The 69,641-nt window shown below is 42.3% G+C and overlaps 1 protein-coding gene across 3 annotated transcripts; it reads right to left on the bottom strand.

Annotated features, from left to right (window-relative positions):
* Positions 1-29,391: 29,391 nt before the first annotated feature.
* WDR4 (WD repeat domain 4) lies at positions 29,392-68,723 on the bottom strand. Of its 3 annotated transcripts, none has more exons than XM_030577035.1 (11): positions 68,631-68,723; positions 66,668-66,730; positions 64,162-64,308; positions 51,818-51,974; positions 51,073-51,185; positions 48,761-48,821; positions 46,107-46,205; positions 35,674-35,738; positions 33,967-34,150; positions 32,442-32,511; positions 29,392-30,401 (listed from the first exon to the last, which is right to left on the bottom strand). In XM_030577035.1, exons 2-11 carry the CDS (start codon positions 66,712-66,714, stop codon positions 30,226-30,228), a joined length of 1,119 nt encoding a protein of 372 aa, XP_030432895.1. In that variant the 5' UTR covers positions 66,715-66,730; positions 68,631-68,723; the 3' UTR covers positions 29,392-30,225. The 3 variants fall into 3 exon arrangements, with proteins under 3 accessions (XP_030432895.1, XP_030432887.1, XP_030432904.1); XM_030577027.1 differs by lacking the exon at positions 68,631-68,723 and adding an exon at positions 68,479-68,622; XM_030577044.1 differs by lacking the exons at positions 48,761-48,821; positions 51,073-51,185; positions 68,631-68,723 and adding an exon at positions 68,479-68,622.
* Positions 68,724-69,641: the final 918 nt, after the last annotated feature.

Raw genomic sequence — 69,641 nt, 5'->3', positions numbered from 1 at the left:
TTCCTCATGACACAGGCAACACTTTGGGAATCTCAGGCTTTCCTTTCTAGGAGTACCAAGTGACTAACACTTGCTCTTTTCAGCATTGAATAATAATCTTACCTTCTTTTTGTACGGTGCTTTGGCATTTCAAAGCCTTTATTCTCCTCTAGTTTGTGTGTGTTAATTTTCAGCTTAACATTGTTTCTCTCAGGGTGGAAATCCCAGTATTGTGATCTGCTCTCCAGTCCTCCACATACTGGACACCTCCTTGAAATCTCCAACTCTTTCCCCACTTCCTGCTTGGCTGCCCCAATGGCAGAACCACCATGGGTGGTGCTGACTTTTCCTGTTGTAAATTGGATGGTAGCAAGAAGCAAAGCCCATATTTGAACACCCCGACAAGGAAAGGTTCTAAACCCAGATTCATATGCAAGTTATACAAATGCCTTCATCATACACCTCTACTCTGATATAACACCACCCAATAGAACACTAATTTAGATATAACGCGGTAAAGCAGCACTGCAGGGGGTGCGGGGCTGCGCACTCCGGTGGATCAAAGCAAGTTCGATATAATGCGGTTTCACTTATAACAAGATAAGATTTTTTGGCTCCTAAGGACAGCATTATATCGGGGTAGAGGTGTACAATGATCCAAATACTCTGTGATGTCTGAGAACTGAATCTGAATTTTGCAGCTACCTGTCTTTAGTAAATATTATACTCCAGAGTTCATGATGAACCAGATTCATTTTGCTGTGGAGTTCCTGGTTTCTTTTAACAAGGGAATCAAATTTACCATCTCCAGTTAAGTGGATTTCCTCCACAAATCAGCCCCCAAAGCAGATGTGCTGTGTAGTAATTACAAACAATTGCTTTAGGATATACCAAGTCCTGCATTCAACCAGAGCATTAAATGAGAAAATCTCTTGTAATAAGACCATCTGCCTCATCCCACTCATAATAAAGATTTTAAGTGTTTATTATTACGTTGGGTTACCTCAGAGATTTCATTTCAACTGAAAGACTCTTCAGCAAACCAAAGCTCTGACTCTCCAAGCATTTGCTTAACTTTACACACATGATAGTCTCATAGACATTAATGCAACATCGCACATGCATAAAGTTAAGCGTGTGCATAAGCGTTTTCAGGATCAGGGCTCATCATGAGTTTGAGCCTTCTCCCATTGAAATGAATGAGTTTTGTAATTGACTTCAGTGGGATGAAGCTAATTCCCCATCATGTTTAAGGGCAGCCTGAAATCTCGGATTTACTTCTGAAGGGAGATCACTATAAAGGACACTGGTGCAACCCTTCTGGCTTTAATGTAGGCGCATCAGTATTACTGAGAGGAGAATTTGGCTCTTACTTACTCAAACATATGCTAATACCTATAATTGTGTGTGTGTGTGTGTGTGTGTGTGTGTGTGTGTGTGTGTGTGTGTGTGTGTGTGTGTGTGTGTGTGTGTGTGTGTGATGTCATCTCAAATTCTTTTTCCTCTTCCATGCACTTTCATTTACGTGATCTTTCTGTTTACAGAGTTAGTTTTCCCTTTGGATATGATGGTTAAGAGAGTATCCAACTTTCTCTATCTTGTAACATATACTGCAGTTAACTAAAGGAACATGAAAACTGCAGGAAGCTGTTTACACGAATTGAAAACAAGACCCCTTGTTTTATTAACCAGCTACTGACATAAACTGGAAAGCCCCATCACTTATTTTGGCCCCTTTGTATTTGCAGTGGTTTCCAAGCAGTCCCTGTCCAATTTATGTTTAAATACGGGGATTGGAAGGCATCCTCTCTTAATTCTAGTTTTCACCTGTCTTGCCATAATATTTTATGTTGTGATTCATATGTAAATGAATGGATTTGATAAATCCTGGCAATCAGCCCTTTCAATTGTCATGCATTTTCAGTCTGACATTTGAAATGTATACTTAGCATAAAAATGGAGCTTTTGGAGACATCCAGACAGGCATCTGAAGTATGATTTAATCATTTTTTTCTAACCTAGTCAAGTATATATCTATGAATGTTATATTGTAATATTATTTTTGACTCTGTGATATGTGCCTTACAAAATGTTACACTGTCTGCTGCTCATATCCTTTGAGCATCATTATTATCCTGAGTGTGTTCCAGCCCGGTATTTTTACCATTATCCTTAGAATCATAAGCAAATACAAAAGAATTTATATGTGTTCCACATTTTTGGCTTGGAAAGCCAAGCTAAGGCTCTGATTTGTTTTTAAATAGAGAGATTTCCCCCGAGTCCGGTACACACTTCACTCTTGGGCAGAGCATTTCTAATCAGATCATAGGAAGGTCATATATCATAACTACATGGCTGGGAAAGAGACAGCTTTAAAAACTTGAATACTCCACAGCAGCCAATTTTAAAGGAAAGTTTCGTGCATGTTAAATACACGGACTATGTAATGCCAAATAAATATCTGTAAATGGAAATTGCTAATATCAGAGCTGCCTCTGTGGTGTAATAATAATAGCATCTGTTCCCTATGGCAGTGAAGCACAATACTGGTACTGAGGATAACCCATCCTGAAAAGAAATGTCAGACAATATTTAATTTTCCCATTTAAATCATGGGCTATTGTTCCAACCTGCCTCTCTGCTCCAGAAACACTGCAAGCTAGAGAAGGTCTTTGTGCCTGAGCTGTAATATTAAAAATTCATACACTTTTTATTACTCTCCTAATCTCATTTGTTTGTTACAATAATAACAATAATTAATAAATAATAAACATAATAAAAGTTTCAGGAGAAATACAGTAATTCTGGAACAAATTTTCCACAGAGTTGGGCAAAATCTTTCCTAGCTTGCTTATACCCTGTGTCATCTCATTGACTTCATTGGGGTTGGATGGGGGTAAGATGGGGCAGAATGAAGCTCCCTGGTGTAACATTAGAGGCACTTAATGCAAGTCTGGAGGGAAACTGCAAGAATTTTACACCTCTGATCCTGGAGCCCTTGTGTGTGGGCTGGTCCTTAAAATAAACACTGGTTTCTAGAGGCTCCCAGGGGCTGTTTGTGCAGCTGGGAATCGGGCAGGAAAAAGGTAACCTTGGCCACACACTGTGCCCCTCCTCCCACTCGTTATCTGACCAAGTACAGAAAGGGTGGCATACAAGGCTCTATATCACCTAAAGATTCCCCTGTGCATGGGGAATACTCCAGTGTCTAGATCTGCTGGGTAGGGCTGTTTTTTTCTGCCAAAGTGATGCAGTCTTTGCCACATACTGGCGAATCAAGGCCTGCTGTGTTTAAAACATTGCTAATGTTTTCCCAGGCAACAAAGATGTGGCTGGAAAGGTCTGTTCTTCTCAATCCCCCAGGTAAGCGCAGAGTAAAAGTTAATGACTGGGCTCTGACGAATTGCACTAGAAAGCAGGCAATAAGTGCACCTGTCATAGGAGAAAAGCCAACAGCCATAAATATGGTGGACCCAAAATGTGCCCTCCCCTTCCTTAAAATATAGTTACATTTATAACGTTCCTCTGCACCCCTCATTTAACAAAAATTAGAAGCTTATCAAAAACCTTCAAAAATCAGAGCTGCAGAAGTATCCGTATAGCTTCCTGTCACGTTGCGTTCTGCCCCTACTAAACTGAATGCAAGAAATGAGGATTGGCATGTGGTGCAGTTATGCACAGGAGTCTGACCTATGTTCTCAGCTCACGGCCTTTCCCAGTGGTTTTCTTTGCATGAGAGTGAAATTCTTCCCAACTAGTATTCAATAAGTGTCATGTGCTTAGGGCTCAACTGTTCTGTTAAGTCCAAGTCTGATCCCCTGCCCCAGGGGAGCTGTGGGATGGAGCACCAAGCCACACAGGGACAGGGGATGATGCACCGTCCCTTTAGCAAGCTTGAGTCACTGTGGCCTGTCAGCTCAGCAGGCCAGTACACTGGGAGTAAAGGGAGGAGACCATGCTCCCATCTCCTCCCTGGCATTTCTGAGATGTCTTGTGACTCCAAGGTCAGTCCCTGTACTTCTCGAGCATCTTGTCCTGGTTTAATACCCCAGGTGAGTTATCTGTTCGGTGAAAATATATTACCTTTTAGCACCTTTGCTGCTTTTCAGTTTCATCGATTGGCCCCTCATTCTTGTAGCATGATAGAGGGTAAACAGTAATGCCTGGTTTACCATTTTTATGCCCGTTGTTATTTTGTATAACCTATGTCATGCCTTGTTTTATTTGTGTTCTTTCTAATTAGATACACTCACACTAATATTAATAATATATTACTGTATGTATATATCTTCTATCCTATTTATAATTAAGAATAGCCTAATAATCCTATTACATATCTGAAAAAAAAATATAAAGTTTGAGTGAAAAGGCATAATCCCTAGATGGGAGGCTTGTGGTTCTAGCTGGGGGCTGGATATCAAGGTCCCTAGATTATATTCCCAGCTGGACCTGGACCTGTGATGCTTGTACTGGTGGGTATACAGGCCTCACACACACACTTGCTATCTGCATATGTTTTTGTAATGCTGGACTTTCTCTCTTACAAGGGAAACTTAGAATCGGGAGGGTCTGGCAAATATGAACGGATTCTGTCTCAGCCAGAACTCGCTATAATTCATTTGAGGAAAAATCTTCCCCTTCCAAATGTCATCGCTCCATGCTCCCTGCCCTGTCTGATACAGACAGTAGATCTTCCCCATCCCCGAAGGGGAGCTGCTAAATAGTAGGAATTTGGAATAGCTATATTTCTTTCTTGAGTAAATCAGTTTTCTGTCAGACCATCAGTGGTAATTCTGCTATTAAGATAGCTGGGGCATTTCTGCTGTCAAAAAAATGCAAAAATACAATCAAAGTAAAATATATGTGCCCTAGTCTGTGTGCTCAGAGCACAGCTGCTAACAACAGAATATTTTCCCAGGCAATCAGTCCATATGGGGTCAGCTGCTCCAGTCATATGGCTCCACACCGTAGTGCTCATTCTAGGAAGACCTGCAAAGCCTGCCAGGCCCAGCAGCAGAGTGAGGGGTGCTTTCAAAGTGCCCTTAACTAATGTTGAGCTAAGGTGCCCTGTTAGACACACATCTGCTATCTGACAGGCTGATCCACTGCAAACCAGTTTTTGGGGCTCTGGATAGTTCATAGCCAGGCATACTGGCCAACTATTCATCTGCTGTTAGCCTGCCTAACATTTCCTGTTTGGACTTAACTAACATTAGCTAGAGAGCAGTTAAAAAGTCCCACATGATGAAAAGTGACATGGAGATACATAATAAATGCCTGATGGACCAAGTTCAGGTCACTCTGGCTGGAGTGCTCAGCAGATATTACTAAGCTGAATAGCAGTCAGTAGAAAGGGTTCTAAGCACATGCAAATAAATTGCCAAGTCAATGCAGCATGAAAGCCACTAACATTTCGCTTTCTCATCTTGGTTTTGAAACTTGTTTTGCTCATTCCAATGTTTCCAGTTCTTTTGCTGTATTTTAAACAAATTTCCAGCTGGCTACAGAACGAGTTCAATCTGCTTTTCAAATCAGCAGGCTGACAACCTAGTCTAGTGGCAGTGTTTGGATCCTGCTAACATTAGCGCCGGTGGGTCTGTCTGCCTTTCCATTGTAAAAAACTTTGTAACTCAAGCTGTGGAAAGGATCACTTCTTTCTTAAAATGAAATTTTGAATGCAATTAACCTGAAACCCTTCACGTAATCACTTTTTAAAAAAATAAAATTTCTCTCCCACAGCCCCTCTCACTCCTTACTTCCCATCCAGTCGCTTCCCCTGCTCACTCCTGGTGCACTCTTTCCCACTCCACAGACCCAACGGTCTTTCAGCCTGTCTCACACGCCTATGCTTTGCCATCTCCATAGCTGCAATTCTTCACCATTGCAGCTCCGCTGACATGAGGAATGGTGGAAGCTGTTGAGTCAGCAACCCAGGCATTTTTATTTCTGTGTCTCCTGACCCTGATCAGATGATACATTCTGCTTCCCATATTGGTTCTCTGATCTTTTTGGCTGCTTATTGCTAATCAGGCTTGTTCTACTAGACTCTGTGGATCTAGACTGATGTTTGGAAATTTCACCAAAGTGTCCTTGCAAAGTGAAAGAAACCTTTGACACTGAAGAGAAGGTAAGGAAAGAAAGGTCTGGAGTTGGCACAATAAGGATGCATAGTAAAAAAAGGGAATGGATTAAAGGATCATCTCCGACCGGGGCTATTGTAAGCAAAGCTGTGGGCCTCTGGATGCACAAGAAACATCTGCTGACTGGGACCCAGATTTGTAAAGGTGTTTAGATGTTGCAGCACTCCATACTGCAACACCTAACTGATGCACAGGCCTAAATCACATTTTCAAAAGGGATTTAGGCACTTATGAGCCAAAATGCCCCAGTCAGTCAGTACCTAAATCTCATTTGAAAATGAAATTGAAACTTCAAAATCACTGCCACACTGAGCATCTCATTTTTAAATGCCTTTAAAAATCTGGGCCTTAGAGCTTGGTCTTGCCTTCACTGAAGTCAATGGCAAAACTCCCATTAGCGTCCAGAGCGTAGGATCAAGCCACTGAGGAACAAGGTTTAACAATTATAAGGTGACAGTCCTCAAGAGATATGATTATTTGTCTAGCACAATTCAGTTACTGTAAACTGGCATGTACAGTTCCCGTATAGTGCTACTGAACTAACAAATAAAAATCTAGTAGCCAGGGAAGTGATGACTAACAGCTTTGGCTTGAACAGGGCATCGCATGAGCAGCTGTTGTGCAAGTTTCCCCACACAGCTCTGCTTATGCTCCTTAATCCAACCCAACACCTCTCTGCTACTCAAGTCCTAAACCTACCAATTTAATTCCCATGCGAATGGGTCCTCCTAATTTCCAAGGACACAAGCAACTTTCTAGGGCATCTGCCGATAGATCCTGCCTTGAAGAGCTCGTCCGCCGTACCACCTTTAGAGTTGTGGTTCTTACACTACCAACTTTTTCTTGCACTAGCTCACAACAGATGTCGCTGCGGCTGCCTCTGCTGGATTGTTGACAAGCTCAGGAAGCCCAACAACCGGATGGTTAGACTAATAAGGGGGAGGGGAACAGAGTTAAGACTTTTGTAAATTAATGGGGAAAAATCAGCAGGAGTCCTATGAGAACTTGCTAAATCTATTCTCCTCCAAGTGCTCTGCACGGGGGCTGCCAGCCACCAGATCTGGCTCTAAGGGCCTGATTTTCAGAGCAGCTAAGTTGAAGTCAGTAAGAGTGGAGGATATTCAGCACCTCTGAAAATTGTGTCTATATCATCGCCTACTACGATTTTCTCAGGATGGCTAAATTGGGTCCTGATCCGGCAAACCATCCATGTTCAAAACTCCCATTGCTTTCAATAGGAGTTCAGCTCACAGAAGACTGGCAAGATCTGACCTTTGATCTCTGAGCCATTTGTTCATTGGGAAGAAATGGCTCATTTTTCACTTCCTGAAGGAGGCTTTGTGGACCACCCTCAGCATCAAGGCTCAGCTGAAGTTGCAACAGTCTTTTCACGAAGCCAAGGTGATAACCACTTTGTATTTTCATGGGTGATTTGACTGTTGAGCAGTTAAGACCTCTCTGTGATGAAGTGTGTATTATTGTGAGATGACAGGTATTTATACAGTATGTTCCAGTTAAGAATGACCACATAAAACTACTCTCTGATTTAATTTTCTCCCAATGATTTACAATTCTCTGTTTATTGTGTCATCCTTCACATGCATACTTTGCCCTTACAACAGCCCTTTCCATCTCCAAATCTCAGAGTGCTCTACAAACATTAAGTAAAATTCACAATACCCTGTGAGTTAGGGAAAGATTATCACCTTTCTTTTACAGACTGGTAAACTGACAGAAAAATTAAGGGACTTCCCCATTCAGATGCAGAGCCAGGAATAGAAACCCGGAACCTTAGCTCTCCGCTCCTTGCTCTAGCCACTATAGAGAATTCTTGACCCTGACAATCCTTTTCAATCTTCTCTCTACTTAATCCTCCTCTCTCCCTAAGCCCATGGTTTCTTTTTGATTCTACTCATGCAGTGCCTTAACCAGCCACCAGAACTAAGAGGACCATGGCGACTCTGCAACCTTTTGCTCAGATCTCCCACATGTGGGTAGCTTCAGTTGTTAGGCCCCCAACCTCAGGTTGCTAGAACAAATATTGCTGTGGTGTATAAGATTAACCAAGGTGGAGAAACAGTGCTAGATAAGAGCACCTTTATGTGCATAAATGTTTTGTACCTGTCCCATGAGGCAATGAGAGGCCAATGTAACCCATCCAGAGCTAGAGAAATAAATTTCTAGAGCATATAAGACAAAAAGTCTAAAACACAAAGTACCTGCAGGACGGGGTCATTAGGTTTATATGCACATGTTGTAAATTAAAATGTTACTTCTTCCAGGCTGTTTTTAAGGACTTTGTTCTTCCTAGTCATAGTTGCCACTCCCTGTACAGTAAGGGGCAGATCCTCAGTGGGTATAATCCTAGCTCTGTTGTCTCCATGGATATAAACTGATTTACATTTGCTGATGATCAGGCCCATTGATTTTTTTTCAAGATAATTCATTTGATTAAATGAAAAGTTTTTCTTTTTTTTAAATATTTCTCTCCCCATTTTCCCCTTCTCCTCCTTTTTAAGTGGCAAAATGGAAAAAGGACAAAGGGGGGGACAAAAAATTGTTGGTTAAAAAAAATCATGAAAACTTTAGGAGACAAACAAAAAGAGTTGTTCCTTATTTAAAAAAATTCAGAATGAAAATAACAGGTCCAGTAGCCGTGCAAGCTCCCACACACTGCCCCTTCATTCCACCATAACTGACACATAACCAGCTCCACTGGATGTGAAAGGCTATTTCATTCACCATGCCTATTCAGCCTGGTCCTCTCTGCTGAGACTGTCAAACAAGGTGACAATTGTGTAGTGAGGATATTTTTTGTGAGATGGACCTGTGTTCACTTTAGGATTTGAACCAAGTTCACCAGCTCAATATAACATATAAACTGACAATGCCAATTTGTTCTGAACAAATGTAGCAGAGTTTCAGATAAGTTATGGTTTGCCTTCACAGCTTTAGTCAAGGAAGGAATCTGAGAGTGGGAATGGATTGAGGGAGAACCTCCGTTTGCAACACACATTTTAGTAAGTTGAAAAGTTCAGGCATTCCCGCTTGTTTATTCTTTTGCACTTTATGCAACCAGTCATTTTATTTCTAAATTGCTTAATTAATCCTTTAATTTTGTGGGACAAATGTTGCACCCTTAAATAATGGCCCCCTCCACTCTGCACCTGCAACGAATTGCAGGCATCTGTATATCTGCTCTGAGTCCCTTTCTGGCAATCAGGCCCAGTGTATGTCCAAGACCTAAATACATGCAAATAAAGTAAATGCTACAAACACATTAAAATGTATTAAATTTGATTAAAATAAATTCTGTTTTATTCCTTTCCCTTTGTACCAAAGAGTTTGGGAGAGAAGGTTCTTATTTTTCCATAACATCATCAACATCAGAGGAGACCTCAATAAGGTTACTTTTTTCCTTTTCTTTTTTCATAAATGAGGTTAAATATATTATTCACAATGTAATAAGCTTATAAGACCTCTGAACTTATCTCTGGGACAAAGGTCTCTTCTCATCCCTAGTTGTTCAAGTTTAACTAGAGAGATAATAGTTATCTTTGAAGACATATTGCACAGGGAGGGGGATTCTGTGGCATGACTTGCAAGAGGAATTCAGTGTTTGCAGAGTAAGAACGGTATTTACAGGCTGTAAAGCGAATAACAATGGGCTGCCTATTGTTACAAAAGAGGACAAATTCTTCATAGTGTTTGTTTGGTTTTTTTGAGGTGAAGATATATTTACCACTGAAATTACTGACATTGGAGGCCAGGGCACAGGCAGTTGTGAGCCAGATCTAATGCTGCTGCAGTCAGCGTGAATGCTGGACACAAACCCCAGGAAAGGCAATGCACTAACAAGTCCAGGGCTGTTCTCCCTACTTCTCACGAGGCTTGGAACAGCCAAGCACCCAAGTGGGGTGCAGGAGGTGCAAACCACAGCAGACATGCTAGGCCTGGAGAGTTACAAGAGATGTTTCACTCTCCATGTTGTGGAGGTAAAATTCTGAGCCTGTGGGTTGGAAGAAGCTTGTTTGCTGTATTAATTTGATCCTTGTGTCTTTCTAGGGTTCTGTAAAATGTAAACTATCACCAATAAAAACAACACACAAATTAGCCCACTTGGTTGTAAAGACAGACTTTGCAGTATGAACTGATGCAATGTAGACTTCCTGAGACAATAGACAGACATTTTGAACCAATCACCCTAAAGAGTCGGTGACTTGGCCCCATTCATTTCAGTTCATTACATTAGCTCTGAAGCCTAGTGGCAATGTTATAAACGTCAACAATGATAACTGTTTAACTGGTGATTATTTTAACAGAAACACCCAGCTAATGTTCTTAGCTCCATAGCGCTATCTTTTCTGTCCCAGGCTCTCAGGCCAAAATCCTCAAAGGTATTTAGGCACCTAACTTCCAATGAAGTTAGGCATCTAAAAAACTTTCAGGATCTGAGCCTTAATGCCTATGCCTTCCTTCTGACTCAGCTCCATCAAGAGGATTGAGGGGGGGGAGATAAATCAAGTACTGATGGACTTCCCCACTCCCTGTTCAGAAGAAGGGGAAGAATAAAAATAACATTTTTTCCTGTACTTCTACGCCCCCCCCACCATCCTGTCAGATATGTCATTATCTGTTTCTGAGTCACTGATAGCTCAGAATAAATTGATCTTGAATGTTTACAGATCAGTGTCCTGGTACAGACCACCAACTAACACTAGGGAACAGGATGACTGATTCCTATACTAGGTACTTTTAAAGGATCAGTTTCACAAAGCTGCAAACAATTATGGGCCGAGTCAGCTGAGAGGAAGAATTTAATTAGAAAAATGTGAATCATAATTAGAAATTATTTAATAATACCTTACTAGATGCCCAAAAATCCACAATCCCACAACTGAGGAAGAAGGCTGTGCTGGTTAAAAACACAACTTGGTTTAGAAGGAAAGTGAAGGCAGCTATTAAAAAATAACAATAATATATAATAAATAGAAGAAAGGGAAGTTGAAAGTAATGAATATAAATCAGAAGTTAGAAATTATAGAAAATTGCTATTCTCAATTAATTACTTTGGGGAAGTTCTGTGCCTGTGTTACAAAGGAGGTCAGACTGGATTATCACAATTGTCCTTTCTGGCTTTGGAATCTATGAATCGCTGAAGTCTGCTGGCACAGCCAGTGAGGAGCAGCTGTCTCTGAATCACCTCCCTTTTAAATGCTCCACCTGCCAGTGCTCTAAGAGAGGTGGTGGAAGAGAAAAGTATTCATTATGATAAAGCCACCACAGAGTCTGGGCGACTCTCTGTGGAAGATTTCCTATTGGGGTCTGCACTGAGGTGAGATTGTGGAGGAGAATTCTTCCTTGGCCCCTTTTGGGTAGTTAGCACTAACAGGGTGATAGTAGAGTGTAATGCTGGTGTGCCCAGAGGGATTATACCCAGAAGTTTCTTGCACCCTCTCGCTTGAGCACCCATTCAGAGCCCAACTATAGTAACTAAGTAAAGGCCATGCTCTACTCTCAGTCCGTGTGCAAAATTCCCATTGACATCAGTGAGTTCTGGTGTGCTGGGAGACATATCATATGCTAAACTTGTAGCCATGGTGCCAGCCCCCTCTTCAAAATGAAATATGGACCACCCATAGAATGTGTCTGATGCCCCTGCCCTACAATTTGTCACACCTAGGATACTAAAGGCCCTATGGAACTAAGCCAAGTTCTCTCAGTCACAACCAAGCTCTGGGAATTCTAGAATAACCAGGTTACAGTAGGGTTTACAGTAGGGTGACCTGCTGGACAAAGTCAAAAGAGCCTACATCCTCTACAAGCTGCCATGGAGATGGTGGAGGCCTGTTTTCCACAGCTGGCCCCAGGAAAGGGAGGTGTGAGTGCCCATGCACTCTGTAACTTGCAGTAATGTGGCAATGGGATATCAGCTTTGTGAAGTGTTACTGTGTGTCCAAAAGGAAGTTTGTGCAGCCATACATGCCCTTCCCTGTTCAGAATTAATTGAGTCCATGGTAGACAGGGAGTGAAAGGAAATTGGTGTCAGTCACTGAGCATTGCATCTTAAATCTAGCAAGTAGAAGTAAGGAACATATTGCACCTAATTAAGGGCTGGTCTACACTACGGGGGGAAATCGATCTAAGATATGCAACTTCAGTTACGTGAATAACGTAGCTGAAGTCAAAGTATCTTAGATCGAATTACCTACCGTCCTCACGGCGCAGGATCGATGTCCATGGCTCCCCATGTCGACTCCGCTACCGCCGTTCGGGTTGGTGGAGTTCCGGGATCAATAGGAGCTCGTTCAGGGATCGATATATCGCGTCTAGATGAGACGCGATATATCGATCCCCAAGAAATTGATTGCTTCCTGCCGATACGGCGGGTAGTGAAGACATAGCCTAAGGAACAGATGCTAATAGAAAGGAACCAATCCAGAAAATCAGGAACAGTTGGTCACTCTAAATCTTGGCTAAATGCTATTTTGAAGTCATAATATAGCATCTGAGAAATACTCTTAGCTGTTAAATTTGCATCCAAACTTTTTGCCTTTAAAAATTCATTCTCCAAGTCTAAAGAACATTAGATGTGTCAATTAGCATGAAACAGAAGAGAAGGAAAAGAAAACATATACCTGGCAAACTTGCTTTTCCCTCTGCCAATGCTGCTTGCTACAAAACGATTCCAATTAAATATTCAGCATATACAAAGCAGCAGATATTTAGTCCTGATAGAAATACATGCTGTTTTAGGCAATGTGGTGACTATAATGTGTATTTTTCTATCTTCAGAGGTGGTAACGTCCCTTTCTGTTCCTCCTTGTGTAGGCCCCCATCCATTCCCAAAGGAAGCTGCAATAGTGCAACAAATCTGAAAGCCTCTCATCTTCTCCAATTTTTTGTCTTTTCAAGGTTCTTTTATTCTCTGTTACACAACACCAGAGGCTCCTTTTTACCAAATGGCATGAATAAATGCATTCAATTTTATGTAAAAGCAGCATCTATTAGCAAGCAAAATACAGGACCCTACAATTCTTTTTATGTCTGTTACTCACTGTTTAAAATGTCATGGAAAAGTGATATTTAGGTATCATACTTCTCATGAATACAAAGCACTAATAGCTTGCAAAGGACCTTTGCTTATTTAAGAAGTCCAGTGCATTAACTAAGTCATTATATTATCTAACAAAGGACATTGAAATCCATATCGGCTATCATCTACATCCAATTACCTCACTCCCCTTACTACACAGCTGTTGTGTTCAACAGTTATCAGTGAACAGCAAGAGAAGGAAGCAGCACAAAACTTTTATAGTCCCTGGTTCAAAATATCTTGGGTTGTGGGTTTTTTTAATTTTTTGTCACCAAATAGGGATGACCTTCATGGGGCGGGATTATGTTTACAATAAAGGGCTTTTCTAGGCTTTTGACAATCTCAAAAGCTATTTATCACCTCATACACTCCTCCGCCAAGAATATTTTCTCAGAGACAATGCATGTCAACAGTCATTAGAATTCAATTATTAGTGGTTTTCCAGTCACAGCTCCTGTCAAAAACATGCAAGATTTAAACACTGTTACAATCATAACTACTGCATGTGGGCCCAGATTTTAAATCCTTGGATCCAAGCCTGACATCCATTTCGGTTCTAGGATGAATTCCAAACTAGATGAGGCCTATTTTCTAAATCCAACTTGGCTTCAGATGAAGATGGTGACAATTTCACTAAAATGGCCGATTACCACCATCTTGAACTCAAATGTCACAGGCTCAAACTCTAGCCTAAAATTATTCTAGATCCAAACACTCTCTCTTTGGCCTATCTCTAATATGAACTCTCCTACAGTATTTACCTACATAAACATATAGAATGGTAGCATTTCACTAGAAGCCCATTACAGCATTTTGGAATATAGGTAGCCTTGTCCAGAAACAATTACACATCATCTGGAAGGCAGAGGCTCTGAAGGTAAAAGTAAAAGTTACTGTCTTAGACTGTATATACTAAATGGATTTGACTTGGACTCCAAGCAGAAATTCCAATAGACTTCATTAGAACCCCTCAGCAGGTATATCTATTTCTAGTTCTTTCTGTATCTTTCTAGTGGAGGAACAGTCTTATTAGATCTATTTATGGTAACACCTAAGGTCCTCAATGAGGACTAGAGATGGGTGAGAGAGGGGTTGTTTTGTTAGGCACTGTGAAAACATAAAGAAAAACAGTCCCCATCCCAAAGAGCTCGCAGCTTCACTGGACAAGGCATGCAGATAAGTTCAACAAGCAGTAGGAGGTGAGAGAGGACAAGAGCTACAGTAAAAGATTATGTGGTTTCCTGACTAGGCGAGCATCTTGATGATGCTGAATTGGTAAATGTGTTTTTTCTTCCTCCATTCTTGCTACAAATTCTGCCTGTTTACATTTGTCTGTGGAGAGAGGGGGTTGTGTGGTCTTTGTTTATTTGGTGACTGACATGAAGGAGAGAGGTGGTGGTAGTTACAGGAACTGATCATTTAAGGAACCCTAGACTACAAGACCTATTGCATTGCTCCAAAACTTAGTTGCCAGTTGGAACCAACTGAAATTTTTCACCTGGAATTTCCATTAGGGTTCAGCTGACTTTATGGCAACGATGGTCACAGCATGTTTCATCTCCAGCAGTTGGAGGAGCAGTTGCCTGCCTAACATTACAGTCTGCAGCACTGATTGGATTAAATAACTGATACAGGTGCTTTCTGGTTGGTGGAGCTCTGCTAGATAATTTAGCAGACATCTTGGCATATATTGGTTGTTTGCTGCTCAAAGGAGCAAAACCTCTAATCCAAATATCCCCACTGGATCCACCATGAATTTTGTGCCTTGAATTTACCTAGTTTCAAGAACACTTTTAATAATGTTTTGTACTGAATTTTATAGGATCATTACAAGTGCAACTTCTAAACTTTTTATTGCCATGATCAGTTCAATTAGCTGCACAGAGAACACTGAACTAATAATGAAACAGAACAAAGTGCAGTGAAGTGAAAATGTGGTTCCTTTATTCCACCCAACAAAGGATTCTCTTGGAGCTTGCCTGTAAGTGTGAGTGTAACTAACTAGACAATGAGCAGATGACCTAGAAATCAGCGGTTACTATACAAATAGCAATGAGGAGGAGAGAGACAGAACTGTATTATAACAGGGCCGTGCCTTTGTCAGGTCTCTTCAATTGTAAGGTAAGGGCTCATTAATGGACAGCCCTCAGCTGGGGGTGATGCAGGTATTCACTGCTCCAGCAGGAGCTCCAGGAAGGCTGGGGCCAGATTCTTCCCTTCCCTGCACTGGTCCTGGGATTGATGGGAAATGGTTGGTACCTACTCAGTTCTGAGACTAAACTAGCCATCAGCACAGATTAGAAATTGTGCCTGGGGCTGCCCATGACCAGAGGTGCTGGAGCTAGGGGTGCGGGGGATGCAGCAGCCCCCTCTGGCTTGAAATGGTTTCCATTACATACAGGGTTTACAGTTCGGTCCAATGGCTCTCAGCTCTCAATTATACAGATTGTTCCAGCACCCTTGCCCATGGCCCTGAAGAGCCTTCTGCAGCTGGTTAACAACCATGGTATAGACACAAATCATTCCCATTTCCACCTGCCTTAGAATGTGCTCTGCCCTGAGGGCTTCAGGATAGGGTTGGGAGCTGGGGTGCAGAGCTAATGAATGTTATGATGAGGAATCCTACTGTCAGGAATATCTTCCCAGGGGGATTTTCTAGCTGGCACAAAGAGGCTGCAGTGCAGAGACGAATACTTCCCATTGTGTCTCAGGGTACGTCTTCACTACCCGCTGTATCGGCAGGTAGGAATCGATTGCTCGGGGATCGATATATCGCGTCTCATCTAGACGCGATATATTGATCCCCGAAGGCGCTTATATCGATTCCGTAACTTCACCAACCTGAACGGAGTTGCAGAATCGACAGGGGGAGCCACAGAAATGGATCCCCGCCATGAGGATGGTGAGTAATTCAATCTTAGATACTTCGACTTCAGCTACGTTACTCACGTAGCTGAAGTTGTGTATCTAAGATCGATTTTCCCCCGTAGTGTAGACCAGCCGTCAGTGACTCACAGGAGAGACTGTGTGCATAGGCGCCGACTCCGTGTGTGCTCTGGGGCTGAAGCACCCATGGAGAAAAATTAGTGGGTGCTCTGCACCCACTGGTAGCCAAGCTCCCCTAGCCCGCTGAGCATATTGCATCCCGCTCCTCCACCTACCTCCCAGCGTTTCCCACCTGGCTTCCCCCAAAGAGCTGTAGCAAGCTCCGGGAGGGAGGGGGAGGAGTGGGAATGTGGCATGCTCAGGGGAGGAGGTGGGGACAGGGTGGGATTTGGGGAGGGATTTGGAATAGGACAGGGAGGAGATGGTGTTGGGGCGGGGACTTTGGGGAAGGTGTTTGAAGCATGGGGAAGGAGGGGGTGGGGCGGGGACGGTCCTTTAGGGAAGGGATAGACTGGGCGTGGGGCCAGGGCCAGAGGGTGGGATTGAGCACCCAAGGAAAAGAGGGGAAGTCCGGCACCTATGACTGTGTGATCACAACATCCCTTAAGGGGGTGCAGGGTATGCTCCCATCCTCATCCAGCCATAGCACCGACTTCTCCCTGTCTCTTTTGAGTAGCTAGTACAAGCCTTTCTGCTCAGGAGAGCACAAGAATTGCAATAACAGCCAACCCTTTGAATCCTTCTCAGGAGCTGGCTGCAATCTACCCTTTTGCCTTTGTTACTTTAACTCTCCAATCAGTATCCTGTTATATAGGGAACTCAGCTCGCTTCTTAGTGAATAAGACAGGTTGCTGTGTCACAAAAATATCCCAGAGTAATTGGCAGGCTGGCTGGCTGACAGTCTCTGTAAAAGGCCCAAGGGTTGAATGGGTATGGAGAATTAAATACCTTCTCAGCTCAGGGCTGGTCCCTCTAGCTCAGGAGTGAGAGAGAGCAGGTGGATGCTTACACTGCTGCTGATTGCATTCTGTTTGTCCTATAGGCAGAGAACTTCATTTACTGTTTCCATTTCATTGCCCACAGCTTTCTTGAGCACTATTTTTTAACAGAGAGCTCCACTGTGACATACATTTAGAGTTGAAACCTTTACTCATGCAAGTAATATTTACTTCGCCTGCACTGGGGAAGGAACAAACTCATGAATGAGGTGTGTAGAGCTGATTCCTCTTTCCTTACAACAAATGGATGATTTCTTCATTTCTCATCTTTCATTGAGTCATTGTCTTGTCCGTGTGCTCCATAATTTGCTTCTAATTACTTATGCCATATAATAATATCATCTCTGGAGTGAGACCCTGGCGTACTCTGAAGTGCTGCTCCATATTCTTCTCAGAAAACAACACTAGTACATGATTTAAAATAGCTTAAAGCTTCACTTAGCTAATCTCAAGACTCTCCATGCAGACCTTTCAAAGTGGAGGGCAGCTATGAGGGCTGATTCATGTTTTGAATGATTGCTAGCTAAATGATATATCTGTCTCATCAGTGACATTTTCAGTGAAATGAGGATTTGGGTGGGAGGGGTTGATCACGATATAAGAAAAAATTGTTGATCTTGCTTGTGAGTATATATTTTATTGGCATGGGGGTGGGTTTTAGCAATATTGATTCTGATTTTATTAGATATTTTCAATATTGCAGAGTTTATATTAGCGCTAAGATTTTTTTAATAGGGAATTTTTTCTTTTTATTTTATTTAAAGTTTAGAGGCATAAATTGTGGACTGGAGCTTTGTATTATGATTTTAATTTAGCTTTGTTTTGATTTTTTGTAGTTAATTGCAGTATAAATGGCTGTTTTATTTTTGGATAGGTTAAGACTGGGGCTTGAGCTAAAACTTGTTTTAATTGGCTTATGGATTTTTCTTGTTTTATTTTCTTTTTTAAGTCTGTGTAGTCGGGTTGAGGGGGTTTTTGTAAAGTTTTTAATAAAATTTTGAAAAGATTATTTTTCTAAATGATTTGAGAGTGGATATATTTGTGGGAGCTGGGAGTTAGGGGAATGCTTTTTTTAATTTTAAGTCAGATTATTTGTTGCAGTCATAACTGGTTTTTTGAGGGGCTATCTTTTTGCTTTTGGGGTTTTTTTTTTGTAATTTTGTTTACGATTTTTTAATTTGCTTGATTTGGATATAAATTAAAATATTTATGTAGGAGATTATATTGTTTTAGGTATTTTATTTTATATTTTGTTTATATGGGTGTGATAAATAGTGGTATTAGGTTTATAGATATTTTTGTAAAACATAGTTGGTGTTTGAAAAGTGAAAGTAAATTTTATAATTGTTTTGATGTAAAGGGATTGTAAAGAAAGTATTAGTTAAATTACAAATAGAAATGATTGAGGGTTTTATAATGGAGGTTATTTTTAATATATGGATTTTTTGTTTTGAGGGTTTCCTTTTTGTTTTTGGATAGTTGTCTGAAAAGATTGATATAAATTAGTTATAATTACTTTGTTTCTTAACTGACCAAATACCATCACTTCTATTAAAATTAGCATTCTGTATAAAACAGCTTTTCTAGAAAGTTGAGAAACGTCTAATTTGAAGCTATGGATGCTATGGGAAAAAAGACCAGTTAAAGTCAGTTTTGATCTCTAAATAAATTAGAAATTTTCTTTACTGACTAGCTGACCAACCATGCATATTCCATAGCTCTCCTGGTCTTTAAAGCTCTCTGGTTAGTGATCTGAGTTAAGAGCTGGATTATTTGCAATGGGTATAATTGGCAAGGGAAAATAACTCCTCTTAGGCTGTGTCTACACTACAGAATAAGTTGACTTCAGTTATGTCGACGATCATAAGCTTCTTTAATAACATCAGTGGAGCACATCCACATAATGCTCCTTGTGTCGGCGGAGCGTGTCCGCAGTTGTTGCTCTTGCACTGACAGAGCATTGCGTCGTGGGTAGCTATCCCACTATGCAATTTGTCACACTCTGCCCCTGGGAGCTCTGGGAACTGATAGTGGTGCATCATGGGACTGATGCAGTTCTTTCATTCGATCATTCCATGGGTTTCCTACTTCATTTTGTGCAGTTTTTCAACAGCTCTTGTAAACTGTGCACCCACCATCTCTACCTGAGAGCATGGATCCTCCGCTGCTGATCATTCTGGTGATGAGCGTTATGAACGCAACGCAGCAGGTCTTGCAGTATTTTATAAGCTGCAAAACAGAAAGTGAATCAGTGGTGCCTGCCCTGGGGTCTGCCATGGAAACAAATAATTGAAGATTGCTGCTGGCATTCACAGACCAGTTTGCCATGGTGGACTATTGGTACTGGAGTTGGGAAGGAAGCACTGAGTGGTGGGATCACATTGTGATGCATGTATGAGATGACGAGCAGTGGCTGCAGAACTTTCGGATGTGCAAATCCACGTTCCTGGAACTCGCCCTACCCCTGCTCTGCAAGGATACCAGAGTGAGAGCTGCCCCCGCTGTGGAAAAGCAAGTGACAATTGCTGTGTGGAAGCTGGCAACTCCAGACTGCTACCAGTCAGTCGCAAATCAGTTTGGAATTGGAAAGTTCACCATGGGCGTTTCGGTGATGGAAGTGTGCAGGGCCATTAATCACTTCTTGCTACGAAGGACTGACTTTTGGTAATGTGCAGGAAATAATTGATGGCCACCACTTCCTCCTTGGGGTTGAGTCCGCTGGCCACTGCCTCCAGTTCCCTCTAAGTATCCACATGGCTCATGGAGGTGGGGTTGCTGCCGAGCATAGCGTGCAGCTCCTTATAGAAGAGGCATGTCTTCAGCGCTGTATGAGAGCTATGGTTGGCATCCCTTGCCTTCTGGCACACCTGCCTCACCACCTTGATTTTAGCACTACACTGCTGCGCATCCCTTTTGTGCCCTTTCTCCTGCATGCCCCTAACAATCAGCCTATAGGTATTGAAATTCCTATGACTGGTGCAAAGTTGCGACTGCACAGCCTCCTCTCCCCATATACTCGTGAGATCAAACCGCTCCGGTGTGCTCCACATGTGAGCAAATCTGCTGCGTAAAGCTGGCACGATCAGCTGGGAAGGTGCTGTGTGAACTGTATAGGCCAAGCTAACAGGAAAAGGAATTTCAAAAATTCGTGGGCCTTTGAAGGTGGGAGGGCCACATATCTGTGTGACTTCAGAGCAACAGAGTTCAAACTGCTGACCAGCGTGGTCATGATGGGCATTGTGGGACACCTCCTGGAGGCCAGTCAGAGTGATATAACCAAATAAGGTGTCTATACTGTTGCTGTGTCACTCTATGTCACAAAAAATTCTATGCTGCTCATCGAGGTAGTTTTATTGTGTCTGCAAAGCAGGGGAGTTACAATAGCAGGAGGAGCATTTCGGTGTGTACACCTCCGCTGTTTTGTTGATTAAACTGTGTAGTGGAGATAAGGCATCTAGTTCTATCCCACAGAGTAGCCTTTGCTAAATAATGTGCATAAGTGTTTGGAGGGTGTGAATTTGTTACTAATCCATTTTGATTGGGTTAGAGCACCTCCAGTCCACTACTGCTTTGAGTTGGCTGTCTTGATAATACCATAGAACAGGGTTGGGCAAACTACGGTCTGTGGGTCAGATCTGGCCTGCGAGCCATTTTAAGCTGGCCCTGAGCTCCACTGGAGAGCAGGGGCCAGAGCTTGCCCCGCTCCGGAGCTCCAGCTGGGGCGCTGGGTCAGGAGGCTGCTCTAGCACTCCAGCCGGGGCGGGGGCCTTGCCACGCTGCTCCCAGAAACCATAGCATGGCCCCGCTCTGGCTCCTACGTGCTCCAATGTCCCCCTCCAGAACTCCAATGGGAGCTACAGATAGGATAGCGTGTAGAGCCACCTGGCCATACCTCCACATAGGAGCTGGAGAAGGGACATGCCACTGCTTCCAGGGGATGTTTGAGGTAAGCACCACTTGGAGGCTGGACTTCTGAGCCTCACTCCATTCCCCAACCCCCTGCCCCAGTCGTGATCCCACTCCTGCTCTCCAAACCCCTCAATCCCAGCCTGGAGCACCCTCCTGGAGCACCCTCCTGCAACTAGACCTCTCATCCCCAGCCCTACCCCACAGCCCACACCCCCAGCCAAAATCTGCACCCCTGCCCTAGCCCTGATCCCTCCCCTCCCCCCTCCAAACCCCTTGGTCCCAGCCCAGAGCACTCTCCTACACCTCAGAGCCTGCACCCCCAACCAGACCCCTCACCCCCTCTTGCACCCCAACTCCAATTTTGTGGGCATTCATGGCCCACCATACAATTTCTATTCCCCGATGTGGCCCTCAAGACAAAAAGTTTGCCCAGCCCCAGCATAGAACATTTGGAACAGCCTGTCTGCCCTGTTAAATGGATGTCCATAGTATTTATATTCACTCTTGGTTTTCTTTTCTTCTTCCATATAAATTCTAACATCCTCCATATTCCTGTTATGATCATGGAAAGATTTTGTAACACAAAAAATATCCTTGGCAACATGTTCATTTTTACTGCAGCTATTCTTCCCAACCAAGAAATTGCATACTTCCTCCAGCACTCAAGATTTGTTTTTTTTCATTTGCTGAAGTAGTAGTTTGACATTTTAAATCCTAGAGCTCTTCTAGGTTGTTTGAGATTTGAATGCCCAGGTATCTTATAAATTTTTTTGCCATCTGTAGCCAGTGTTTTCTGAAGTGATGACTTCTCAGAGTCTGGCAAATTTATAGCTAGCATTTCAGCTTTGGGATAATTTACTCTAAATCTATATGCTTTTCCAAAGTCTTTAGATACTAATTTTAAGAAAATATTTGGTTTAGATAAAAATATTATGTCTGCTTATAATACTATTTTATGATGTGTTCCTTCAAGTTTTATTTCTGTGAAAGTTTCATGGTTTCTTATCCTGTGTGAACAGCTCCAGGGCCAGTGCAAACTGTAAAGGAGACCATGGACATCCCGTCTTAGTCCCTCTGAGTAATTCAAAAGGAGATTTAATCCCATGAACTCACACAGCTGCTCTTAGGCTGGTGTAAAGAGCAGTTATCCACTGAAGGAACTGGGGACCATAGTTCATACGGTACAGGACTTGACACAAGAAAGCTCCACTCTATTGTATCAAAAGCTTTCTCTTTGTCAAGTGGTGATAAAAGAAATAGTGGTTTTTTATGTGGCATTATGGATGATACCAAGTACTCCCCAAATACTGTCTGACATTTGTCTATCCTTAATTAATTTTCATTTGAGCTAGATTTATATAAACTGAGCATGAACCTCTAAAACACAAATTGTCAACATCACGTGTCAAAATATACAAAGTAAATATCTTTAAAATCAAATTCTAATAAGTTCTCAACCAGCATTTGCTTACTTTGCCTATCTGTAAATTTCAATTATCATAATGGAAATAATTTTTCATGGGTTTGGAGGAGAGCATGAAATTGGTGTTTACCAACATCTACGGATAAAAATCGAATACTTCCAACCCTATTTAAAAGGACGAGCCACTGAGAATAACTACTTATCGTATTGAAAAACTCAAAAATTATTGTGATTCTTTAACTGTGTGGAGGCATGAACCCCTGAGTGGTCAATGTCTACCTTATTTCTAATTGTGTTATGTTCCTGAATATGGCTTAGTTTCTGTTTATAAGCTTCCATATCCATATCTTGTAGTCATTTCCCTCAACCTTCATGCATCCCTCCCCTTTCTGGCATTCCCCTTATTTAACTCCAGAAATAAAATACCAACATAGCCCATAAATCAAACCCCAAATGCCCATACTTTCCCAATGAACACTTGTAATCCAAAGGGGGCATGTAGGGGACCTCAAACCTCAGCATTAGGGATAGATGATCATCTGATAACTTTGAAGGGGTAAGATTTACATACAACCTCTAATGGACCTTCCCCATCTCCTCTCTGTTTTCTCCAATCTCATCGATCCCTGGGGCCACTCTTGCATTTTCACACACACCCACCCCCCTTTATTAAGAAAAGGTTTTTATTCAAAAGTATGTTTTCCTCTTATTTTCTACATAAAGCCATATTGTAGTTGTCCTCTCAAATATGGAAGAAGTGTATGTGCAAAAAGCTTTGTTTTTGATTCACTACATCCATTTTCACTGCATTCCTAAATCAGTCTGCCACTTGAGGAAAGTACGCTTATAATTACCACCCCAAACTGTTCGCCAAAGCTACACAGTGTGACTAACATGCTCCTTAAGGTTTCTGACCTGTTACCCTTTCACCTAAAAGACTTTCCCTCATCATCCCAAAGCCAAAGGGCCCAGGTTAATCTCCATCTTTCAACTGTAGAACCTCCAGTGTTAAACACACATCGTTCAAAGAGGAGAAGACTGATCCTGGAAACCAGCCAATGGAGGAAGGTTTAGGGGTTCACGGAGCATCGCAGTGCCTTGCATGATGAGAGACTATTTTTGATCAGCAACTACAAAGCTTGCAGGATTAGTTTTAAATTAAGTGAGAAGGGCCATCGGGGAATCTTTAACATAGGAAATTGGTTGCAAAGGTCAGAACAGAAACAATGTTTCATAATTTCATCTTGTGGCCTAACAACTAAAGCTTATCCGGTGTTAGGATAAGAATGCAGCATTTAAAACAAAGAGACCTTCTCTGGCTCTAGAAACTTGACAGATTTGGGGAGAGACAAGATAACTCTCTGAAATTTCTACTGTTCGTGCTAGAAGTCGCACCAAACAAAAGCATTTTGGGCTTAGTTTAGTGGATTTCCTTGGCAAAGTATTCAGGAAACTGGTTGTGTGAATGTTGTTCCTGGACTGTAGAAAATAAAGGATATATTGTAAAGGATATTTGGTTACTTTTTAAAATTAAAATCTTTTTTAAATGAATTGTAGTTCCTGCACACAGTATGGATCATTGTTGCATGTAAATCTAAATATTACACAGGAGACACCATGAACTGCTGGCTAGATTATGACATTTGAAAATCAGTCCAACATTTTTTAAATGTAAAAAGTCCATATGCAAGTCCATATGCATTTTCTTAATTTTCTTCTGTTGTGGACCATTAAAAAGCCTTTCCCCGTTAATGTAAAAGATTTGAGTCATAAAAGAGAATTAGGGTACCGAAGAAAGAGACTCTAAACATAACAAATTTATCTAAACCTCAAATAGGAAGTTGCTATCTTGATAATATGCTGATGTAAGATTCCAGGACTGCAATTCTTATTTAAATGCAGGACAAAAAATTAGGTTTGCATTGCATTGACAAAACAAGTGGGTTTCAACAGTGATGATAAGCTTTAGTTTAACATATACTCTGTTCCTAATAAGTCTGCAGAAATGTAATGCTGAAATGGATGGATTAATGAGCACACTTCAGATTAGATGCTTTGCTGTTTCATGCCTGCCTTCCCTTAAGGTATGTCTACACTGCAGTTAAAAACTCACACCTGGCCTGTGCTAGTCGACTCAGACTCACTGATCTTGGGCTAATGGGCTGTTTATTTGCACTGTAGACATTTGAGCTAGGACTAGAGCATGGACTGTAGGACCCTGTGAGGTGGGCATATCCCAGAGCTCAGGCTGCAGCATGAGCCTGGAGATCGACACTGCAGTTAAACAGCCTCACAGCCCTAGCTCAAAGAAGCCAGGTCAGCTGGCACAGGCCAGCTGTGGCAGTCTAAGTGCATTGTAGGCATATGCTTAGTGTGCTACTTTGGAAGAGACTATTAGCAATTATGAATTTCTTACATATCAGCCCCACTTTTTAATCAAAGACACAAGAAATCTCTGGTAATGAAAATGTATATTGGATATCTTTCAGCCAACTAGTGTACGGCTCTTTCTGTATATCTCTTAGGCCAATGCTGTTTTGAAAATTGTTGGTGTTTCCAGACCAAAATTACATCAAGATGGAATTATGGTTGAAAACAAGTAATAGGAATTTTGGGTAAAATACATTACACAGCTGGTGAGATTATCCAATATATAAGACTGGGAACGTACTCAGGAAAACCAATGTTGTTAATGCTCCCCGTTGTGACAACATACAATATCTAAATTTATGATTTATGTTTATTAAGGCATATTAGTATTTGTGGTGCCAGACTAGATTTTTTTTAAAAGATACGTTAGATTTTTTTTCACTATTTCTCCTCATGATATAAACATCCACCCTTGAAGCAGAACGTTATTCAGCAGTGCAGGGCCAGCTCTGTTTTTGCCACCCCAAACAGCACGCTGAATTGCCACTGTGGACGGCGGGGACAGTCTGTGTGCCATTAGGGCAGCACATGCGTTTCCACGGCAGTGGCAATTCGGCGGCAGCTTCTATGTTCAGCTGGCCATGGCGGCGCAACTTCTGTCTTTCGGCTGAAGACAGAAACTGCTGCTGAATTGCTGCCACCACGGAAATGTGCGTGCTGCCCTAACGGCACAAGGACTGCCCTCGCCGTCTGCGGTGGCAATTCGGCATGCTGCTTGGGGGCAAAAACACACAGACTGCTGCCCCTTGCAGATTGCTGCCTTAAGCACCTGCTTGGAATGCTGGTGCCTGGAGCCAGCCCTGCAGCGGTGGCTGAAGAAAACACTTTAAATTAGAAAAAATAATGGCAAAAAGTGACCATTAATCCTGGGAAAAAAGCAGCCAACACACACAAGTGTTCAGTGACCTTTACCTAAATGCAAAGTTTGAGGAGCTTGCATTATTCTGTTAAGATCATATGGAATAACAACCAACAAAAAGTCTTTCTTAAAGGAGCCATTTTGGAGTCTCAGAAAATTAATTCTATACTCCAAGTAATTGCTGTGATTTTGCAGGGAAGAAATCTGGCTTTTTTCATATGTAACCAAGAGGCAGAGGTCCAGCTCCTCAAAGATTCCTAAATACCTTTGAGGATCTGGGCCTCAATTTCTAGTTTGTTTTTCACTTAACCTGAACTATAGATCTGTGCCCAGATAATGATTACAGTAGTGTCCCTGAAATGCTATGGTATGTAGGACCAATTTCTTCTGCAGGGTTAAGAGTGATTCAAGGCTAAAGTTCAGTAACATTAGGGGCACATCAGTGACTACATAAGACTGTCAACAAATTGTTGGCTGCCGATGAAGAGGCCTGGTTTTGAACAACTCAGTGCCATGAAATCACTCTCCAACCACATACAGCCAATGAGCTCCCTGTCCCTCAGCCTCCTTCCACTGGGGTCAATGGGAACAAGATAGGGCCACATTTCTTTTACGGGACCTTGTAATTCTTTTTCAACCATCCTTTTCATTTTCTCAATAGAGGAAATTCAGCTTATTTTCATATTTCAGTCCAAGCTTCCTAAAATAAAAGCCTCATTCTGTATTTAACATTATCTGACTAAAGGAACATTGCCTGCAATTTGTCTTTGTAACTCCAGCACTCTCCTCCCATCTTTGAGTGGGTAAACCAATCATTCAAGTGTATGAACTAGTGTATGTGAGATTGAGGAAGTGTTGTATGTATATAGTTCTATTTGTGGTAGCCTATGTATTAATTATAATTATTCTTGCTAATCTTATGGTAGCACCTAAAAGCCAGGTCCCTGTGGTGCTAGGCACTGTAGAGCAAAGAGTTGGGTTACAAGCTAATGTGGAGACAATACATAAATACAACAGACAGCAGAAACACAAGGTACTGTAATTGTCAGACCCTTGGAGACATCCCTATCACTAAAACACATTAGCACACAGTTCTTAGTTTCTACACATGCAAAATTTACATCACCTTCTTGAAACAAGCCCATTATGTCTGAACCTACCTGACTCCAAAGTAACAGCAGCCACTAGGGACAACCACATTTCCTGTGCACCTGTCTCTAACGATAATATGATTAATAGATTCCAAGACCAGAAGGGACCAGTCTGATTATCTAGTCTGACTTCTTGTGTAACACAGGCCATAGAACTTCCCCCAAAATTTTTCTAGAGCACAGCTTTCAGAAAAACCTCCAATCTTGATTTAAAAATTGTCAGTGATGAAAAATCCACCATGACCCTTGGTAATTTGTCTGAATGATTACACTCACTGTAGAATTTACATCTTAGTTCCGATCTAAATTTGTCTAGCTTCAACTTCCAGCCACTGGATTCTCTCTCTGCTAGAGTGAAGAGTTCATTATTAAATATTTGTTCTCTATGTCGGCACTTACAGACTAATCTACTCACCCCTTAACCTTCTCTTTTTGTTATGCTAAATAGATTGAGCTTCTTGAGTCTGTCACTATATGGCATGTTTTCTAATCTTTTAATCATTCTCGTGGCTCTCTGAACCCTCTCCAATTTATCAACACCCTTTTTTGAATTGTGGACGCCAGAACTGGACACAGTATTCCAGGCATACCAATGCCAAATACAGAGGTAAAATAACCTCCCTACTCCTACTCAAGATTCCCCTGTTCACACAGCCAAGGATCGCATTAAGCTTTTTGGCCACAGTGTTGTACTGGCAGCTCATGTTCAGCTGACTATTCACCCCCAATCTTTCAGAGTCACTGCTTCCAAGGATAGTCTCGCATCCTGTAAGTATGGCCTACCTTCTGGCTCTTCGCACAGCCCCTATGAAGTTAGCTCAACAGTCCTACAGGAAATTCCAATAAGCTACCAGAGTGTTAACTTTACTTCACTGACCATGTCACTTACAATATTGACACTATTATTACGTATCAGTATTCAGAGATAGCAGCTTCTATCCATCACAGGCTGGCCAATAGGAGTGACACAGCACCAATAACTACAGCACTGACACTAAAAACATTATGAAATACAGTAAGTCATAGGACTAGAACTTAAATCCACAACCCTCACCATGAACCAGGGTTACGGTAACTCTGGAATTCTAATCTTGGCAAGCAGCTTTCAAACTTGATTGTCTACAGCTGAGCCCCTGCATTCATGTTCAGGTACCAACATGGGGCTTGATTTTCAGACGCACTGAGATTCTGCAGCTCAGTAATGGAGCCAGGGAGAGCTGTGAGTGCTTAGCACCTCTGAAAAATCAGACCACTTACTGCAGGGATTCAAATAATGGAGTTAGACTTCTCATTCTAGCCATAACCCCACTGGCTGTTTTTCCAATCTGAAAATGAGAATATTTGCTTTATCTATATGGCACAATGAGCATTGACTAAGGTACTGTACAGCACTTTGGAATATTGAGTATTACAATGTACTATTAAGAGTATTGGCTGCACATTTACCTTCATTCCTGCAATATCTCAGCAGAGTCCTGATAGCAATGAAGTTTAGTAATAGAACCATTTTATACTAGGATAGTACCCACAGGTCTCAACCAGGATAAAGGCCCTATTCTACAGGGCACTGAACAAACAGCTGGACAATCCTTCCCTGACTGTTCATTGATGCATCACACTCCAACATGAATGGAAGCTTTGTCATGGCACAAGGCAGACTCCTAAAGCAATATGGAAAGAAATCCAGCTTAGACCATTAAGATGAATTTAGGATACACCGCTACTCCGATAGAACGTGGTCGTAGGGAGCGAAAAATCCCTACCGCGTTATCAGTGAAACGCCGTTATATCAGGGTATCGGTGGCAGGGCTGCAGCGGTGATTTAAAGAGCCCAGGGCTCCGGCCGCAGGGAGCCCCAGGCCCTTTAAAATCGCCAGCGGAGTCCCGCTGCCACAGTCCTGGGGTAGTGGCGGCAGGGCTCCAGCGGTGACTTAAAGGGCCTCGGACCGTTTAAAGCGCCGCCAGAGCCCCGCTGCTACTGTGCTATATGCGAACCCGTGTTATATCAGGTTGCGTTATAGCGGGGTAGCGGTGTATTTGCTGGTTCCATGGTAGGTGCATATAATGCTTCCATCTTATGTGGGACTCAAATGAGGTGTTCATGAAAAGGCTTTTTAAAAAAATTGATTTAACAGCAATAAGCACAAAAGGTTAAGTGTTTGGATATAAGTAGTGGGTTCTGCTTTGTTAATGGTTAACAGATAATACTCCAGAAATAAACTGAAGTGGTTTTTCTTTGCAGTTCACCAATCTCTTGTATATTAGTTGCATGCAATGTTTTATTACTTAGCTAAAAAGGCTCAGATCCCACAGTGATGAGCCATGTAAGTACCTGGATGGATTTTCAGTTCATAGTTTCTCATGTTTTGAATGATCATATAGATTTATACACCCAGCTTTAAAATCCCATCTGAAGTACAGTATATTCCATGAAGATAAGTTGTGTTCCGATAGTTTTCCTCTGGTATTAAATAAATGTATGTGATGAAGTAACAACTAATGCCATAAGATTCTCTCAACTGTTAGTCAAGATTTTTATTTCTTAGCTAGCGTCAAATGACACTTCTGTCACAAAAAGCAGAACACACAAGATAATATTGCACTAGGTCCTCTGAAACCACTTCTACAGATAAGCTGAAAAGTCAAAATGCAGCAAACCAGTCTTCTTCCCATGGCATTGAGGTTTGGTTGACACCTTTTGCTGCTTTACAGTATGTAAAATTAAGTCCTGCACTGCTCTGAGAATCCAGCACTGTTTAAAGTACTTACACAGAATTCATAACAAAAATCTGTAGTTTAAGCATAAAAATAAATTGACAAAGGCCTGCCAGTTACAGCCTTATATATTGTATTTTAAAACTTTTTTCAAGAGACTAATTTTTCATGATTATCCTTTTATAGGCTGCCATATTAAATGAACTGTCTAAAACAAAAACTAAAATACTTGTCAACTTCTAATTAGCACACTTTCTTCTTTTGGAAACCAGCCCTAATGTAGGTTATACGTGGAGTCCAGTAGATAAGAGAAATCCCATTCTCCAAGTAAAGCACTATCTCAATATGAAGATATTGTGCTTCAGATTACTAAAACTGCTTTACCAGCACTAAGGTATCCAACTGTTGGGATAGAACAAATAGCAAGGAACAATATATACAGTAAATACAATATCTGTTGCAAGCAGGATATTGTCATTACAAGAAAATTAACTTGATTCATTAAAGCTGTTCCCTATCTGACATGCAAACTGAATGCTGATGTTTGTCAGTCATTCACTTTGCTTAAAAAAGAGTTCAGGGCTTAGATTGGTTTCTTTCAGTGTTGTAGAAGTTACAAGCAAATGGTGCAGTTAATGGTTAGTATGATTCTCTTGTTCTGATCTTTTTAGTTTGTTTATTAGATTCATGCTGCAGCTCTTTTCTTTTCTTCTGCTGCTGCTGTAGTCTTTCCTCTTTCTTTTGTAGATAGATAGCCATGTTGTCGAATGAGGCCTTGTAAAGACTGCTGTAGCAACTTTCTGTCTCAACAGAACCTGTGGCAGAAGAGAGAGACAATGTGGATGCTTTGAGCACTATTTCCAACTACTTCTTGCACTGAAATTTTAAACAAAATATTCCTGACTCCTGCACCATAATTCTAGATATCTTAATGCACAACATTTTTATTCTGTTTATATGTGGTGAGCCACTCACAAGTATCACTATTACACTCGTACATACCAAGGCCAAGATTTTTAACAGCCTAAAGTTAGAATTTGAAATCCATATTTAGGCCTCCCTGACTTTTCAAGAGTACTGCACACCCAACAGCTCACGCTGACATCAATGAGGGTCAAGGAGCATATAAAAATTCTAACTCTGGGCTTCTGTTGAAAATCTTTGTAATATCAATAAAGACCCCCTTGGAGTGCATTAAGGAATCGGAATTATTCCACAATGTTCAAACACTGCACAGGCTCCAGCTAGAGTACTGTATTTAGTTTGGTATTCCCTGCATTTAAAAAACAAAACAAAAAAACCCATCACACACACACATTAGAAAATTCAGACAGGACATCATGAAATAAAGCATACACAAACTTCCCAGCACTCATCGCTGCATGTTCCGCCACTCCTTTGTGAGCCTATTATAGTACATCCTTAAAGATTCTGTTTAAATGTACTCAGAGCATGATGCATCTGTCATTCCTGTAAAATGCCTGAACAGTCAAGGAAGATAATTGGAAGGTTACTCTGGGGAGTATAGACTAAAACTGACAGGTTAGAGTTATTGTGTTTCTAGAAGCAGTTAGTGGGCGTGGTCTAATTCCCATCTGTGATTCCTTTCCCCCCCGCATTCCTTCCCCCACCTAAAAAAATCCTTAACTGTAAGTAAAAGGAGAAACAGACAGGTGTGGGCAGGAAGAAGAGAAACATTAGTGAGTAAGCAATCGAGCTACATTATCAATTGTAATTTCCACCGGACTGGACTATGTTAAGGGTTTGCAGAATCTCTTTTCAGGGGCAACAGTTTATTCAACTGAAGGTTTAAGTATTCAATTTCTGCTTCTATAATCTTAGGTTACAAGAGGTCTTACAGATTCCATGATCACCAGCTGTCTAAGGGAGGACGCAACACAAGCACTCTCATTGTTTTATCTAGTAGGGTAAGTACCTTTTTTCATAATCTGTAAAAGCACTAATTACACAGCTGAAATAGGTGCTTATCAACTGAGCCTCCTCTCGCTAATTAGCTATAATAATCACTATGCTCTGAATAGTCATCCTTTCCCAGCTGCAGATACTCAGAGACTATTATAATACATTATGGTAATTAGCTATGCTGGAAAGTAACTTGTTTTCCACTACAGTTCTGTATTCATTCTCACTCAGGAACCTGCTTTTAAATGGATCTATCTTGGAACATCTGAGCTGTGTAAAACACAGGCATTACAAACACATTCCCTTCAAAAGGTAGATTTTCACTGCAATAGCATACAGAAAATACTCAGATTAGATATTGAAGTTATTACATTTTATTTTCCAGCAACTCTGTCAAATTACATGGGCTGATAATTTTTTTGCATATATAATGGCCCTCCAAGGATGGAAGTTTGGGTTTTAAAAGAAGGAAAAGAAACAAGCTTCACAACATCCTAGCCTGAGGCCTCAATCATGCACAGAGTTAAGCCACACCTGTCTATATAGCAAGGCATCCATTGACTCTTACCCCACCCACCCTTGGTGATTCTAATTAAGTTTGTTTTTTAATTAGCCTCCAGGAACTAGGCATTTTTCTAGAAAAACCAAGGAAAAAACCATAAACAAAACCTCCACCAAAATATATGCTTAATATTTTCATTTTCAGGTACAGCACAGAGTGGTAGGGCAAGCTTCCCTGTACCGTCTTCTCACAGTGTCTCAACTTAGACATGCAGGGGTTGCCTTTAAGCTCCCAACTTCAGTATAGACAGATCCTAAGTGATTTGTCCAGAGCCAGAAGGAGAGCCATGAACAGAACTCTGATCCGACTCCTTCCCTTGTGCTTTCACTCCTGTAACACATTCCCTGGCCTTTTCGACGAAGTTGCTCACCTTCGAACATTGTCCAGTTGTCGTGCAGGTATTTTGACATTTTCATTAATCCTTTGTCATCAGCGACAGGCTGGGAAAGGAAAGAACACCTATTCACTATGCTCCTCAGCAGCAATCATACAAAGCGCATTACACTGACCAGCACACTGAGAAATGCAAAGCCTCAACTGAGTACCATGAAAAAAGGGAAATTTAACAGAACACTTTTCTTTCCCACAAACTCATCACTCAGGCCTGGCATGGGGTCACCATGTTCTACCTAAGGCAGCCTAGAAAACAGAGATTGCCAAGGATCTGAAGGAAAAATGGGAATCAATTTTCTAGAAGTCAGTGAGGTAAAAAAATAGCTTGAGGAAGAGGTGAACCAAGAACACTCATGAAACAAATTTAAAATGAAAACTTTCCAACTATATCTCACTACTCTTAGATTTACAAGGGTGATGAATTTATTGTCTGGAAATCTAATGGATACTAGAGGGAATCTGATAGCTCACATTTGAGCTTTGGTGACTCAGTTCTCAATGGAACGATAACAGACACTAACAGGGCCACCACAGTTTCTTCTCTCCTCACAGAAGTTCCATTTGAGATAGGTACAGAAAAGGGTAGGCAGGGCACATTTTTCTCCATGCTTTCTTTTCTTTTTAGCTCCCTCTTCTTGAAGGCCACTAGCAAAATCTACACCCTACCACCAAAAACACTTTAGCAATGGAGTTAGCACATTTCTCACTGGGATGGATTGAGACTAGGTAGTTTTCCCGGGCTGCAGCACTATGTCAGTGTGTCACGCTTTTCAGTGTGGAAGCTGACACTCATCCTGAAGAGTCAGTTGGCTGCTGGGACATGGTTAGGGTGGTAGACTACAACCAAGAAACTAGTACAGCCGCTCAGCCTACTAGTAAGACTGACTTCAGTCAGGCAGCTCCTCCTGCTGCTCCCATTTGAAATCCCCCCTCCCAGCAAGCCTTCATCACCAACCAGTTAGGAGGGAAGCAGTTTTTCAAAACCACAGAGTGGGAGCTCTCACTGGGATTTTGGGAGGACGGGGAGCAGTATTCCCCAATGCTCCCTTTTAGTTTAACCACCGGGTTAAGGTAAGATGATGATGTGGGGAGCTGCAGAGGGCCCCTCACCCAGAAAAAAAGTCTGAGAAGGGACAAATTTGAGAGGAGTGTACAGGGTATTTTTTTTTAGTTGAGTGACATTCATGCTTAAGAGCAGAGATGCTAGTTTAAACCAGATTTAAGGCTGCCAACCATTGTGCAGGTACCTCAATCCTGACCCGTCTAGGTCAGATCTGGGTATCTCCTGAGCTGAGACTGCGAGTCATACTAAATCCTGTGTTTTGCAGAAATGCAGGAAGTAGGATGAGCCCATCTCTGATCAGATCCAGATCTGACCTCAGCTCAGAGCTATAATGCATTAAAGCAATTGTGCCACTTAATTTTCATCAATTATTCTGCCTTTCACTGAGAGGACTGGAGCAGATAGAAGATACTGGCAATTGTATCAGAGTACATCTAACCTGCCAATGTTCATCCACAGGCCTGTAGAGTAGAAGTGATGCTTCTTTGTCTTCCTGCAGTATCCAGAGCCCACCTGTTTCCTCAAATGCAATGTCCCAGCCTTTATGCTTCAAAGAGATTTGGTGTCTGTAATTTAACAGCTGGGTAGCAGCATCAAACTGGAAGATGTAAACTGTGGGAATACTTTAAACAGAAATAAAATGGAATTACCATTATCACACCTGCCTAGGGCGACCACTTGTACACAGTAAATTGCATCTACTCACTCCAAAATTAGTACTGGAGCAAAATTAGCAGCATTTCAAGTATAACTCTAAAATAAGAAACTGACTCCCCAACACTGAAAACTACTTATTTTCAACCCCAGGGGCCAAGGTAAATTGCAGATACTGGAGAATTTAATATTTCTTTCCAAATGTTACACTGAAGAAAAATCATTCTGAACTGTTTTTCCCCAAGGTTAGACTATTTTAAAAGGTTAGCAAAAATAATAAGCCACATACTACTAAAGGGTATTTTTGCATAATCAGATGTTTCACAGTGCAATTTACCATAGAGTTCACAGCTTGAAGGGTAATTAAAGAACATCAGCAGAAATAAAACCGGGTAAGGGGAGGGGAAAAAGAGAGAGAGAGAGAATGTACGTAAGGAGGGCCAAGAAAACAGGCTCTGCACTGGGGCTGGTGTGCACTGGAAAGGCCCAATATCTATTCCCCTGCATCCATGATCTCCACCTATAAAGCCTCCTGAGACCTGTTAAGCCCAGCAGCAGGTGTTTCAGGTCAGTTCATAGGAACAAGGCTCCCCCACGGCAAACAAGAGGTTCACCAAAAGGGAGAAAGTGCCTCCCAGCTTCACAGCACAGGCAACTTAGGATGCTGTTCTCCTTCTCACCATACTCAAGCCTGTATGTCAAGATGGAACTCATTTTGCTAAGCTTAACAGGTCACAACAGCCTGGGAGCTGGGTTCATCAGCAACTTCCTGGCCCCACTGCTCACTAGTACTCTGCTGCATGGCAGAGCCCATATCCTTGGGCCCAATGGGCAGCACAGCCCCTTAGCTGTGGCTCTTAATGCTGTTTTACACTGGTATCTCTGCTGACTTACACTGACTCCTGACCTATTGCACTGTAAAGACTGGACTCAGACCCAAAGACCCTGGCCTTTGAGAGCTGTTCCACTGTGCCCTGAACTCAAGAGGAGCTAGAGCAGGGGCTCAAACTTTTGTACTGGTGACCCCTCTCACAGAGCAAGCCTCTGAGTGCAACCCCCCTTATAAATTAAAAACACTTCTTATATATTTAACCCATTATAAATGCTGGAAGCAAAGCGGAGTTTGGGGTGGAGATTGACAGCTTGTGACCCCTGCCCCCTATGCAATAACCTCACAGCCCCCTGAGGGGTCCCGACCCTCAGTTTGAGAATCCCTGAGCTAGAGTATATAAGGACTTTATAAAACACTGCAAGAGTTTACTAAACCAAACAACTTTCGAGCCACTTATGTTTGAATTGATACTAAGGGCTCTCATGATCCTCATGCTAAATCCACTGACATGCCCATGATGAAACTCATCCTTTAAGAGTCCATAACAGGACAGCCACTTTAAATTCAGAGGAAGTCAAACTCCCAGCAACAGATGTCTCATGGTCCCATGCCCTTTCTTGAAATAGCTATCATTTTAGCAACATTCCCCTTTATTCTTACCAGTCACATAAAATGGCAATGTAATTTCCTTGACAACAATAGGCTATTCTCGACACGGCGTATTTCTGACAGGAGGGAAAAAAACATGTAATTATAACCTTAAACACTTAGGGGGGAAATTTAGGTTTAAATTTAGGCACTTAATCTACAGAATTTAATGGGGATCTTCATTTTAAAAAATAACAGTCAAACTTAAGTGAATATCTTGACAGTAGTTCTTTCCCCCCAGAATAGATCCCATTTTTGCCTTCTGTGCTCCACCTCCCCAAAGTGGTCAGCATAACCTATCTGAATAATATAACCAGACGTGAAGTCAGCACAGAGCCTAATGAGAGACTCACAGCAAACAAACAAGCAGGTGCAGCCTAACGGAGATGACAGCATCATTTTAGCCTTTAAGGGGCTGTGAATTATAGGGGAAATAGCCACATATTTTAAGTGTCCTTAGCCAGAATGCCACACAATTGGTTTATAGGTTACATATAACAGGAAGATGGTGGCCACCAGGTTTGGTGTAAAAAGCGAATGCAATGATGTGTAGCCAATGTTCTTGTAAAGTGGTCTCAATTTCACCCTTTTATAAACCGGCTTCCAGTGGGACGTGTGCTGTAAAAGGGAAGGTGAGTGGGACGGGGGGGGGGGGGGGAGATAGCTCATTTCAGCAGAAACACTAATAAGCAAGGAGGGAGGTAGCTTTACTGGACAAAGCTATTAAATTCCTTTGCCAGAAATATCGTACATCCCACCTGAAAACTACTGAATATACTGCCTGTGGAGCACAGCATTAAGTTTGATTTGAGGGTGGATAGTAATGAAGAGCCTGTTTTTCAAAAAAACCACACCCATGACTGCAAAGGCAAAACTCGCTCTTATGTATTTTTAAAAGCCCTGGAGATGTCATCTCTGGAAGGAATAGTTTCCCTACTCAGAGAAGAGGAAATAGCTTAGCTCCAGCAGAACAAGGAAATGATTCCAATCCTTCCTTCACTATGCTGGCAATATTTTAAAAGGAGCTTTTGAGCACCTCTGCTGGCACAACACTGGGTGATTGGTCAGTCCCTAATTAACCATGGCTGTGAGCTTAATTCAGGAGCATCCACAGGGTTTCTACTTCTTCAGCTGGCTGTTTGGAGTGCAGGCAGTGTCCCGGGAGTAATATTTGGACATGTAATCTGGGGAGGAAGCTAGGGCTGCATTGCTTTTCAACATCCAGGATAGCAAGTGTAATGCAAGGTAACCTTTCTTGCCCAGCGAACCAGACTGATGTAGATTTGTAGCCACAAGCTACAAAAATAGAGGCACAAACAGAAGGAAAGGTTACACCATGGCTTCCATCCATATCTATACCCCACTAGTAGTATAAAATATCTTAATTACAGAGAAGAAAAGAATGCATTGTGCAATAACATCTCTAAGCTGAAAATAAAAACCAGGCAGCATGTACTTCCCTCCTCTAATCTGTTTGAACATGAGGGGAACATTTTCTAAAGGTCACCCTCAACAGAGAAATAAATTTTAGAGCACTTGAGAACAGATGGGATTGGTCTGTTGCTACTCTGCAGAAACAATTATTCCATGTTTACAGGTGGGATCCAGTCTTTCTATACAATACATGGATACTAAATCTCTCAAGGTTTAAGATATCGAAGGAGGTGAGGGTGAAGGGTTTGATGAGAGAGTTACTGCAACTACCAAGAATAGCTCCACAGTTGGGTAAATAGAACTGTTTACATTCTGATTTTGTAGAAATGGCTTCCCTTATTGACACACACCAGCAGTGGGCTCTCTAGACATTTAAAAAACAAAGTTGTACTCTATCTCCTACAGCACCAACTCCTGTCAGACAATTCGTGGCATAAGTGATGCTAACAGATGGGATAGGCAGGGTACACTTTGTATTTAGATACAGAAGGGACACTGGTATTAAATGCAAAGCAGCACAGCAACTCAAAATTGTCAGTTTGACAGGGTTTTTTTTTTGTGGATGTGAAATGAGATCTAGTACCTTATTTAATTGTGGAATAAAATACAAGCACTCAAACATTTTTTTCATTAGGCAAGCCCATGGGACCACTGAACCTAGTAAAAAGACAATGCTAACAAAACAATTCATGGTAAACAGGTGTCACTCTTTTTACTTCAGCCAGCCATCACCTTAAAATTAACTGTTGACATTCTATTAGAAGCAGTGACCCTGTGAAACACACTAGAAGTATCTGGGCAGAAATTGCACAATTTCTGTTCTGACCTTTAGACAAGCGGATCAGATCAGGTGAACACTTGGACTTCTAAGGTTATCTAGTCCTTGCCCACACTACTGTGGGATTTGTTCCCTATCATCAGCTAAAATGACTAATCCTGAGACCAGCTCTACATCACTTCAGCACAACTATATATTTCCCAAGACAAGTCTATTTGGCTTGATAGATGGTGAAAACAAATTAATTCTTGTGCTCATGTGCACTGTCATTACAATGAAGCATGATTATAATAAGACAAAAATCAAGTCACTCATCTCACAAGCATCAGTGAACAAATAGCAAAAATCATAAAATGCCCAATGAAGCAGCAGAAAAAACAAGGACATCCCATCTGATCTCTCTTGTAATCAAAGCCATTGGTAGCTAATGCACTAGCTAAAGTCTGCAAAGTGCTGACAGGAAAAGCAGACTCTAAGGAATAAGGCAAGAGTAAGTGAGACCATTCCTTTACACAATACAATGAAGTATGGCTCAAAGACAGTCACTGTCCTCTGAAGCTATTGCCTCCATGTGAGAGGGAAATACCACAACTGACAAAGTTACGGCAGTGACTTCTTCACCATTTCTGACACTGAATTCAATGTCAAACTTCTGAAGCATGGGTTCTCTTCTGGTCCTCACTCATGGGCTAACACTAGAGAACATTCTCTACGAGACTGAATTGTTTGAATGTTGAGAATCTGCGAGTGAGGAATTTAATATCAGTGTATTCACTGATGGCCAAGCACTCTCAAAAAACAAAGGTTTGGTATGCTAGCAATAGTGTGTATTGAAGGCTGTAATGTGCTACTGAGAGTAGGAGACAAAAACTGATGTCTGATGTTTGACAAGTATATTAGCATACATAATTAATGCAACAATACAGCAGTATTTCGAAACCACCAACTTTGAAAGCTAATGACAGACTTCATCATTCCACAAGCATGGAGTCAATCCAAGACCAGCTTTTTAGAGGAGATGGAAAAAAGGCTACTTCATTTGTGAGAATTTGTAATAAACAGAGGTCTCACAGATTCAAGAAGGAGCTCAATCTGAAGTGACGATGGCTTCCAAGAAACTCATCTTGATGTAGACACTGTTTATTTTTCCATGCAAGCTGTATAGTACAATTGTAAAATAATGCTGGCTTGCAATGATATAGCTGACATGTTGCAGATAAGCTTTTTTTCCTTGGTGGGAAAGAAACTGAGAATAGATTCCTGGTACCATAACAAAATGTAAATACTCTCCATTCCAAGCTTCTCTCAGCCCGTGAGGAACAACTTACTCAAGTGACATCACTTGAGGTAACAGCAAGAGTCAGTTATATAATTCCTCAAAACTACCACTTAAAAAATTAACTAATTGTACTTTTTCACATTAGGTGTAGCAGTAAATGAGCTATAGACTTCTGGCTTGTGTATACATAGTTCTGAAACAGTGTTACTGTTCCTTCAAACTGAGTAAATAATTATACCAGTCTATGGGAGGATGCATTAATCCAAGAACTGTCTCCAAAAGGTTCCATTCATTAATATTTCATGACAGTTTAAAAATATCAACTGCCAGTTCCTTACTGTGGAGGGAGGAAAAGAACCTTCTAAGGTTTTGTCTGAAATGAGACTTTGGATGCAACTAAAAGTAAAATTCTAGATTCAGAGCACTAGATTCTATGGCCTGGTCTACACTACGCGTTTATACCGATTTTAGCAGCGTTAAACCTATTTAACGCTGCACCCATCCACACAACGAGGCCCTTTATATCGATATAAAGGGCTCTTTAAACCAGTTTCTGTACTCTGAGAGGAGCAGAGCTGAAATCAGTATTACCATATCAGATTAGGCTTAGTGTGGCTGCAAATCGATGGTATTGGCCTCCAGGCGATATCCCACAGTGCACCACTGTGACCGCTCTGGACAGCTATCTGAACTGAGATGCACTGGCCAGATAGACAGGAAAAGCCCTGCGAATGTTTGAATTTCATTTCCTGTTTGGCCAGCGTGGAGCTGTGATCAGCACAGGTGACCACGCAGAGCATATCAGCACAGGTAACAATGCAGTCTCCTGAGAATTGAAAAAGAGCTCCAGCATAGACCGCACGGGAGGTACTGGATCTGATCACTATATGGGGAGAGGATTCAGTGCTAACAGAACTCCGTTCCAAAAGATTAAATGAAAAAACATTTGAAAAAATTTCCAAGGCTATGATGGAGAAAGGCCACACCAGGGACTCAGTGCAGTGCAGAGTGAAAGTTAAGGAGCTCAGACAAGCCTACCAGAAAACCAAAGAAGCAAACGGAAGGTCCAGGGCAGGGCCAAAAACATGCCGCTTCTACACTGAGCTGCATGCAATTCTCGGGGGGTCTGCCACCACTACCCCACCCCTGTCCATGGATTCCGAGGTGGTGGTGGTAATCTCAGCCATGGCTGAGGATTCTGCGGACGGGGAAGATGAAGATGAGGAAGAGGAGGACAAGCTTGCAGAAAGCACACAGCACTCCGTTCTCCCCAACAGCCAGGAGCTTTTTCTCACCCAGACGGAATTACCCTCTCAGTCCTTCCAAGCCACTAGCCCAGATAATGAAGCCATGGAAGCGACCTCTGGTGAGTGTACCTTTGTAAATATAAAACATGGTTTAAAAGCAAACGTTTTTTAATGATTGATTTGCCCTCAGGACTTGGGATGCATTCGCAGCCAGTACAGTTATTGGAAAAGTTTGTTAACATGTCTGGGGATGGAGTGGAAGTCCTCCAGGGACATCTCCATGAAGCTCTCCTTCCTGGAGGTACTCCAAAAGCCTTTGCAGAAGGTTTCTGGGCAAGGCAGCCTTATTCCGTCCACCATGGAAGGACACTTGACCACGCCATGCATGTAGCAAGTAATCTGATATCATTGCATGACAAAGCCTAGCTGCATATGGTCTTGGTGATTGCTGGCATTCAAGCAACATCCGTTCTTTATCTCGCTGTGTTATCCTCAGGAGAGTGATATCGTTTATGGTAACCTGGTTGAAATTCCGGAATTTAATTAAGGGGACAGAGATGGCCATTCCTACTGAGCTGTTTGCCTGTTGCTTAAAAGAAATCCTTCCTTGCAGGTAGCCAAGCGGGGAGAGGGGAGGAGGGGTAATGGCGCTGAGCTTTTTCGCGTTTGGCTAGCACGGATCTTCTCTGCTACCAGCCACGCGGTGGGAGGAGGGGTAAAGCAATCATCCCAGAGAATTGGATGGGGGGGGTGGTTTCTGCTGCTGCATGTTAACAGGAAAAAAGCAGCACTGAACAGGCTTTGCTTGGTATTTGGGAAAGGAGGGCACCGTGTATATGAAGGCTGCAGAAGTCGAAAGACAATGGTTTACCATGGCCGCATGCAAGCTGATGCCCAGACCTGCCTCTGTGAGATCTGTAACACCAGAGCCGCAGGCACTCAATATTAAGATGCAAAACGCGACCTTGTAGTGAAATCACATGTGCTATGTAAGGTGAATAGTGTTGTTCACTGTGAAAGAGTATAACCATTGTTCTGTAAAACGTATCTTTCTAAATACTTCTCTCCTTTTTTTCTCTCTCTCATGCAGCTGCAAATTTTTCAAGCCTCCCTACTCCATCCCAAAGGCTCTCTCAGATAAGGCAGAGGAAAAAAAAAAGAAGCGAGACGAAATGTTCTCGGAAATCATGGAAGTAACCCGCAATGAAAGAGCTCATCTGAATGAGTGGAAGGATGTGGTATCAAATTACAGGAAAGATGCCAGTGAATGTGAGGATAGGAGGGACGAACGTGAGGATAGGAGAGACACTCGAGATGAGAGGTGGCGGCAGGAAGATCAGCGGTGGCGGGATGCAACACTGGGGCTGCTGCGTGATCAAACTGACATCCTCCGACATCTGGGGGAGCTTCAGGAACAGCAGCAGAGTCACAGAGTGCTGCTGCAGCCCCTGTGTAACCATCCTCACCACTCACCATGTTCCATGTCTTCCTCACCCAAACACTAAGAACGCGTGGGGGAAGGCTTCATGCTCCCACCCACTCCACCCCTGTGGACAGCCCAACCAAAACGCTGTCATTACTTTGAAATATTTTTAGCGGTCTTTTTCTTCCCTCCTATCCTCCTCCCAAACCACACCCGGGATACCTTGTCAGTTCTCTCCCTCTTTTTATAATGACTTTTTAATAAAGAATACATGATTTTTAAACGATAGTGACTTTATTTCTTTAAGAAAGCTGTAATCGAAGGGGAGGGTGGGTTGCTTACAGGGAATGAGTCCATCAAAGGGGGGATTCATCAAGGGGAAACAAACACATCAGTTACACCGTACCTTGGCCCCTGATGAAACTTGTTTTCAAAGCTTCTCTGATGCACGCTGCTTCGTGGTGTGCTCTTCTAATCGCCCTGGTGTCTGGCTGCGTGTAATCAGCGGCCAGGTGATTTGCCTCAGCCTCCCACCCCAGCATAAAGGTCTCCCCCTTACTCTCACAGAGATTGTGGAGCACACAGCAAGCAGCAATAACAATGGGGACACTGGTTTGGCTGAGGTCTGATCGAGTCAGTAATGTGTGCCAGCGCGCCTTTAAATGGCCAAACGCACATTCTACCACCATTCTGCACTTGCTCGGCCTGTAGTTGAACAGCTCCTGATTACTGTCCAGGCTGCCTGTGTATGGCTTCATGAGCCATGGTATCAAGGGGTAGGCTGGGTCACCCAGGATAACTACAGGCATTTCAACATCCCCAACTGTTATTTTCTGGTCTGGGAAGTAATTCCTTTGCAGCAGCCGTTTAAACAGAGTAGTGTTCCTGAAGACGCGAACATCATGAACCCTTCCTGGCCATCCCACGTGGATGTTGGTGAAACGTCCCTTGTGATCCACCAGTGCTTGCAGCACCATTGAAAAGTACCCCTTGCGTTTTACGTACTGGGTGTCCTGGTGCTCCAGTGCCAAGATAGGGATATGGGTTCCATCTATCGCCCCCCCCCACAGTTAGTGGATGGCTTTGCTGCAATGGGATTCTCTATGACCTGCACGTTTCCCAGAGTCACAACCTTTCGTAGCAGCAGCTTAATGATTGCTTTGGCTACTTGCATCATAGCAGCCCACACAGTAGATTTTCCCACTCCAAATTGATTCCCGACTGACCGATAGCTGTCTGGCGTTGCAAGCTTCCAGAGGGCTATTGCCACTCGCTTCTCCACTGTGAGGGCTGCTCTCATCTTGGTATTATGGCGTTTCAGGGCAGGGGAAAGCAAGTCACAAAGTTCCATGAAAGTGCCCTTACACATGCGAAAGTTTCGCAGCCACTGCGAATTGTCCCACACCTGCAAAACTATGCAGTCCCTCCAGTCTGTGCTTGTTTCCCGGGCCCAAAATCAGCGTTCAATGGCTAGAACCTGCCCCATTACCAGCAGGATCTCCAAAGCGCAGGGGCCCGCAGTTTGAGAGAATTCTGTGTCCATGTCCTCATCACTCTCGTCGCCGCTCTGCCGTAGCCGCCGCCTCCTCGCCTGGCTACGGGATAGCTACCCACAGTGCAACGCTCTGGAAATCGACGCTAGCCTCGGTACATGGACGCACACCACCGAATTAATGTGCTTAGTGTGGCTGCGTGCACTCGACTTTATACAATCTATTCTACAAAATCGGTTTATGTAAAATCGGAATAATCCCGTAGTGTAGACGTACCCTGAGATACAGAGGACCAGCCTGAGGGGGCTTACCTATGGATTTGAAAAAGACTTGCACGCTATTCCTCTGACACGGAAGAACTTGTTAAATAACCTCTTCCCAACATTTAGAGAGCACTTTTCACATAAAGATCACAAAGCTCTTGACAAGTTTTGGCCTCATTCTACAATCCTTCCACCTGCTCAGCTCCCAGTTAAGTAGATAGGAATGTACATGCAGGCCTGTAGGATCAGATCACACACACACTGCTTAGAAAATGGCAAACCCTTTAAAGAGAGCCTAGCACTCAGCTGTAGGGAGAGAGTGAAGAATACCTTCTCCAACTGAAACAATAGAGGACTATTAGCAACACAGAATGGAATACTTCACTTGGATTCTAGCCTGGACACTGGGGTAAGTGCGCCCTAGGAGTAAAAACCACAAGAGGCCAAATCCTCTCAAGTTTTATCCTAAAGTCACTATGTAGAAACCCATGTCTAACACTAGACTGGAACACAGACTGATTGAGGGAAAGTGTCACCTATCCGACTCATTCGAAAGGAGATCAAGCCCCTGTTGTCTCAACGAAAGATAGAATAGCTAGACATTCACACTAAAAAACAAACAAACCTATCCAGCAAAAGATGGCTTCCCACAGATACGCAACACGTGGATGACCGACTCAACAGGCTAAGTGGTAGCTGGCTCAGATTCAATGCAGATGGCAAGAACGATACTGTGTTGTTCCAGCTGCGAGTATGGAACAAGTCATATGTGCAGGCAAGAATGGATACTACCAGATCCAAGAGTTTTCAGTACAAATTAAGATGTATTTCAGAGTTTCAATTCAGTAAGGTAATACTTCTGGTAATTTGTTACAAAGATTTTGGAACTTTCTGCTCAAATGTAACTGAGGATGTTAAAGCTATGATTTTACTAGTTTCAAAGTCGCTTTATGCTAGATTTTGAGTTTCACTAGATGTTTCTTCTAGACAATTTTAGGTTTAAGGGCAAGTTTTGTATACAACAGACAAATTGAAAGCTTCATCTTAATTTCAAACACGGGGAGAATTGCAGAAAGTTCTGAAAATGCCACCCTGTATTTATAAAGAAGTGCTTAAGAGCCTGTCCACACAGCAATTTGGTGCACAGAAAGCAGAGGTTCTTGCTTGCAGTGCACTAACTGGTTGCAAGGACGCTACCACCATCCACTGAAAGTTTCATAGTGCGCTTTGACCTACTGCATTTGCAAGTGCACAGGGGCAGGGTCCACACAGACTGTTAGTGCACAGCAAACTAGAATGCTGCAGATTTACAACCCGGCTTGCTGCCCACTAAACTGCCATGTGGACAAGCCCTTTAAATGACTTAAGAGCACAAATTCTGTTCAGTTCCAGTGGGATTTACGTTCCTAAATTCTGCTCTTTATGAACTGTGCTTTCTAGAACTTAAACAGGATCTCCCACCCACTACCATAAAAGAGAGCTTGTTCCAGCATGGATTTGATTTAAATCACTAGTCAGGAAGACTCAATTTAATCATGGATTTCTACATAAAAGAGCATTCTTGTTGGTTATTTTAACTTTAGAACATATTCTTCACAACTCAGAGATAGACAAGACCCAAACTAGATCTCTTTTATGGCCTGCTGCCATTATAGGTTTTCCCTTCTTGTGAGAGAATGGTATGGCAGATCTCAAATCAATGGTATGGCAGATCTCAAATCAACAAAGGCTACACTTGGAAAGACCTCAAGACTTCTGGAATATGCTGCTTAAACAGTTTCACTTTCGTTTCTACTGCCTGTCCCTCCCTTCTCACATTTATCTTCAGACTTCTTCTCCTTGTCCAGATCTATTCCACGCCCAACAATCTTCTATTCATTAAAATTGTTGAAACTGCACTTTTAGAGAGAGGTAAGGGATTTACTCTATGTACACAAATTTGCAGAGGGACAAGAGGGTTGAGGTCTGTTATTTCTCACTGCTATATATTTATTTTAAAACATTTTTGCTGTTAATAAGCATGTTATCTCTGGAGATACAAATCCACAGTTTGAGAACTGCAAAACTAAGCATCTGATGGTATCTTCTACACTGAGCACTGAGTTCCATCGGGAAGATAGAAAGATTAACCTAAATAATCTATACAGAAGCCCCTGGAACTCCATAAGACTGAGTCCTTAAATCTATGACCTATTTTGGAACTCATTTACAAAACTTTTCTTAAACATTACCTGAATATATTGTTTCATACTATAGAATTATAATTTATAATCCCTATTCCATGATGAGATATCTTTGAGCTATAATGTACCTTAATTAAAACTATCTTTAGATGTTTTTTCCTCAAAACACACTTATCAAAAAAACGTAATTTAAATTAAAAAATCCGATTTATTTATTTAAATCATTGATTCTTATCCATCCCGAGTGGCTCTAATACTAACCAGCAACAGAACATATTTTTAAACCACAGGGTTCAGGGAGCACGACGACAGCATGAGCATACACAACTCATCAAAAACCCATACCTTGTCATTTTTGATTGCCTCAGTCTTATTCAAACTGTTTAGATGACAGCAGTGCACTTCTTTTCCACTTTTGTATTCCCAAAGCCTCAGAGTACAATCCTGAATAAATTCAAATGGACAGGTTGATTAACATAATCACTGGCACAGAGAAGTCACCTGTGGTCTTCAGAAGCTAGATCATACTTCGCCACGAGATACTTCATGCATGAGATTCTAAACCCTCAAAGAAACTGGTTAAATGTTCTCAAATTGCAGATAGGGTATTTTAATGAACATATAATTCAGCTCAATTCTAAGTTATTCAATCAAACAAAAGTTATTTTTCCTTTGCAGAGGAAATTAAGTTGCTGGATGAGTGGATTTTGAGTGACTTGTAAATAGCACAACAGTAAATGCATTACGCACTCACTATCTTAATGGCACTCCCCTTAGGTCGCTCTTTTCCCTCACCCATCCTTCTACAGTACCCAAATCCTTTGGATAATAATTCAGTGAAAGAGAAGACCCTCATTTAGTTATCTTTGAGATTAAACTCTGTTCTGGAACATGTTTTAGTCTCAATCAGCAAAAACAACAAGGAGTCCTTGTGGCACCTTAGACACTAACAAATTTATTTGGGCATAAGCTTTCGTGGGCATAAGCTTTCGTGGGCTAAAACCCATTTCATCTGATGCATGGAGTGAAAAATACAGTAAACACACACACACACACACACGAAAAGATGGGAGTTGCCTTACCAAATGGGGGTCAGTGCTAACAAGGCCAATTCAATTAAGGTGGACCTTGATTGCACTGCCCTTGTTAACACTATAAAAGTAATTTTCCCTCTTTTGATATTCACCCCTTCTTGTCAACTGTTGAAAACAGGCTACTTCCATCTTAATTGAATTGGCCTCATTAGCACCGACCTCCCACCTGGTAAGGCAACTCCCATCTTTTCATGTGCTGTAATTACACACACACACTGCTTACTGTATTTTTCACTTCATGCATCTGATGAAGTTGGTTTCAGCCCATTAAAAATTATGCCCAAATAAATCTGTTAGTCTCTAAGGTGCCAAAAGGACTCCTCGTTGTTTCTGTTCTGGGAAATATCACTGAAGTTGCCTCCCTGTGAACGAAATAAAGCTGAGGACAGCACTAACACTGATATTGCTCAGAGAGATACTGCGTGGGAACAAAATACAGGACCTTTGGGCATACAATAGGAAAAAATCAAATCAAAAGATACAACAGTTACCACAAGATTACAGACTTCAGTTCTAGAGTGTATTTTCCCTCATTGTGCAGTTCCATTATTAGTATTAGACTGGAGGTTTGAGCTGCATACACATTAATAAGGAATATTGTTTCCCCTCTCTAGGAGGACTGGGGATCACCTCCAATTGTTCATTCTTTCTGGGTCTAGAGCTGTCATATCGTGCTACTGATAAAACAACTCTTGCTCTACCTACAACTATATGATATACAATTCAGAAAGTCTTGCAAGGAGGAGAGGTTTGATTAAGACTTCAAACACATCCTAGGTCATCTTAAATACTCTAAATAAAAGCATTTGGGATTCTAGTGCTTATTAGAGGGACATTAACTGTCATGGCTGGCTGGTCCACCCAATGTTTAATCTACCTCAATTATTGAATAATCTCTTGATAATGTATTTGTCAGTGCTTTGAAGCTAGAGTTAATCCTGCAGACTTGGTGAGGACTGTGTGATTTCTCCATCCCATAGAACTAGAAATGATGTGAAAAGCAAGAAGAATGCACAGAATAAGCTGATGCTACAGCCTTACAGAAAGAAGCCTTGGAACAAAGAAACCTTGAGTGCGCAGAAGCAGAACACAAAGATACAGTACGGCTATTTTTTAAAATATCTCAAGAAATAAAAATAAAAATAAGCAGACATAAGAAATCAGAAGTGGATAGGAAACAAAGGTGAGTCAGACTAGAAGCGGAGATCATTGGCAAGAAGAAAAAGGGTAGTAAGATTGAAAATTAACAATATTTAAAACGCATGTGATTATAAATCAACATTTAATTTAAACTAAAAATAGGCTTTAAATGTTCAGTTGGACTTTCTAGATACTGTCACTTAGCAGTTCAGAATGCTTGGTGCTCATCTTTGAATGTGATTCCTACTTAGAGTAGGAGATAGGGCCAGCTAATACGGAGACAGCTAACCATAATTGTGACCAAATTCAGATAGGTCAATATTTCCTCCATCCCAAACCTCACTACACTAAGATGAGTATTTCAATACATTTTAGGTCACTACACCATTCACAGCATTCAGTAACTTGCAGAGCATTCCAGACATTTCTATGAGTTAGTGGAGTTCCAATTTTAATTAAAAAACTGTTACAGTGAAAGTGCTCCCATCATTAGAAATGTCAATTTCAGTTCTTGTCTGGGGACTAAGAACTAAATATGTTTTCCCTAATAAGCAACTGGCATTGCTGTAAACTGAGATTAAAGCACCACTATTTTACTAACAATAGAAAGATCGAACCCAGAGTAGAATGTTGGTGGGAGTGGAACTGAAGTGCAAGTCTTCCACCTCTACAGAAACCAAATCCTTGCAAAACAAGCAGAAAACTGAAGTCTGGCTCATAAAGACTGACACTTTTTTTTTTTTTTGAAAGGATCAGAATACATACCCCAGAAGCTGATAGCATAAGATCTGGATAGTTTGGTATTACAAATATTCTGCTTACAAACCTAAAGGGAAAGAAGTTAAGAGTTCAACATTTATGTGTAGTGTCAGTGTAAACAAGAGTACCAATATAATAGTAAGAGCATATTTTAAGGTTACAGTGTCATCCATTACATATATTTTAAGAAGGCAATAGAAAGGCATAAGTTACAGGGAATAAAGGTAGCTTTTCCCCTCAAACTAACTGGCAGACAGAGATAGTATATTCATTATATCGCTGCAATATTCCTGGAAAGATATTCCACATAATACAAGAAGTGCTTACTTTATTGTATTCCAGGAATTCAATTGATCCCCTTCTAACTGGGGAAGACAGTGCTGCTTGTGAGAATATGTTTTTGGTCATTTAGATCAGAATATGCACATGGAATTAGATTTACAAATAGATTTGTATCATGCTCATGGATCAATTATAAATGTAAAATTAAAAAAAACACGTACATCAATATAGATTTTGTTTTTAATTAGTGAAGTCAGAGCATCAGCGCATGAGGGTTCCCTCACAGCAGGTGGGGATCATCCAAGGCACCATCTACTCAGTTTTAGGGCAACCAAGCCATGTAACTATTTCCCCACTATCCTTTCTAGGATTAGCTGCATCCAGTTGGGAATCTCAGTAACATTAAGGAGCTTATAATATTGGAACTTCAACCAGGATACCCCTTTGGAAGTTCTTTGTGGATTCATATGGACCCTAAGTTCCACACTAACCCAAGGTTCACGTGCACTAACGTAAAATGCTGCTGTCAATGCACTGCAGAGATTAGAACATATGTCTGAGTTTTGGTTTTGTGTTTTTAAAAGGGGGAATTCTTGCTTCTGAAAATAAACAACTTAAAGCTAGTTAAAATATCAAGTGAATTTTGCTCGTTACAAAGCAGTAACTGCAGGTGCATGGAGGCATAATGCTGCAATTTCAATTACAAAAATAAATTTAAATAAAAATACACACCATTCAAAAACAGGAGAACTCAAGTGAGAAATACATTGAATATCCAACTGATTATCATATTTAAATAATGAATTTTTAAAAGTGTTTGTGCCAATTGTATTAAGTGCCTTCCTATTGTAGAATTGTTAATGAGTTGTTTGTCCAGGTACCATAGCCCCTACTTACAGGCAATGTCTTTCTTGAACATCAAAACTCTTATGTTCATTAAAGATACAACTGTTAATACAATAAACAGATCAAACACAGCAATGTAAATACATAACAAAAGCCTTGAGTTCAAAGGCTATTTAAGAGCTTTGACATTAATTTAAAAATTATGCAGCTTCTAAAGAATGTCAAATCTATGCTGATATACTCCCAACAGTCAAAAGTGATATTAACATTAGTATTAATAAGATATTTAAATATCTTATTTAACTGTATTCTTAGCACTTAGATGGGGCTAAGGTGACTGCAGCGTGTCCAATAGAGCACCACTCTCCTGACTCTCCTTTAACACCTGTTCTTGATGATGTTCATTGATACCTCATTGCACGTGAACAGGAACAAGTGAAGAAAAACATCTGAAAACATGTGTGCCCCCAAGTAGCCCCAGAGCCAGACAAGCAGAAGCGTGGTACACAGCATTGTGCAATGCTATGCAGGGACATTTCTCTGGTGTTCATTTTACTATGCCTATGAAGGCCAGAATAATGGAGAACCTCTATTGACCATGATGGAGAATATATATTAATGTCAAAACAAATCTAAATGGGAAGGGCAGGGTGTTCTGCAGAAGGCTTTGAAATACCACTACCTAAAATCTCTCCAGCCAAGCACCACTTTCTTCTGCTGCTCTCCTCTTCACGTACCCATGACTGGCAAGGCCCTAACCTCAACACTCAATGAGGAGATCAGGGAAAGGACAGGGCACTCTCCCTCTGCTTTTAAACAGGGGAAAGAGAGCTGTGCTCCCTGTAATCTCCTTCACTTTGTACTTCCACAGCAATCTCCCATGCTTCAAACCCTGCTTATATCCTCTTCTCCCTACAGTGAGCTCCCTCTATGTTCTGTCTCGCATACTGACTCAGTTATTATGCGTATTGGAGCCCTAGTCCTGGATACTGACCCCGCTGTGCTAGGTGCTGCACAAACACACAACAAAAAGATGGTCATTGCCACAAACTAAGTTATAACTGTATTCTGGACTAAAACAGTACAGCCTAGGGAGTTTCTTTAACCCAGAATCCAGTTATTGCTCCACAGACAGGAGCCACTCGCCTCTAGCCAGCCCTTAAATACAGTGAACAGCTCCACAAACTTACTCTCTGTGCCCAAGACAGAAAGATATGATGTTATGTGGCGCTCTAGTCAAACTGACTCGAATCTTCTCATCTCTGTCCGCAGTTAGGATATACTGGTCATCAGGACTCAGCGCCTGTTGGCACAAAATAAGCACACAGCACAGACAGCTTAGGATGTCTTTTGATGTGCTGCTTTGTAACTAGTGATTAAGCAATAAATCCTAATACACTAGTTTCATGATTTTGAACACATCGTGCAAGCAGAAAGCAACAATTTACATTTAGAACGCAAGCCCCAAGCCTTTTTAATAAGAAGCAGTAGCAGAAGGCAGGAATATTGTTGAGATTATCAAAGCCAATAACCTCCAGAAGGAGCACAAAGGAAGCCTTGTTGCATTTAAAAATGGACTAAGCACTAAAATATTGCAGTGCCACATTGACAGGCTAGACTGGATGACCTCACAAGTGAACTGCATCTCTAAGTTCTATGATTCTGTAATAAAAACAACAGCTCATAAAAAATTACACTAACAGAAGATCTATCCACTGCATTCCATCTGCAAACTGTTCTTCCTGCCTCTTGCGTTTGTGTTCGGGTAAGAACTCAGAAGGAAAACGATGCTGTTCTTCAGTCTAGCTTATACAAAAGAAATAAGGTTTTTTTTTTTAAAGTCCTATGAACTTAGCGTAGGAATAACATAACGCTAAAACTTCTTTAAGGGAAAAGAAAGGCTGCGCGAAAACCCAATTAATAAAACATACATACCACATCCAAGAGCAGGGACAAGTGCCCAAGCTCAATCTTTCCTGCTTTTTGTGGTTCTGTTATTGAATAAGAATAGACATCACCAGACTTGTCTGCAACCAGAATCTTATCCTCTGCAGCTGTAATAATCAGAGAAGTGCATCTTCTAACAACAGACCTGAAAGGAAAAAAAAATGGTCACGATTGGAGATATACAGATATTTTGACATGGCCATTCGGTCCCTGGTTGGGGCAGGTATCTCTTCCTCTTGAGTCATAGGAGTGCAGCATGGCCACCAACTCAGATTTCTTCTGATCAGAAAAAGTCAGTCCCTGCTGAGCATACAAGATCAGCTTCTGAGCATTCTTCAGCTGTTCACAACTTATTTTCTTCTCTCTCTTTTCACTATTCCTTTCCTACAGGGCATGCTTTCACTGCAGTTGGCACTCACCAATTCACACCACCTATTCACACATTGCCACCACATCAGATTCAAGGTAAAAGCATCTTTAACTCCTATCCATGATCTACTCCAGAAATGTCCCCCCAGGTCTCAGGCCTTTAGCCTTTACCTCTCTCTGAGCAGAAACCCAGGTCCCTCCTTTTTCCAAATCAGAGCTTTAGGCTGCAGTTCACTGCAATTCAACCCAGCAAGCAGGTCTGACTGAGGCCAGGTCTATACTACAGACCTATATTGGTATAATTATATCACACAGGGGTGTGAAAAATACACACCCTTGAGTGCTGTAGTTATACCAGCCTAACCCGCTATGTAGACAGTGTCTCCCACTGATATAATTACTGCATCTCATGGAGGTGGATTTAACTACACCAATGGGAGAAGCTCTCCCATTGGCATAGCAGCATCTTCACTACAGACAAGCTCTCAGTTCAGCCCCTGTGCTTTGCTTTTCTCCAAGGGCTACAACTAGCATAAGCCAGCAGTAACCACACAGCTACTACAAAACACCTACATGCATACTAAAAACTTACCCGAGATCACCCATCAGTCCTATGGAGACCCCACTAGGTTCCAGTCTAACTCTCCAGCAGGTTGGGTGACCCTTTGGACCAAAGGTCATTTGAGTCAAAAAGAAGTCCCCTGAGCCTGTTTAAACTCAGCCTTTTATATAAAAACACTTTTTCCCCTCCTTGGGACTCCGATACCTGTTTGGAGCAATATACGCAAGCCACCCTAGAGGGAGGCACTTCTCTCCAGCTGTTTACAATCAAAGGGACAGCAGTAATCACTCCTTTCTCGGCTACTATCTCCCCCCGCACCACACACAGTTTTTAGTTACTGAAAAAGCTGTGGAAACCCTCCCATGTAGAGTTGAATATAATTCTTTGCCCACAGTGATATATAGAACATTCATAAATTTAATATGATACAGTCCCCACAGATACCAAATGTGGTTGCAATATCTGTCACTGTATGATCAGAGACATAAGATGGATGTAGTAATATATTTTGGACCAACTTCTGTTGGTGAAAGAGACAAGCTTTTGAGCTATCTTCTTCATGTCTGGGAAAGGTCTCAGTGTCACAGCTAAATAGAATAGTGGAACAGATTGTTTACGGTAAGTAGTTAACACATATTGTAAGAGAACATCAAGGTGAAGTGGCCTGTTAACACCTCTGCAGTCATAGGACTTAAAAAAAGGATTAGCGAGTTACAGATTGGTGTAATAAACCATACATCCAATGTCTTTATTAAGACCATAATTTTCAGTGTCTACTAAAGATATTAAGCTCTGAGGCTGGTATTTTGAAAGTGTTGTGCAGGTTTCCTTTGAGGATGAGGACAGAGGTCAAATACAGAGCGATCGTTTTGTGAAGTGTTCGCCTACAGGTGAAATGGTGTTTTCGACTTATTTTTCTTTGAGATTTCATTTGAGAGAATAGCGATATGTGGGTGATTGTAATTGTTACTGGCGCAGTTAGTGCACTGGAATGGCCATGTATGACTATTGTAACGCACGTATATGAAGAGGCATAAAGGAAGCTGCAAGTGTAAACCTAATTTTGGCATTTCCTAACTTCCTTGTTTAACTATGTAGGCTTAATATTCTCCAAAAAGGGCTCTCACAAAACTGGGTGACTGGGCAACAAAATGGTAAATGAAATTCAATATTGATAAATGCAAAGTAATACATATTGGAAAACACAATCCTAACTATACATACAAAATGATGGAGTCTAAATTAGCTGTTATCACTCAAGGAAAATCTTGGGGTATGGCTACACTGGAGAGTTGCAGCGCTGGTGGTGGCTTTACAGAGCTGCAACTTACTCACCGTCCACACTTGCAAAGCACATACAGTGCTGCATCTCCCTGGCTGCAGCGCTGGCTGTACTCCTGCTCTGCCTGGGGTATCACGATTGCAGCGCTGGTGATGCAGTGCGGCTCCACCAGTGTGGCCACCAAAAACGCTGTAATTGGCCTCCAGAGTATTCAGAGGTATCCCAGAATGCCTGTTCAGCCACTCTACTCATCAGTTCGCACTCTACTGCCCTGGCCTCAGATGACCCACCCTTTAAATGCCCTGGGAATTTTAAAAATCCCCTTCCTGTTTGCTCAGCCAGGTGTGGAGTGCAATCAGAATCTTTCCAGGTGACCATGCCTCCAGGTGCCAAACGAGCCCCAGTATGGAGCAATGGCGAGTTGCTAGACCTCATCAGTGTTAGGGGGGAGGAGGACGTTGTGCAGTCCCAGCTGCGCTCCAGCCGTAGGAATTACGATACCTATGGGCAGATATCAAGGGCCATGCTGGAAAGGGGCCATGACCGGGACGTGGTGCAGTGCAGGGTTAAAGAAAAGGAGCTGCGGAGTGCCTATTGCAAAGCCCGCGAGGGAAACCGCTGCTCCGGTGGTGCCCCCAAGACCTGCCGTTTTTACAAGGAGCTGGATGCGATACTTGGGGGTGACCCCATTGCCAATCCAACGACCACAATGGACACTTCAGAGCAGGAGGGGGAAGAGGAAACTGAGACTGAGGGTACTGGGGTGGTGGGAGACACCCCGGAGTCCCAGGAGGCATGCAGCCAGGAGCTCTTCTCAAGCCAGGAGGAAGGTAGCCAGTCGCAGCAGCCGGTACTTGGTGAAGGACAAGCAGAGGAGCGGGTTCCCGGTAAGCGGCTTTAATTTTCATGATGGAAATGTTTCGGGAGAGGAGAGTGGGTTAGGGCTGCATGCATGAATGCCTAGATGTGGAATAGCCCATTGATGTGGTCTATCACATCGCGGTAATCGGCCTCTGTAATCTCTTCAAAAGTTTCAGCCAGAGCGTGGGCAATGCACTTGCGCAAGTTTATAGGGAGAGCCACCGTGGTCCTTGTCCCAGCCAGGCTAACGCGTCCGCGCCACTGTGCCGTGGGGGGGGAGGGGGCGGACCATTGCTGCACACAGGCAAGCTGCATAGGGGCCAGGGCGGAATCGGCATTGCTGTAGAAGACCCTCCTGCTCTTCCCAGGTGACCTGCAGCAGCGAGATATCTTCCAGGATTAACTCCTGTGGAAAATGTTGGGAGATTGTTCGGTGTAGATGCCCCCTGCAGCAGTTTGCTTTACCCAATGCACAGAAACCCCAGCACAGCCCTGAAGCAATCAGTCCCCCTTACTCACCATTTTGTGGCTCCTGTGGGTTATGTGCACTCTGTTTGGTATGGGAAAAGTATGCTAAAATGAAGACTGTAAACTCCTTCACTGTGTGGGAATAACTGTCTGGGTGAGATTATAAAACAATGCAGCCTCTGTTAACTGTTGCCATTTTTGCCTTTCGAAAAGTGTCCTTGACTACTCGACTGCCTGTATCATCCACTGCTCAGAGGCTACAAAACCTCAGGAAGAAGCCGCGAAAAAGCAAAGAAGACATGCTGAAAGCAGTTATGGATCACTCTGCCAGATAGAGTAAAAAACTGCAGGACTAGAGGGAAAGGGAAAGCAGGATCCGCCAGAGAAATGCAGCGGCTAAAAAGAAAAGCACAAAACTGCTGATAAGCATCCTGGCGCGCCAAGCGGACTCTATCCAGTCACTCGTAGCCATGCAGGCAGAGCACTACCGGGCCGGCCCCCCACCTCCCCGTTCCAAAGCTCTTTTCCTTGTGCCCCAATGTCAGCTCCAAACCCCATTCCCCAGCATCCAGGTTCTTACCACCACCAGCTGCCCCCAACACTGTACGTTCACCAACCAGCCCTGAGAACTACGACCCTTACCCTCTGCACTCAACCCCCATCACCATGCAGTATAGGCATCCTGAAGTGCAGCAGTCATTGCACAGCACTCCAGGCAGGACATATTCAAACCTGTGACTGTACAGTTCACCAGTCCACCCCTCTGCCCTTTTAGGTTCCCAAAATGTTGTGTGTCTGTCAATAAAGTTATTTTCTTTTCAATAAATGAATTCTTGGCTTTGAAAACAGTCTTTATTATTGCAGAAAGTCAAAAATATCATAGCCCAGGAAAGAAACAGGCACTGCAAATCATTTTAGGAAAAACAGATTCCTACTAACATTGTAACCACTGCACTTCACTCCCGTGCAAGGCACCAAACATTACTGTTGGTTTTCAGCCTCAAATTCCTCCCTCAAGGCATCCCTAATCAAGGCCTCTCTAGTAGCCCTGCTCTCTGGCTGAGCAAATTCAGCCTCCAGGCGTTGAACCTCAGAGGTCCATGCCTGACTGAATGTTTCACCCTTCCCTTCACAAATATTATGGAGGGTACAGCACGCAGATATAACCGCAGGGATGTTGCTTTCCCCCAAGTCTAGCTTCGCCAGCGCCCTTTTAAACGGCCAAAAGCACATTCCACAGTCATTCGACACCGGCTCAGCCTGTAGTTGAACCGGTCCTTGCTCCTGTCAAGCTTCCCTGTATACGGTTTCATGAGCCAAGGCATTAACGGGTAAGCGGGGTCTCCAAGGATCACAATGGGCATTTCAACATCCTCTACTGTGATCTTCCGGTCTGGGAAAAAAGTCCCAGCCTGCATCTTCCTGAACAGGCCAGTGTTCCAAAAGATGCGTGCATCATGCACCTTTCCAGGCCAGCCTGTGTTCATGTCAATGAAACGCCCACGGTGATCCACAAGCGCCTAGAGAACCATAGAGAAATATCCCTTCTGATTAATGTACTTGGATGCTAGATGGGGTGTTGCCAGAATAGGAATATGCATCCCATCTATCGCCCCTCCACAGTTAGGGAAACCCATTTGTGCAAAGCCATCCACAATGTCCTGCGCATTCCCCAGTCACGGTTCTTCTCAGCAGGATGTGATTAATGGCCCTGCAAACTTGCATCAACACGATTCCAACGGTCGACTTTCCCACTCCAAACTGGTTCATGACCGATCGGTAGTTGTCTGGAGTTGCCAGCTTCCAGATTGCAATAGCCACTCGCTTCTCCACTGGCAGGGCAGCTCTCAATCTCGTGTCCCTGCGCCGCAGGGTGGGGGCAAGCTCAGCACACAGTCCCATGAAAGTGGCTTTTCTCATCCGAAAGTTCTGCAGCCACTGATTGTCATCTCAGGCTTCCATGACGATGTGATCCCACCACTCAGTGCTTGTTTCCTGAGACCAAAAGCGGCTTTCCATGGTGCTGAGCATTTCCGTGAATGCCACAAGCAATTTAGTGTCATACGCGTCAGGCGATTCAATATCATCGTCAGACTCCTCACTGTCACTTTGGAGCTGAAGGAACAGCTCAACTGCCAAACGTGATGTGCTGGCGACACTCATCAGCAAAGTCCTCAGCAGTTCGGGCTCCATTTCCCACAGAAATCGCACTGCACAGAAACCGTTGGGAGACTCACAATGGAGCCAAACATGGATGGAAAAACAGTGACTGCTGGGATGTGAAGCGATGCACCACGGGCCGTTGGGACAAGAAGCGGAATGACCCGCACCCTTCCGTCCCCTTCCCACAACCCACGGCGCCAAAATGGAATGAGGTGCTCTGTGGGATAGCTGCCCATAATTCACCACTCCCAATACCGCTGCAAATGCTGCAAATGTGGCCACACTGCAACTCTGGTAGCTGTCAGTGTGGCCACACTGCAGCGCTTTCCCTACACAGCTGTATGAAGGCAGCTGTAACTCCCAGCGCTGTACAGCTGTAAGTGTAGCCATACCCTTGGAGTCATCTTGCACAGTTCTCTGAAAACATCTGCTCACTGTGCAGCGGCAGTCAAAAAAGACAGAAACTTATGAACCAATAGGAAATGGATAGATAATAAGAGTAACTATCAAAATACCACTATATAAATCCAAGGTATGCCCACAACTTGAATATTGCCTGTAGTTCTTCTGGTCACCCTATCTCAAAAGAGATATATTAGAAATGAAAAGATACAGAGAAGGTACAGAAAAGGTACAGATTAAGGGTATGGAACAGCTTCCATATGAGGAGAGATTAAAAAGGACTGGGACTATTCAAACTGGAAAAAAGACAACCAAGGGGGGACATGATAGATGTCTACAAAACCATGAATGATATGGAGAAAGTGAATAAGGAAGTGTTATTTATTTATCTCTTCACATAATAGAGGAACCAGGGATCATCCAACGAAATTAACAGGCAGCAGGTTTAAAACAAACCAAAAGGAAGTACTTCACACAATCAACCTGTGGATGCAATCCCAATGCTCTGCGTATCCCTAAACCTCTGACTGCCAGAAGCTGGGTCTGGACAACAGAGGATGGATCACTTGATGATTGCCCTGTTCTGTTCATTCCCTTTGACGCATCTGGCACTGGCCACTGTTGGAAGACAGGTTACTGGGTTAGATGGACCATTGGTCTGACCCAGTATGGCCATTTTTATCTTCCAAACAAAACTGGATGGACTTTCCTAACATAAAATAAAAAATCCACGCTCACAAAATGTGCATAAGAACCATGGGGAGGGAGACTTGGAAGCTCTCCTGATTTGCAATATCTTGTCAATAACAACGTGTGTAAATTCTATGTACTAGCCCTATCTGGAGACAGAACACCCTGTCTCATGCATCTTGCTACAAGAGGAAGCCCCTCTGATGTGAGCCTTAGGAACATCATAGCAAGATAAAACTGCATCATCCCCAGCTGTGTGGCTCTTAAGGTGCACAAAAGGGAGCAGACTCAGACGCACCTTACACACAGCAGCTTCCCTCATCCTTTTGCACCTTATGAGGTTCTTTTAAAGATGTGCAGGAAATAAGGCAAGGGCTTGCCCATGCACTTGTATTACATTTAGTCACCAGGATCTGAGTTCAGAGTTTCCCTTGAAACAGCTGATATCAGCCACTTAAGGCAATACAGGATCACTACTTTGTGATTATGATTAATGTGAAGATTTTATCATGGTTATTTTTAGTAAAAGTCACAAACAGGTTACAGGCAATAAACAAAAGTTCAGAGTTCATGACCTGTCCATTACTTTACTAAAAATAACTGGGGGTACAGAGCTAGGTAGGGGGAGGAATGGAGTCGGGAGGGGGGGTAGAGAGGGGGAATGTCAGGCTGAGCCTCCTGTCATGGCCACACACAGCCCCTGCTCCAGAGCTGGCTACAGTCGCAAGACAGCAGTGTATGGCCCCAGCTGCAGCCCACACCAAGTCTGGGAAGCTGTAGGGCTGGATCTGCAAGGTCCTAGCTTAATCCAACCCCAGTTGCAGGCATGAGGCACGCAGTGCTGCCTCCTCCTTCTCCTGAAGCCCTAGAAGTCAGAGATCCAGTAAAGTCATGGAATCCGTGACCTCTGTAACTATATCATAGCCTTAATCATGATTTTGTCATCACCTTTCACAAGGCAGATAATTATAGAATCATAGAATATCAGGGTTAGAAGGGACCTCAGGAGGTCATCTAGTCCAACCCCCTGCTCAAAGCAGGACCAATTCCCAACTAAATCATCCCAGCCAGGGTTTTGTCAAGCCTGACCTTAAAAGCCTCTAAGGAAGGAGATTCCACCACCTCCCTAGGTAACCCATTCCAGTGCTTCATCACCCTCCCAGTGAAAAAGTTTTTCCTAATATCCAACCTAAACCTCCCCAACTGCAACTTGAGACCATTACTCCTTGTTCTGTCATCTGCTACCACTGAGAACAGTCTAGATCCATCCTCTTTGGAACCCCCTTTCAGGTAGTTGAAAGCAGCTATCAAATCCCTCCTCATTCTTCTCTTCTGCAGACTAAACAATCCCAGTTCCCTCAGCCTCTCCTCATAAGTCATGTGCTCCAGCCCCCTAATCATTTTAGTTGCCCTCTGCTGGACTCTTCCCAATTTTTCCACATCTTTCTTGTAGTGTGGGGCCCAAAACTGGACAGAGTACTTCAGATGAGGCCTCACAGATGTTGAATAGAGGGGAATGATCACGTCCCTTGATCTGCTGGCAATATCCCTACTTATACAGCCTAAAATGCCGTTAGCCTTCTTGGCAACAAGGGCACACTGTTGACTCATATCCAGCTTCTCGTCCACTGTAACCCCTAGGTTCTTTTCTGCAGAACCGCTGCCTAGCCATTCGGTCCCTAGTCTGTAACAGTGAATGGGATTCTTCCGTCCTAAGTGCTGAACTCTGCACTTGTCCTTGTGAACCTCATCAGATTTCTTTTGGCCCAGTCCTCTAATTTGTCTAGGTCCCTCAGTATCCTACCCTACCCTCCAGCGTATCTACCACTCCTCCCAGTTTAGTGTCATCTGCAGACTTGCTGAGAGTGCAGTCCACGCCGTTCTCCAGATCATTAATGAAGACATTGAACAAAACCGGCCCCAGGACCGACCCTTGGGGTACTCCGCTTGAAACCGGCTGCCAACTAGACATGGAGCCATTGATCACTACCCATTGAGCCCGACGATCTACTCAGCTTTCTATCCACCTTAAAGTCCATTCATCCAGCCCATACTTCAACTTGCTTGCAAGAATACTGTGGGAAACCGTATCAAAAGCTTTGCTAAAGTCAAGGAATAAAAACCATCCACTGCTTTCCCTCATCCATAGATCCAGTTATCTCCTCATAGAAGGGAATCAGGTTAGTCAGGCATGACTTGCCCTTGGTGAATCCATGCTGACTGTTCTTGATCATTTTCCTCTCCTCTAAAATCATGGACAACCACCTGATAATTGGCAGGTGAGTTTGAAAACAGATTTCACTCTTATTTTGCTTTAAAACTGTATTTATAATTTAATAATTATTGCTGCTATTATTTTTTATTTCTAGATCACTTTTCATCCAAATTGCTCAGTGCTATTGTGGATTAATTTATGCCTTAAGACTCCTGGGTAAATAAATGACCTCACCCACCACTGAAATGCAATGATCCCTGGGGTGAAAAAGCATTATATAGGGTAGGGGTAGGCAACCTATGGCACACATGCCAAAGGCGGCACGTGAGCTGATTTTCAGTGGCACTCAGACTGCCCGGGTCCCGGTGGCTCTGCATTTTAATTTAATTTTAAATGAAGCTTCTTAAACATTTAAAAAACCTTATTTATTTTAAATACAACAATAGTTTAGTTATATATTATAGACTTATAGAAAGAGACTTTCTAAAAACATTAAAATGTATTACTAGAACGCAAAACCTTAAATTACAGTGATTAAATGAAAACTCGGCACACCACTTCTGAAAGGTTTCCGACCTCGATATAGGGCTTAAGTCAATATAGCGCACGTCCAGACTAACCCGCGGCATCGGCGGGTTAAAATCGATTGCTCGGGGATTGATATAAAGCGTCTAGTCTGGACGCGATGTATCGATCCCCGAGCGCGCTTACATCGATTCCGGAACTCCATCAACCCGGAGTTCCGGAATCGACACGGAGAGCCGTGGACATCGATGCCGCGCCGTCCAGACGGGTGAGTACCTCGATTTTAGAAATTCGACTCAGCTACGTTATTCCCGTAGCTGAAGTTGCGTATCTAAAATCGATTTTAATACCTAGTCTGGACGTGGCCATACTCTACTGTCATTTTAGGACTTTTAAAGTAAGCTGTTTTTCACAATTTTATGGCTTATAAGATGCTACCAACTATGAATTCATCAGAGCTTTAGGATGCACTAGTATAGGAATAGGTTACTTTCTAGCTTGCTGACTAGCTGGATACTTTCTACAAACATCTGAGACTTTTTTTTTTGGCCCTATCTTTATTGCTGTGCAACAGATACAGAAGTTCTCGTGTATTCATGACTTGCCAGCATTGTGTTAGGCTTGCTACATATCTTGCCACAAACAGCTGATATTGATTTCATCTACACCAGAATGAGGAGCTCAAACTTATTTTAGAGTTATCTTACCAAAAAACAACAATCATTGCATGGAATTCCCAATTTCCTAATGGAAGAAAGTGATGTTACAGAATTCCTGGCAAAACTCACCTGGGTTCCAAGCTGACAGTCTAGCAGAAAACTGAAAATCCAGGAATTATCCTCTAGGCCTCAGAGTTAAGGACAACTAGAACAGGACAGAGGACAGTACTATTCCTTTGGGGCAGTGAGAAGAAGTGGATGCATGAGGAAACAGAGGCAAAATTCATGATAGTTCTGGCTAAAGTAGGCCTAGACTTGGGGTCTGACTGCATAAAACAGTAGCAATATTTCCATAGAATGGGTATCACTCTCTCACCAGAGTTAGAGCAAAAACTCCAAAACAATGACAAGAGACAAGTAGGCTCTGTGGTGAGATTAATCAAAATTCACGCAGTAAAATGTAATCTAAAACTGCAGTTATGTGCCAGCAACACAGTCACACATTCTGAATGTGTGTCCACACTGCAATTAAAAACCCACGGCTGGCCCATGCCGGCTGACTCGAGCTCAGATTGCTCAGGCTTAGGGGCTGTTTAATTGCAGTGTAGATGTTCGGGCTCGGGCTGGAGCCCAGACTCTAGGAGCCTGCCAGGTGGAAAGGTCCCAGAGCTCAGGCTGCAGCTAGAGCCCAAATGTTTATACCACAATATAAACAGCCCTTTAGTCCAAGCCCCAGGAGCCTGAGTCCGCTGGCACAGGCCAGCTGTGGGTTTTTAGTCGCAGTGTAGACATACCCAGAGATGCTAATTAGATATCCCTCACCATGGATTTCCACAGTGAAAAAGTACTGATCAGCAAGCGATGCAGGAGCTCAACTTATCACTTCTCAATTTCTAATGTGTATATTTACTTTTTATAAGACTGACCAAAAGAGATTAGAGCATTGTTTGTTTACCTGTGCACTTGACTGAACCATACAGTTATTCCATTTCTCCTTTTCCTTGTGTAGGTCTCCAACACAGCAAGAGGGAACAAACATTTTTAAAATGGGAAAATGTGGTCGTCAGATGACAGGAAGTTGGACGGGGCATGGGAAGAGGGGACTCAGTAGCAGATGTAGTACTTGAAACCACTTCAATGCCTTTTTAAGATTGGCTTTCGTTGCAAGCTGATGTTACTTTAATTTATTAGGCTGTGTACAACCCTAATCACAAGAAAAGGAGGATGACCTTGAGGTTAAAGCACTAAAATGGGAGTTCCTTTCTATTATTTCTAGGTCTGCTACAGACTTCCTATATGACACTGGGCAAAACACTAGAAGTCCAGCATCTACACCAGGTAGAACGGAGGGAGGAATCCAATAATACAGTTCCATTCTGCTCTGTACATGGGACAAGAATCTAGCATTCTTCAGAGTTCAACGTAAGTGGAAGCTTAATTTGCCAAGATTTTGCTTTTGAAAAGTTCTACATGTCTTCATATAGAAAACTGTCATAATCAGCAGAGAAAGATTTATTACAGGAGGACCTCTAGTGGACAGTAAGAGATTCAAAAGGAGGGGGTTAGAGAAGAGAAAACATGCAATACATAACTTGTACATTAGGACAGATTTTTAGAACAGCCTCCAGAAGCTCCTTAAGATCCTCTCTCCTGCAAACCTATTTTGGATTACGTCAGTAGGTGGAGTAGTGCTTATGTGTGGTTCTTTAAGATTTGGTGTTCACACAGAGCTGAGAGGGGCCCTCTGTTTTTAAATATCCAAAAGATATCTCTTTACTTGTTAAAAAAAGTTTTTTTTCCCTTCTACCCTTGGCCAAAAGCTTGCCTTCCCAAAGCTAGTGTGCTATATACATTTGAATGGGCTTTTGCAGAAAAAAAGGATGCAAGTCAAAATGGAGGAAAATTGAAAACTTTTAGAGGGAAGCTTGTAGAGTACAGACACCATTTCCAGCTTAACCTCTTAACACTGGCCCCTCACTTCCACCAGCATTAAATTCACTCAAGCAAATTAGAGGAAAGAGGGAGAAGCCAGTAGTAACAAACAGCTGTGCCCCAAATCCTGCTGATATTTACAGTATTAAAATGGCAGTCATTCCAATTTATAATACACGGACACTCAATATCCTGATTCCTTACCTGACACTAAGGCATTCCCAGCAAGGCTTAGTACGAAAAAGAATCAGACGTTTGTTGTCATCAGTCAAAGCAAAATAGCCTCCTGATGAGGAGAAGGCAAAAGCAAGAATATCATCACTTGTTTTAACTGCTGGCTGTCCATCCTGTCTAAAATACAGAAAGGAGAAAATAGTTTATTCATGGACAGCTTTAAGCATATTTACTTAAAAGAGAAATATATCAAACTGCCAACAGCATTAATCGTGGTTAATCGCAGTTTTCATTGCACTGTTAAACAACAGAATCCCAACTGAAACTTATTAAATATTTTTGAATGTTTTTCTACATTTTCAAATATAGTGACTTCACTTACAACACAGAATTCAAAGTATACAATGCTCACTTTTTTATTACAAGTATGTGCACTGTAAAAAAACAAATCATATTTTTCAATTCACCTAATACAAGTACTGTAGTGCAATCTCTTTATCATGAAAGCGCAACTTACAAATGTAGATTTTTCTCTGTTACATAATTGCACTGAAAAAAAACAGTGTAAAACTTTAGAGCCTACAAAAGTCTACTCAGTCCTACTTCTTGTTAAGCAAATTGCTAAGACAAACAAGTTTATTTACATTTGTGGGATATAATGCTGCCTGCTTCTTATTTACAATGTCACCTGAAAGTGAGACTAGGCGTTTGCATGGCACTGTTGCAGCTGGCATCACACAATATTTACATGCCAGATGTGCTAAAGATTTGGATATCCTATCATGCTTCAACCACCATTCCAGATGCAGATGACAGGTTCTGCTCGATAACTATTCAAAACAGTGCAAACCAATGCATATTCATTTTCATCATCTGAGTCAGATGCCTACAGCAGAAGGTTGATTTTCAATTTTTGTGGTTCGAGTTCTATAGTTTCCACATCGCAGTATTGCTGTTTTAAGACATCTGAAAGCATGCTGCACACCTTGTCCCTCTCAGATTTTGGAAGGCACTTCAGATTTTTAAACACTGGGTCAAGATCTGTAGCTATTTTTAGAAATCTCACATTGGTACCTTCTTTGCATTTTGTTAAATCTGCAGTGAAAGTGTTCTTAAATGGAATAACACGTGCTGGGTCATCATCCAAGACTGCTATAACATGAAATATATGGCAGAATACGGGTAAAACAGAGCAGGAGGTATATAATTCTCCCCAAGGAGTTCAGTAACAAATTTAATTAACTTATTTTTTTTTAAATGAGCATCATCAGCATGGAAGCTGGAATGGTGGCAGAAGCATGAAGGGGCATATGAATGTTTTGTAGCCAGCACTGCAAGGTATTTATATGCCAGATATGCTAAAGTGCCACGTGAACAACTATTCTCACTTTCAGGAGACATTGTAAATAAGAAGCAGGCAGCATTATATCCCGCAAATGTAAACAAACTTGTTTGTTTTAGCGATTGGCTTAACAAAAAATAGGACTGAGTAGACATGTAGGCTCTAAAGTTTTACACTTTTTTGTTTTTTAGAGCAGTTATGTAACAAAAAAGAAAAAAAAAATCTACATTTGTAAGTTGCACCTTCACCATAAAGAGACTGTACTACAGTACTTGTAATAGGGGAATTGAAAAATATGATTTCTTTTGATTTTTTACAGTGCAAGTATTTGTAATATATAAGTGAGCACTGTACATTTTTTATTCTGTGTTACAATTAATATCAATAAATTTGAAAATGTAGAAAACATTCAAAAATATTTAAATAAATGGTATTCCATTATTAACAGCGTGATTAATCGCACGATTAATCACGATTACTTTTTTTAATCGCTTGACTGCCCCAACCTAAACTAAATCTATAAAGTTAGATCTAAATTCCACTTATTCAAAAAAAATTATTAAAACAGTACCTAGAGGGGTATAGTCAACTAGAAATTTAATTTTAAAAACAGAACCTTGAAGTATACCTGCACTTAAAATATCCACCTAAGCTTTTGTAGCTTTATAATCAGGTTTTCCTATTTCGAAAGTTTCTCTCTCCTGTTACCATGTAAAAGACTGAAACCAATGAGAAAAAAAACAGACTGTGGGCCCAATCCTGCATCAATATCTGCTTACCTATGTACCGAGGTCTGTGCTGGCAGACCTTGATGTAGGATCTAAATCTAAGCATCTAGGGGAAACATCGGAACTGACTATAGGTAAAGTACTGTCCAATGCTCAAAGTACAATTAAAAGATAGATTTCTCCTCCACCCTAATTTCTTTTAAATTCTTGTAAGTTTAGATAAAATCACATAAAAGCGTTGATTAAGTTGCCCATGTTCCTTTTAAACAATCTTTCACCATCATACACACTCTAAGCAAAATACATAAATTAGCGAAATAGATAAAACAACTAGAAATTAGGCCAGTCACCTCACATCACTAGGCATTCTTAATTTATTCACTTTATTCTATTCAACATCACATCATCAGAGGAAGTGGTCCACCCTCTGAAAAGGTAATGAAGAGTTTATACAAAAATCTCTCACCCTCTGTCTTCTTGAGAGTTCTTGCCTGCAGTGATGCAGTCATACATGAAGAGATCATCAACACTAGAAATAAAAGGGTTAACAAAAAAATCACTGTTTTCCCATGAAGGGTGCTGATTCATTTGTATTACACCATAATTATATACTTTATTATGTCTCCTTGCCTCTGCTGCCAACACCCCCTGGCACCTCAAAGGCATCCCCAGATTACTCATTAGTTGTTGAAGTTTGGCACCTCATATCCCACATGCAAACCAAACAGAAGCCACTAGTCAATAGGAAAGCAACAGTGATTTTTTTTTTCAGTGAAAAACCATGAATATTTTACTTCTACTAGTCTCTCAATTGTATTTGCCATCTGCTCTTGAAATCTCTATTTGGGCATTTACTTTGATTCTAGAAATCAATGTGACAAGCATAAACTGGTTCTGTACAAGCTGCCAGGAATCAAAGACTAGTAGGCTTAAAATGTTATTCTTTATACATGAATAATTTGTGTAACGAATATCCATATACTCCTGTTGCAAGGTCTTGATTTCTCAATCTCCAGTTTTGTCCCACATGTGCATGCTTGTTTACCTCATCTTGCCATGCTATCTGCATAGCCCTTAGGAGAAAGTCCTTCTACTGAAGGATGGTGTAATAAGCACACAAACCAACCAACCATGCTGGCTCTACTGTTTCTGGGTAATCCAGTGGTGTAGTTATTGTAACAATGTTTCACGGATAATACTTATTCAGAACATGTTTAAGTCTTACCAAGGTTTTATTTTGGGCCTTTTAAAAGAAATGCCTTCAACTTTAAAAAAAAAAAAAAGAGTTAAGTGGGAATATTTAACCTTCCATGGTTAGAATACCTAAAATTTGAGAAATTAGAGAGAAAATACTGCTTTTTCAGTTTTAGACCCCAATCCTGCAAATACTTGTGCTCAGACTTAATTAGATGGATATTAGTAGTCCCCACTGAAGTCAGTGAAACTAATTACATATATATATATATATCAGAGTGGATGGAAGCCGTGTTAGTCTGTATCAGCAAAAAGAAGGTGGAGTACTTGTGGCACCTTAGAAACTAACACATTTTTTGGGGCATAAGCCTTCATGGATTAATGATGAAGTGGGTTTTAGTCCACAAAAGCTTATGCTTTTTACATACATGTAATTAAGCATGTGTGTATGCATTTGCAGAATTGGGGATGTACCTTGAGCATGACAACAGTGTGTGTATAATCAGTTTCACTCTTTCCCCTGACGTATGAGTCTCTCTCTCATAGCAACAGGAGAAAAACATTTAAGATGCAGTGTGATATAAAACCACAAAAAACAGTAGTAGAGTCAGAGGATACTTTAACACCTAGCAGTACTTATAACCAACTTTTTAAAGTGATTAAGTGGTACCTCTTTAACTTTAGCAGTATCCCTTTAAACAATGCCCAGATATATTTAGAATTCGCAAGGTATAAGAATAATCAGCATACAGGGTAGTCAAATAAAGTTACACACAGTTAAGAAAGATACATTCATCTCCAGTCGGGCCGGGGATTCATCCTCAACTGGTTTTAAAGGGACTGAAATGTCATCTGGAGCCAAGGGGGCAGGACTGATGCTCCTGAACTCCCAGGAAGGCGGCCGGTGGGGCGGGTTACGCAGATATCTCATTGGACGGGATGAGGTTTAAAGACCGGTTGCATTCCCCCCCATCAGCTCCCCAGCCCGCTATACACTCGCTGCCGGGCGGCGAGTTGCGCTCACCATCCCGGCCGCCTCCCCCAGTCCCCGGGCAGCGCCGGGACCCCGCGGCCCGCACTGACCTGGGCTCCTGGTAGCGAGATGCCAGGAAGCGGCTCCCACCGCTGGCAGCCATGAGAGCTCCGCAGAGCGCCAGCCCCGGGCCGCGACATCCCGCCGCTCCCGCCTCCATGCGGACAGCCGCCCACGTGCGCGCCCCCCAGCCGCGGTTTACCTAGTAGCCGACGCAGGATGTGGACGTCACACTACAATTCGCGCTGACTAATGACGCAAAGTGGACTCCTCCCCTCTGCTGCGGGGGCTCGGCCGGCTGCGCCTGCGCGGTAACATATAGGAAGGGTGAGGTTGGCCGCAGCGGAGTAGCAGCAGGCGCTGGGTACAGGCAGTCCTGTTCCCTCCCAGGCTCGTGCATCCCGCCTTGTGATCCCAGCATGGGCCCCTTCCCAACATGCCGGGCGGAGCTAGGCCAGCATCTGGGCCATGTTGCAACAGGCAGAATTAGAGCTCTGGCGTGCAGGCGTGTTTTGAAGAGTATTTTTATTTATACTTCTGTAGCGCCTAGGAGCCTTAGTCATGGACCCAGACCCCCTTGTGCTAGGTGCTGTAATACATGGAATGGGATTTGCCCTCTCCCAGCTGAGACTTTTTTTTTCCTTGTTCTTATTTCCCTGTTCAGTACAGTGCAACTTGAAGCCTCGGTCCTGTAATAAATTGCAGCTAGTTTGGGTAGCATCTGTTATGCCCATTGGAAATTTCCAAGAGACTTTAGGTAATTAAGAGTTAAATAATGGCAGAGGGACATAAATTAGAAAGATAGGCAAGGGAAGAAAAAGATGATCCTAGCTGAGATTAAAAAAGAGAGAGCGCGAGAGGCAGAAAGATGAAGTTTTCAGAGTAGCAGCTGTGTTAGTCTGTATCCGCAAAAAGAACAGGCGTACTTGTGGTACCTTAGTCTTTAAGGTGCCACAAGTACTTCTGTTATTTTTGTAGAAAGATGAAGGTTGTTTGAAACAGTAAGATCTGCACAGAAGACCAAATAGAAGAAGTTTTTGAATGTTGAGGCAAAGAGGTTCCTGGACTTCAGAATCTGGGTGGCTGGATTTCTATTTGATCACTTCTAATCAGTTACCTGTAATCTTTCATGCATGGTTTCAAAAGCAAACAAAGGACAACCCCAAGTGCTTACAGTGTAGTTAGGTTGACCTAGTCATGTCTGCCCCAAGGA

This window comes from Gopherus evgoodei, chromosome 1 (assembly GCF_007399415.2).
Source record: "Gopherus evgoodei ecotype Sinaloan lineage chromosome 1, rGopEvg1_v1.p, whole genome shotgun sequence".
NCBI lineage: Eukaryota > Metazoa > Chordata > Testudines > Testudinidae > Gopherus > Gopherus evgoodei.
This window is presented reverse-complemented; position numbering and strand designations above follow the sequence as displayed.

Excerpts from the sequence above, each read along its gene's own strand:
- WDR4 (XM_030577027.1), bottom strand. The coding sequence starts at position 68,588 with ATGGAGGCGGGAGCGGCGGGATGTCGCGGCCCGGGGCTGGCGCTCTGC. Across the intron at positions 51,186-51,817 it reads TGTCCCTGCTCTTGGATGTG|GCGCTGAGTCCTGATGACCA; the intron begins GTATGTATGTTT and ends TTGTGCCAACAG. Across the intron at positions 32,512-33,966 it reads CTGTGGATGAACATTGGCAG|CCTGTCGCTGATGACAAAGG; the intron begins GTTAGATGTACT and ends TTCCTTTCCCAG.